Source organism: Pelecanus crispus, chromosome Z (genome assembly GCF_030463565.1).
Source record: "Pelecanus crispus isolate bPelCri1 chromosome Z, bPelCri1.pri, whole genome shotgun sequence".
NCBI classification, from domain to species: domain Eukaryota; kingdom Metazoa; phylum Chordata; class Aves; order Pelecaniformes; family Pelecanidae; genus Pelecanus; species Pelecanus crispus.
In genome coordinates this window covers 20,707,777-20,763,953 of record NC_134676.1, presented here as the reverse complement: position 1 = coordinate 20,763,953, position 56,177 = coordinate 20,707,777, and the positions used below count along the sequence as shown (strand labels likewise).

Here is a 56,177-nt window from a genome sequence, read left to right as displayed (position 1 = left end):
GCTGACTGCCCTTGAGGTCATTTTGTCCAAGCAGCCCTACTCAAGCAGAGTCACCTAGAGCCAAAAGAGAACAAGGTAGTATCCAACATACATAAATGGTATCATATATAGTATATTCAAATGTAACATGGAGCTGCAGATCACCAGAAAAATGTATAAAAGTATATTACAAAAACTTATAAACCCAAGTGTGAGTGTAACCCCCTAGAGTGAAGAAGAAGAAACCAGCAACGTAGACATATTCCTCCCAGAGAAGGACTCCAGATGCTGACAACTTGCCATAACACCCCCCTCCCCTCACCACCACCCAAGAATGAAACCACCAACTTAAGGACGCAGAGCAGCAGTAGAAAGGTGAGCATACCCCCAGGAAAAGGTGTAGAAAGTAAGCACCACCCATGAAAATTTTTCTTCTTTCTTTTTGTGTAACAGAGCTGGACTACTAATGCATAGACTCTTAGGATTTCAGTTACTGTAACAAGAAATTCTTAGCTTTACTTACATATAAGGTGTGCTTTCTCTTTGCCCACAAACAAGATTTTTCATGTAACACAGTTTCTACATCGTAAATGCTATCCTGATGTATTATCACTATTTTTCAGAAAGGAATCTGGAGTAATACAGATCTCTAGCAAAATGCAAAACCCACTAAGTTTGTTAGCCATGTGACCATGCCTCTGTTTGCAATGATGGGGAAAGTTATTCGTTCATCCACTATAATGTTCTGTAATGCCTAAATTTTATGAATTTGTGCATATTACAATTATCTTATACCTGCAAATACAGAGCAAAGTATGCTTTAAGGCTAAATCAAACGAAGATTCAACATGTTGTGAGGTGGAGGTTTTTTAAAGAGCTGGATTTAATACCCTCTTTGTCTTACAGATGTACCGAAAGGTCCTAAATAAATTTAGGCTCCCATTTTTCTAGACACTGCCCAGGCATGTAGGAAGAGACACTCTGCCCAGAAGGTAATGTGTCATCAGAATAGAAAGCCACAACACAAACGCTGCAGGACAGTGACTGAATACCCTTTTTGTGAAGTCAGCTGTTGGCAGCAGTTTTCATGAGGGAGCAGGAGGAATCTACACTTCTGTTGGCTCACTTGCAGTTCTTACAATAAAACATTTTCCTAAGCATAACTCTTTCAAGGACTGTAGTTGGTGACCAAGAATGCAATGAAATACACATCATCTATCTGCTATAGCAGTAACTATATAAAGTCTTTCATAGCATAGGACACAGGGGACAGGCTTGCAAGAGTAAGACTAGCTGCTTGCATGCTGAAAAAAAATCAGTTCTTCACACATCTCCACTTCTGCAGGTTTTAGTTTTATTCACTTTCATAGCACCAGCATGTCATGTTAGTGTTGCATTTCAAATTCATGTGGTAGCAGGTGGACAGACTTCCTGACTCATCGACCAAAATCTTCAATTGTCTGTGGTGGGTTGACCCTGGCTGGATGCCAGGTGCCCACTAAAGCTGCTCTATCACTCCCCTTCTCAACTGGACAGGGGAGAGAAAATACAACGAAAAAGTTCGTGGGTTGAGGTAAGGACAGGGAGAGATCACTCAGCAATTACTGTCATCGGCAAAACAGACTCGACTTGGGGAAATAAGTTTCATTTACTACCGATCAAATCAGAGTAGGGTGATAAGAAATAAAAACAAATCTTAAAACACCTACCCCCCACCCCTCCCGTATTCCCAGGCTCAATTTCAGTCCCGACGTTCTCTACCTCCTCCCCCCAAGCAGCAGCACAGCGGGATGGGGAACGGGGGTTGTGGTCAGTTCATCACGCGTTGTCTCTGCTGCTCCTTCCTCCTCAGGGGAGGACTCCTCACACTCTTCCCCTGCTCCCGCGTGGGGTCCCTCCCATGGGAGACAGTCCTCCATGAACTTCTCCAGCATGGGTCCTTCCCACGGGCTACAGTTCCTCATGAACTGCTCCAGTGTGGGTCCCTTCCACAGGGTGCAGTCCTTCAGGAGCAGACTGCTCCAGTGTGGGTCCCCCACGGGGTCACAAGTCCTGCCAGCAAACCTGCTCCAGCGTGGGCTCCTCTCTCCATGGGGCCACAGGTCCTGCCAGGAGCCTGCTCCAGCACGGGCTTCCCACGGGGTCACAGCCTCCTTCGGGCACATCCCCCTGCTCCAGCGTGGGGTCCTCCCCGGGCTGCAGGTGGAGATCTGCTCCACCATGGACCTCCCTGGGCTGCAGGGGCACAGCTGCCTCACCATGGGCTGCACCAGGGGCTGCAGGGGAATCTCTGCTCCGGTGCCTGCAGCACCTCCTCCCCCTCCTCCTTCACTAACCTTGGTGTCTGCAGAGTTGTTCCTCTCTCCTCTATTCTTACTACTCTCTTCCAGCTGCAGTCGCGCAGGTTCCCCCACCACCACGTTCTTAAGTACGTTATCCCAGAGGCGCTACCACCATTGCTGATGGGCTCAGCCTTGGCCCGCCGCAGGTCCATCTTGGAGCCGGCTGGCATTGGCTCTGTCGGACACAGGGGAAGCTTCTAGCAGCTTCTCACAGAAGCCACCCCTGTAGCCCTGCCGCTCCCAAAACCTTGCCACACAAACCCAATACAATGTCTAAAAGCCACAACATACCCTTGGGTTCTAAGAGTGGCTCAGAGGCAAAAGATGATAGTGAATTTGCTGGGCTACACAGAATCAAGAGTCTTGGTCCAACTCAGCTTGTGTGCAGCTGAATTTCAGTATGATGGGTGGTGTTAGTCTGCTGCCTCATTTCCTCCCACAGTCTGAAATTCAATTACACAGCAGTTTTCTTGCAGGAACAGTCCCGCTGCTAGCCACACAATCTGTTTTGGGCTGCACTTGAACAGAAAGTACAGATTGAGATTTCTGTCTAGGTTGTTTTATAATATTGTTGTCACATGGAGAAGCGATCTCTGCTGTCTTCTTTGCATACAGTTCAGCAGTTTTCCCAGGCATAAGCTACAAATATCCCTAGAATGAGTTTAACCAGGGTTTCAACTTTGAAAAGGACATTCCCAACTTGATTTAACTGGGACCAAAAAAATCCCTAGGATTACAAATAGTGAATGTCTAAAGTGTGTTGGCTCGCTGATTGCCCCTGTTGCCCAGTCTGCTTACCTGTCCTTTGCTCAGCAAGTGTTGCATACCTCCCTGAGCAGGTCAGGAGACTCATGATACATCACTCCCCACAGAAAACGCCTTGCCAGGCATGCAGAGACCAGCACGGTTTGTTTTGGCAAGGATTACGTCTACACGTTGTCAACATACTTACTGCAAAAGCATGGAAGCATGTGGGTGAGCTTTTTTTTTTTTTTTTTTTTGATTGGAAGCTCATCAACCATCACCCGCAAATCCAAATCTTTTCTTCATGGCTACTTGGTAAATGCTTGTCCACACCGCAACGAGCTCACGTGAGAACGGGGTCAGGCACAGAGCAGGTTTTTGTTGGAGCGCAGGTAGCGCACGGCAGCGAGGCCCGGCGCCTGCAGAACGGCGCACCCGACTGCCCGGGCAGAGACTTTGCTCACAGAAAGAGGAGGGAGACGGCAGCGCCAGCAAGCCTGTCCCCGGCACCGCGGCCCTCACCCGCACGGGCAGGCTGCCCACGCCACGCCGAGCTTTTCCACGGGCGCTAACCCCGCGGGGACCCCCCCGCACCCCCCACCCCCGCGGGGAGCCCCCCGCACCCCCCACCCCACCGCGCCCCGAGCCGGACGGCGGGCAGCGCCCCGCCCCTCCCGCCCGGCGCCGCGCACGGCTCCCTGGGAAGCGTAGTCCTGCCCTCGGCGGCGCCCGGGCGGCCGCCCCAGCGTGGGCCGCCCTCAGGAACTACGGGGCCCGCCCCGCCCGCCGCCCGGGGCCGCCGAGAGCCTCCCGCCACCGCCCGGCCCCAGCGCCGGGCGCTTCCTGTTGCCGCCGCGGGAGCGCGGGGCTGCCGGAGCGGAGCGAGGCGGTGCCGCCGCCGCCGCCGCCGCAGGTAGAGGAGTCGCGTCCGTTCGTGCGGCGGGGCGGGCGGCTCGGCGGGGCCCTCGGCTCTCGGGGCGGGGAGGCTCCCGAAGGCGGTGCGGCGGGAGCGGCTGCCTCAGCCGCGGCCCGGCTTGCTCAGCCCCCTGAGCGGGGCGGCGGGCCGGCCGAGGCGAGGCGAGGCGCGGCGAGGCGCTGCGGGCCGTGGCGGCGGGGCGCTCCCTCCGCCGCGCTGAGGCGCGGGGCTCTGAGGGGCCCTGGCTGCCGCCGCGGGCCCTGGGCCTGCGGGGGGGCGGGCGCCGCGCCAGGGGCGGCTCGGCCGGCAGAAACTGACCGGCGGCACCGTGCCTGGGTGGAGTGTGCTCTGTTACGGCGGAAAACGAGCAACATCACCGCGTTGCCGAATGTGTGGAAACGACGTGAAAGCTTTGCGGGCCGTTCATAAAGCAGGGAAAAGCTGACATCGGTTTTAACGGGCCTGTGGACCCAGTGACCTTAAAAAAAACCCAAAAAGGTGTTAGAAGTTTAAGTTAATCCCTAAGGTGATAACTTCATGTTCTTGTAAGTATTTCTTTACAGTCTCCACAAAAAAAAAAACCCCTCTATATACAAATAATAGATGCTTTATCAGTTGAAGACAAATCAAATTCATGTTCCATTTCATCTTAATTTTACTTAGATTTATCATCTGGCAGCAACCACATACCCATTGGTTCAGTCTGAGGTACACAGAAGCTCAACAGTGGTTCAGCTTGTGTGTTCAAAAGTCTTTTTTTCCTGAAAAGTTATTAACTTGCCCTGCTTACACAATTTTAATCACCTCCAACCAATACAGTTGTAGGAGAGTATGGACAAGCTAACTGGTGGTAAGCTGTCCCAGTTTCAAGGAGCTCTGAAAGTATGCTACTACTTTTAGGACCAGTATAACATTCTTCAGTCCCTTCTGATGGAGGACTCACTGCCCCAAAAGAGAGACTGAGGAACTCTTCTGTCCCGCTTTGAAGTGTTTGACTTTCAGTGTAGAGCCTGCTTATTTCTCACAATTTATATGAGCACAGCCTGCAGTTTACTTGAGATGTATGCCTTGAGCTTTATTCATTCATTCATCTGCTCAGAATTTAAGAGAAGATAGGTCACACTGAGTACCACTTCTAAAAATCATTTTCCTTGCTTGAATTAAATAGTTTCATTAGTGGATTCTTGCATTTAAACCATGAGTATGAGGTGGGGTTTTAGGAGTAGTGACTTTAAATAAGAAATGAAACAAAATGTGTCCACAGTTTAAATCATTATGGATTTATTTGTAGTAATCTAATTGACTGGAAGCTATCCTTTTAAGAACCACCAGAAATCTCAAAACAAAGAAAACTACTGCTACACATAAGCACAAGAACAGCTTTTGGTGGCAAAATTCCTACCAAAATAATTTAAGACTGCAGTTGTAATTAAACAGGTTGAAAAGTAACAAGTTACAGGTGACTAAGTTCTGTGATGGTTTATTTTAAGGTGCATGACTTCCAAATTAAGAGTTCTGGCTTTGTCTGTGTTGGCCAGTCCACTGGGTCTGCTCCTACACTGGGAAACAGAACCACTGCTAACATCTGTGCAGCAACTTCAGATTTAAGAATGTGGGGCACAAACAGCTTTCAGAGCTCCAGCTGCTGTTTTTCCAGCACCATGTCCAACTGCACTGGTAGCCATGATGGCTTGGTAGAGGCTGTTGTGGTAGTGCCCCTCTCTACCTTCCTCCCCCTGCCCTCTGTGGAAGGTTCTCTGATAAACAGTCCTACAAACCAGCTAAGCACCGTCTTGTGCTCGTTCAGTGACTGGGATGACCAACTAAATGCACACAGTTTTGCTCCTGCTATGGGGTAAACCTGTTTGGTAACCCTCTTACATGGCCTGGGCTGTAAATCTGAATGATCTTTTAAGACAGGTTTCTCATCTTGAACCACTGACACACACATCTGTAGGTGAGCTGTAAACTGCCATTGTTAGATTCAAAGTGCAAGCAAACTGTTGTATGGTTTTGTCATCCGATACAAAGAAGACCAGATCACAGCACAGCCACCAGGGTAGAAAGAGGTTTTTCATTCTGCTGGGTCCTTGTCTTCACTCCTTGAAGCTTTTCAGACTTTGTAGTCAGGGGAGAGAGAGAGAGAGAACCTGAAGGCAGCGACAGGAGGAACTCATAGGGGCAAGCCAGTGAGGGCTAATGCAGGTCTTAGCCATGTTTAGATTACCATCTGAAAGTTGTGTAGAGTGTAGCCTGGAGTAGTACTGGGAAAAGTGTCTTGTGTACCCCTAGGTATTACTTCACAGTTTATGTCCAGCAGCAGAAAACATGGATTATAAAATTCTCATCCACTTGTTCCTTTTGCTGCCCTTCTGATGTAGTGCTTCAGATGTTTGTAGGAGAATTATAAATAGGGCAAGAGGGCATACTAAGACAGCTTCACCACAGGCAAGCAGTGAAATTATATCCTGAAAAGAAAAAGGACAGCAGGATTCAAAGTCTAGGCAGACTTTTGACCATTGAAAGATGCCTGGACATTAATGGTGTTTGAACATGTAGGTGATTAGATATTAATGAGATGGTTAGGACTGTGTTGATAGCATATGACTGGAAAAAGTAATTGCTGTTTTGAGCCCTTATGCAGAAGAGAATCCCAAACTTATTTTAGCATGCCAACAATTCAGACCGATTTTTTTTTTTTTTTTTAATCGGGAAGAGTACTTCAAATTTTCCTTCTAGACATAGCCATTCCTTCGTAAGTGAAAGGAGGGCAACCGAGTGTGCTTTAAGGCAGCATACAACAGTTGTACATACAACAGATGCTAGTGTCAACGTTGCTTCAGATGTGTGGGGTTTTTGGTACTACAAAGGTATGTCAAGAATATATTTCTTTTATCATAGCTGTTGTGGAAGATCTACCTTTTTATCTTAGTAACTATGCTAGATACAACCATAAAAGTCTAGAGAGGTGTTTTCAACAGCACTTAATGCTGACGTTCATGGGGGTAGCAAAGCCAGAGTATTTCCTCCTGCAGTCAAATGCTTGGAGGACTAAGTAGCAGATATCTGTTACATGATAGGTTGGGAGTTTCACAAGCAAAACCAAACACTTTCTTCACCAAAGCTGAGCTGACAAAGAAAAGAAATATGGGTGCAGAGAAAACATTCTTAACAGCCTTTTGTCCTTAGCAGCAATGCAGCATGCTGCAGGGCAAGACATAGAATTTCTTCCTTTGTTCCTGCCTTATCAGTAAGATTTTAGTTGTGGGAGAATGCAATTAGCAGTGTCTCTGATCTTCCTCTCTGCTGTGGCTAGTAGAAGTTAAGGGAGGAGAGACATGATGTTTTGTCAGAGGAGGACAGAAAGCAGATCCTTGCAGGTGAGAGAAGAGAACTTGCAGAAGAGTAAAATGGTGACAAGCAAATGGCAGAGGACCTGGAGAGACAAGAAGGATTTTTAGAGAAGAATATAGGGTACAATATGTTGAGGAGAAAATCCCTATTTCTCATTCATTACCAAATATGTTACACAGCGAACCTAGCATCTGTGCACAGATAATTAAACACACAAACCTGTGTTTAAAAGGATAGAGGTTGCAAAGTTGAAGTATTCAAAGGTTGGAGTATTAAACTTAGCTAAGTTTAATGAAAATTAAAATTGCCTAGGCAATCTTAGTCATCTTGGTACATATGAATTATGATATCAATTAGAAATACTTAGTTATCAGATCATTATTTTTCTCAAGCTGGACAGTTCTCAGAATAGGGAATGTATTGTTAGAGCAGCAAAGTGATAGTGTTCAGTTCACTTTTGTATGAGACTGATCTGCCTTAGTTGCTGCTCAACAAACTGTAACTGTTCCTCTTGGAAGTTTTTTGCAGTGCTTAGTACAGATCACAGATAAGTTTTAGGTAAAAGTTAATTTCACAATGTGTCTATGAGCTAAGGCAAGTATTAGCATTATCCTTCTTCTAAGGATAGGGAATAAAACACAGGAAAAAATCCATTTGAATGCTCAGTTTGAGAGTTACTTGGATGTCAAAATATTTAACACCATTCAGTAGTGCGCAGCGCAGATGCTCTTGTGTTTTGCAGCATTACATGAAGTAGGTTCTAAGCAGAAGGAAAAAAATGGGGAACATACTGTCAGAGGCAGGTGGTCCCTCAGGCTGTGGTTTTCCAGCAGTATTGCCTTCTTTCTTCCACAAATCATACCCATGCCTCTGCAACTGGACAGTGAAACTGCTGGTCCTGCAGAACTACAACACAGACAACCCCAAACCAGACCCAAACCAACTATTTCCTCTTTGGATTCCCCAGTCCTGTTCATTCACCAAGACAAGAAAGAAGACAAATAGCTGTGCCACCACAAATAGGGGGCGGAAAGACTGTGGGAATGAGCAGCAGGCAAGAGCAGTATCTTTAAATCATAGCACTGCTGAAGGCAAAGTACCATGAATTCATATTACCAACTCCAGGTACACTACAGCTAGCAGGAACCTCTTTCCCACTTGCAGGAAAATCCAGTTTGACAACAAATGAGTTGGCTATCCTTAAAACAGCCTCCTCCATTTCCAAGCAGGCATACATTAATTCCCAGAGATCCATAGTAATTCTCTGAATGCAACAGTGTGCTCATGGAAACGGTAAACACGGTGTTTCATAAAATACACAAACAGAATGAGATTTGTCAAGCAACTTTGATTTTTGACTGAATTCTTCGTGTTTGACATCCCAGTCCTCATTACAGGCTTTGAAGACCGTGTAGAGAATACTGTATGTCATATCACAGTTTTTTAAAAGAAGCCTTTAGAATCAGGTGAACATGGATCAGATACCCAGTATAAAAAAATCTTTAGATAACTAGGCCACTAGGAAAGTAAGCAGTTGAGAAGAGGTTATTGTAATGGACAGTGTCAGGCAGTAAGTTCAGATAGCGTGACTGACTCCATCCTGTGTATTAAAAATGTTTATTGAGAATGCAGTCCAGCAAAAGGGGTAGAAATTAGATAAAAGAGAGGTTAATCCGGTTCATTCGTCTTCATTTTGCTCTTCTGCTTACAGTTTTCTTTTAAGCTGTGCTGGCTCCAGCTGCAGCCTTTACATATATGATAGCTGCATCTATTTGTAAAGTAATCAATTTGCTGGTCATAAGTTTCACCTATCTGTTCTCAACAATAAGCACTTAAAAAAATCAACTGTCTTTGCCAATCCAGTTTTTAAGTAGACCCTAAAGAGTCAGTAAGCAACAACTCTGTAAGGCCCAAATCATGCTTTCAAGCCAAAGCATCGTTAGTGTATGCTATGTTTTGGAAGGATTATTTTTCTTTATGAAATACTGTTAAATGTTTTGGGTCCTTTATATATAGCCATAGGGCAGAGAAAATAAAACTGGTGATCAATGTCTGCGTTTGTCAGATTGAATTGTAAAGCACAAATACATTATTTACAACAGATTTTAAGGAAGGGATGTATTCAAAGCAGTATCTTAAATTAGCATTTAATGTCTGCTTAGTCTGCACGGTAAACCAGGTCCTGTGGAAGGAAGGGATCTCAGTCCTGCAGTCTTGTGGAAAATTCTGGCTAAAAGCACTTCTGAGTGTTTGGGGGTTTAATTTATTTTGAATTTCAGTTCAGCCATTAGGAATTTAAATTTTCATCTGCATTTTTATGGCTAAATCTAAAGTGTGATTTAAAGTCACAGAGTGTTGCAAAATGCAGAACAAGTGAGGGATCTGTTTTTGAGACCTAGGTATATCTGTTTGGAAAAAGCATGCAGGATGTTAAAGTGTAAAATAGAAAAGAATGGAATAAAAGCAGATAATACCACATTACCAGTCTTCTACCTGAGACCACTGGTGAGGTCTTAGAAAGAAAGAGGCTGTAGACTCTGAAGGTGACAATTAAAAGGAAAAAATAAAAGTCCATCAAGGCTGCTCTCTTCAGGTGTGGTCAGAGAGATGCAAGAAGTGTTTTGTAATGGGAATGGCAGAGAAGTAGGTGGGTATCTGTAGCAGTGCGTGAAATCTCTAGGGCCTGTGGTTTTGTTTCAGAAGTATTTAGCTGCTGGAGGAAGTTGATGTGCACTGGGGTGAATTTAACAGTGGGAGGGTGCAGGGCGTAAAAGGAATGGAATGTACTGTGGAATCATTAGGGGGGAAGGAGGTGACCTAGAGCTATAGAAAAATAAGGGAAATCAATAGGAAAGAAATGAACAAGAGGGCAGCTATAAACCAGGTTTGGAAAGGAACAGAGTGCCACATGAAAAGTAATAAAAATACTGCTGTGAACTAAGAAATCTCTTTGTAAACAGTGCTTAGTAAAGGCGGGTTTGGAAAGGGATTTTGACAGTGTGTAGGAGAGACATAAAATAGAGAGGAAATGAGGAGCAGGAATTCAAAAGCTGAGCATCACCAGAGGAGCTGAGAAGGATAAGAGAATGTAAGATGTTCAGTTGAGGCCAAAGAACCAGCAGCAATGATGTGGAAGGGAAGGACTTGGGGTAAAGAATCTGAACTGGTGATTTATAGAAGGGCTAGAGTGGCAGAAGAGAGGAAGCAGTAAGTTAAGGTAGTTAAGAGAAGCCCTATCTTGGAAAGGCTCTGGAAAGAGGAGAAGAAAAAAGCTGTAGAGAGTGTGACAGCAAAAATGAAGCACAAGAGAAGAGGATGCTCTCAGGGAATGCAAATAAAGCTGTTAAGATTGCCTGGATTATTATCATTGATCGCTTATTTTGTCCTCTCAAAGAGCAAAAATGAACAAGAGAAAATCATACCTTTAAACTCAAAATTATGCCTTTAAACTTAGTAATTTATCCTGTCATGCATGCTGAAACTAGGAGGAAACTGGCAGCACTGCAAGAGGGAATGGCTTCACCTGTGCACTATCCCCTCCTTTGCACGAGTGTGCAAGCATGTGCAGCCAGACAAAAAGCCCCAAGCTCAACACTGATTTGGATTTAAAGTAAGGGAAAGAATACTTCATTTCCATCTCAATCAGTCTTCCCGGTCCAGTTTAGTGTGGGATTACCCAAATGCCCTTGAGCTGTCAGGGGCAGGACTAGTGCTTTCAGTAGCATTTCCATGAACTGGAGCCTCCAGTGGTCGCCCCCCTTGCGAGTGGAGAGCCATTACCTGTGCTCAGCACACACGGGGCAGGGGGGTGGAGCGGTAAGGAGAGGGGGAGTGGTCCCTGTCCTCTAAAATGCACTTCCTCAGCAGGTGGAGCCAGTCTTAGTGCTTCTGCGGCACCCACCATGCACTCCTTCATTGTTTTCCCCACTCCTCGTTTAGCAATTGTTTGAACCCCAGAGAGTTGACGTGGTTGAAAACTGCTAACATTCCTTCCTTTTTCATCCTCTCCTTCAAATTCTTTGTTTTTTTTGCCGGAGGCATTAGCAGGATGAGCTAATGCAGCAAGAGGATTTGTGACATGCAGCTAGGAAGGGATAGAGCCATGTCAGTGCTTAGTTCAGGTTGATGTAATTTCTGGGATTGGGCCTTTACAGTGTATTTCCATGAGGATGCAGAGGGATGATGCCCACCTTGTTCTGTCTTCCTCCATCGCCACCACAGGTTTCAAACATCCAGTGCCATTCTTCCTTACCTTGTGCCAGCTCTGCTTCTCATCTGTCTTTCCTGTCTAACATTCTAAAACATCATGAAACGGTCCCCCTTAAAGAGCAGATACTTTTACCATTTTTGTTTGAGGAAGGAGTACTGGCTGAGGAATTCTTCACGAGGTAGCAAGGATGAGAGCTGTTAAAGCCATTACGTTTGTTCAGCTGCACATGAGACCACAGCGAGTCCCATGTGAGGACTGTAATTCAGTCTAAGTGGAATTCCATTAGCTTAAAACTGATCTGCTCCCCATTATTTGGCCAGGAGTGCTCTGAATGCATGTAATACATTGTTATTATTAATGCATTATTAAATGATTCATTGCCTTCAATTCAAAGAGCCTGGACATGGTAGACTGCAATTATCTGATTTTTTTTCTGAGAAATACACTGGGAAACTGTGTCTGCTGCAAAGTTTGAAGTAATTTAGTGACGCAGTAGTCTCTAATAACTGTGATAAATTGTTCTCAGCTGTACTGTTGCAAATTGGAAATATAGCTCCTTTAAAAATCACGCTGGTCTTACAATGGAGCAGTAAGAAAAGGAGTCCTGTGCTTTGAAAGCAGGAAGGTAAGACCTACGTACGAATACACTTAATGTTAATTTCCACATGGTGGACTTGATTCTTAGCTGTGGTAGCTCAAAGGAAATACAGATTCCAAGCTTCACTTACTACAAACCTGTTTCAGTCCCAATATAAGCAACAGCATCCATCATATTCCTTTAACTTATATTGCCTGTTGCGGTGCTTAAAAGAGATTCAGACCATAATTGTACATTGACCACTTAAATGGATAGTGTATTGTAAAAAATACTGCCCCCACATACTTGCTCCATGATGTTTGCATTACGGAATGACAATTCTCAAGGGGCAAGTTGAAGGGATTTTCTGGTTGTTTTTACCCCAGGAGCTTCTGAAGCTGTGGGACTCTGCCAGTGTTAAATTCGTAGGAGGGACAAAGTTTTACTTAACTGCAGTTGTCTTGTTTCCTTTTTTTTTAGGTCAGAATAACTGACAGAATCTAGAAGAAGGAGGCATAGTCACCAAATATGGAAGAGGATAGCAAACCTCTCTTGGTTCCTGTGGGAGGTGATGAAAGCAATTATGGGATCATGAATATACAGTTCAATCCGGAAGATTTTAAGTGCAAAAGGTACGAGGAAGGCTGAACCTAGAGAATGATTATACAGCAATGTGTTGTTTAACCTTTGCTTTTAGCAACAGAATCGTACAAAGACAGAAGACTAACATTTGGAAACCAGCATCTGGGTGCAAATAGTTCCTGCTTTGTCTCCATATGATATTATTTCCAAGCACCAGGTAAACAGATGTTCATATTGTGTTTTGTTTATAAATGTGGTGGGCTGACCCTGGCTGGATGCCAAGTGCCCGCCAAAGACGCTCTATCACTCCCCTTCTCAACTGGACAGGGGAGAGAAAGTATAACAAAAAAGCTCGTGGGTCGAGATAAGGACAGGGAGATCACTCAACAATTACTGACGCAGGCAAAACAGGCTCAAGTTGGGGAAATAAGTTTAATTTGTTGCCAATCAAAACTGAGTAGGGTAATAAGAAAAAAACCCAAATCTTAAAACACCTTACCCCAACCCCTCCCTTCTTCCTGGGCTCAATTTCAGTCCCCATTTTCTCTACCTCTTCCCTGTGAGCAGCACAGGGGGACGGGGAACGGGGGTTGTGGTCAGTTCATCACGTGTTGTCGCTGCTGCTCCTTCCTCCTCAGGGGAGGACTCCTCACACTCTTCCCCTGCTCCCGCGTGGGGTCCCTCCCATGGGAGACAGTCCTCCATGAACTTCTCCAGCGTGGGTCCTTCCCACGGGCTACAGTTCCTCATGAACTGCTCCAGCGTGGGTCCCTTCCACAGGGTGCAGTCCTTCAGGAGCAGACTGCTCCGGCGTGGGTCCCCCATGGGGTCACAAGTCCTGCCAGCAAACCTGCTCCAGCGTGGGCTCCTCTCTCCATGGGGCCACAGGTCCTGCCAGGAGCCTGCTCCGCCGTGGGGTCCTCCCCAGGTGCCGGTGGAGATCTGCTCCACCATGGACCTCCCTGGGCTGCAGGGGCACAGCTGCCTCACCATGGTCTGCACCAGGGGCTGCAGGGGAATCTCTGCTCCGGTGCCTGGAGCACCTCCTCCCCCTTCTTCTTCACTGACCTTGGTGTCTGCAGAGTTGTTCCTCTCACATTCTCACTCCAGCTGCAGTTTTGTGTTCCCTTTTTTTTTTGTTTGGTTGGTTGGTTTCTTTTTTTCCTTCTTAAATACATTATCTGAGAAGTGCTACCACTGTTGCTGATTGGCTTGGCCTTGGCCAGCCGCAGGTCCATCTTGGAGCCAGCTGGCATTGGCTCTATCAGACATGGGGGAAGCTTCTAGCAGCTTCTCACAGAAGCCACCCTTGTAGCCCCCCTGCTCCCAAAACCTTGCCACACAAACCCAATACAATAAGGATAAGACTTTTCTGTTGACATCACTTCAGAGAGAGTGCTCCAATAAGAACTTGGCATGTGGCTTTTACAGTGCTTTTCAAGCACTGCATATCATGTGTGTATACTGAAGCATGATCTCTTTTATTTAGCACAACAAACAGAAATGTTGAGACTATGCAAGAAAGTTTGCCAGATGGTGTAGGTAAATGGCTGGCTGTATGTGTTGGGGTTGTTTAGCCTAGAGAAGAGGAGGCTGAGGGGAGACCTTATTGCTCTCTACAACTACCTGAAAGGAGGTTGTAGTGAGGTGGGTGTTGGTCTCTTCTCCCAAGTAGTTAGCAATAGGACAAGAGGAAATGGCCTAAAGCTGTGCCAGGGGAGGTTTAGATTGGATATTAGGAAAAATTTCTTGATGGAAAGGGTAGTCAAGCATTGGAACAGGCTGTGCAGAGAGGTGGTGGAGTCACCATCCCTGGAGGTGTTCAAAAAATGAGTAGATGTGGCACTTTGGGACATGGTTTAGTCTAGTCTACCCTTGATTGGTTTAGTGTGGACTTGGTAGTGTAGGTTAATGGTTGGGCTGGATGATCTTAAAGGTCTTTTCCAACCTAAACAATTCTATTCTATGATTCTATGTAGATGGCTCTGTATGCACTCTGCAGGTGATGCTGGAAAAATACATTATTTGCTAGTACTGCGGCAACTGAGCAACCTGTACTGCCTTTAAGAAAAAAACTGTAGTATTTTGTGAGATTGAGCAAATATGAAAAAGTCGACAGCCCAGCCTTTTTGCCATGCCTATGAAAATAATAAATATCTAGCTAAGTGTAGTAAGTCTAGTAAGTTATTTTGCATGTTTTCTTAGAGTTTAACGGCTCTGTTCCCCAAAGGAGGTCAGACTGGGAGACTTCGTCTGCTGTTGCAGTTAAGATTTCTGTGAGCTGGTCCTGGAACCAAAACTGAGATCGGACTGGGAGCTAACCTTCTTATGCTAGTTGGAGGCACCAGCTCTGCTTTTTTAGACAAAGAAGGAACCCTGTTGCTACTTCTTGGACCCTGTTTGTGGCTCGCCCTTTTTTTTTTTCCCCTTTGCGTCCAGCATCCTATTTCAGTAGAGCAGTTTTCCTGAAGGAACAGAAGATGGCACTGTTGTATACAAAAGCCTCTTGTTGGGGCCTACTTCGCCAAAAAAAGAGTTCTTGGTGATAGTGTTTTGCTGCTGTCCCAGCCCGCAGTTTGGAAAGCCGTGAGAGCCTGCTTACATGTTAGCCAGGGGCTAAACAATTTCTTTTTTCTCTGTGAGCAAAGGAAGGAGGATAAGGGTCTGAGTGAGCTCAGGGGAAAAAATGGAGCACAGGTGTAGGAGCATACAGAATTGTATATATAAAGATTAGGAAACAGTAGAGTACTTTCAGATGGGAAAAGGAAATGTGCAAAATGAATTCTTGCTTTATTTTCTTTCTGAGGGGCGTCTGAGGCACTCCTGGCATAAGATGACTGCTAATTTATATGGCTTTTGGGAGCTCCTTGTGTCGGAGGAAGTATGTGTTGTGTTTGAGGAGCGGTGGGTTTCAGGTGTTGCGATGATGCAGGAGCAACAAGAGAAGTTTACACCTCTGATATATTGAAATGCCAAGATCCGCTTTTCAAAAGTGAAGTTAGGTATTGTTTCCTCATTGTGTGTTGTTTTCTTGTGATTTCTTAAGTTTGGAGACTCAGCTTCATAAAAGGTCATAGCATGTAGTGTTTGGTTCCCTCCCCAAAAGCAGAGGTGTGTACTTGGATTGTGTTCTCACCTCCACAACCTCCAGCTTTGCAGATCCATCCACTTTGTCCTTATTGCTCCTCCCTTGAGTTCATTCTCCCATTTTCTACAATCTAGTCTTTTGCCTTCCAAGCATGCAGAGGCACAAAGATGAAGGGCATGAGCCCTGGGATATCAGGAAGGCCTGGAAATCGTAGTGGGGCCAAACAAGGCTGAACTGTCTCTCTGCATATTAGAAGAGAGGATGCAATCTTTGGAAAAAGGAATGAAGAAGAACAGGCCATCAGGGTCTGTGACAGGCGTGCTCAGAGCAGTGGGCAGTTTGAAGGGCTTCTTCATTAGAGCTTTAGGGAGTAGCAGCTCCAGGGAGAGAGGTTTGTCATGCATAAAAGAGTCAAACAGTGCAAGTGCAATAATACATGATTTACTCTGCTTAGTTTTCTTTTTTTTTAACTCGCTATTCAGAAACCTGATCAGATGTTGGTGTGTGGTCATTTTGCTTTGGTTGAGATAGCTCTTGAAGTGTTTTGTGTGATCTGCTTATAATCACTGTTTGTCTTTCTTAGTGCTGTTCTGTTCTTTTGTTTGGGTTGTTTGAGATTTGACGGCATTTGCATAGTTATTTGGTTTTCTTAACAGCTTGGAGGATTTGGGGTTTTTGAAAGGTATGCTTTTCAGTATTTACATAAGAACAATAAGCTAATTGTTTTTTAGAGTTGTAAATTTTTTTTTCTAGTAGTCTTTTGCTAATTTGGGGAAAAAATAAAGCCACTTTCAATCCTTTTAAAGAGGATGTTATTGTTCTTCACAATGACCTGAATTACTCACACCGCATTAGGTGTGTTTTGCCCGTTTTGTAGGTCCCTTTAAAAACTAGAATGTCATTGCTGCAATGGCTTTTTGATGGTTATTGTATGCAAGAGAGGGAGTTTCTTTTTTTCTTCTGACTGCTCTTTAAATCTATTTATTGTCAACAGATACTGCAGTTGTCTTCAGGAATACTTGAACCTTCAAAGAAACAAATGATGTTTTGTGTTAGTTGTTTTGCATATGAAAAAACTTGACAGTGCCCCCTGCTAAAGGGAGATCAAGCCTTCTTCCTTTTTCTGTTTTTTTTGAAGTCCCCTACTGTTCTCACACAATGTAGGAAAGATCAGTAGGTGAAATTAAACAGTTATAAATTAAACAGTGTCTGTAGATGGCAGTCAGAGAAATCTTTTTAATGCAAAAGTGGTTGGTTCCCTTTTATTTTCAAAGTTCTTTTAACTTACAGAAAGTAGACAATGGTCGGGACTAACCTGTGCAAAACTACTGTTTCTGCATTCATTATGCTTTTACTGCTCCACACCCATGTGGTCTTTTTACTCAGTTGCCTGCTTTTCATTTTTCTGTGTTGCTAACATTTTTACTAATTCCTAACATTACTACTTTCTAACTGGGAAGAATTAGAACCTTCTTAATTAAGAACCTTCGTACTTCTTTGCAAGAGAAGAGTAGAATAGCTTTGACTTTGACACAGAAGAGGGAACAGTGCTTGAAATGTGGTGTGGAAAAACTTGTGATTCTTTATTTGTTAAAATGTGTATCCTGTGAGCAACAGAGGTGACTTAGTATTGTGCTCTGAAAGGTTATTTTGGTTCTGCATCCAGCATTTTAAGATACTTGTGTGGTCATGCTGTAATCATTATAATGGTAATGGTGATACGAATGTGGAAAAAGTTGAAGTAAAATGTATTGCCAGGAGAATGAAGTTCTTATAGGATAAACTGTAAGCATACTGTTTACAATGCTTATGTAAATTCAGACAGCTTAGAAAGTAAAAGTCAAGTCAGTCGTGGAATTCTTTGGAACAGGTTTCTTTAAGCAAGTGCACTGACATCCATAATGTTCCTATCCAGATGGGCAGTTCCCGATTAAGAAATAGCAACCTATGAGGATAGTTCTCTTATTATTACTTTTTCTCCTTACGTTAATTTCCATGATAGTGAATCAGTTCTACTCCTTAGTTTCTCCTGTGCAATATACAGCATTCCTATAATAATTTGGTGACTCAGTAAAACAACAAAACCATAGGAATTTACTAGCTTTATTTCTGTGTAATAATCTTGTCACATCCCTGAAAAGTAACTGATTGATGTGGGGTGTCTAAGAAGTCTGTGCAATAACCTAAAGTGGCTCCTTGTGGTCTTTTCTGAGGAGAGGAAAGAAATAGCTAAGCATCCTGTAAAGAGCTTTATTTATTTATTTATTTAAATATGAAATGTTTGTCTAATGTGAACTTGTTAATACCATCATGTGAAGCCAAAACACACACTGACACGAAAAATTGTATTATATTGTAACAGCTCAATACTCAGAACGCTACTTTTGATCAGATGTCCAGAGCCAGTTGCTTGTTGCTATATTTCAGCAAAGGTACTTGGAAAACAGTATTATTTAGTTTAAACCTTCTTGAGATAGGTATTCACCATACTGTTTCATTGCTCTGCAAGATGTAGTACGTTGCTGAAAATATCCAGAAAAAAAGATGTAGCACCCTTATGGATGCTAGCAGTTGCAAGATTCTATGTAGTTTGCCAAACAAATTTTCCTACTGTGCTGTTCCCCCTAACCCTGCAAATCCAACACCTGAACTTTGGCTAGCACGGTATTTGGAAACAACTTTAATCATGAGCATCTCTTTTAGTTTTCTTTGCTTGCAAAAATTGCTACCCAAGCTCATAATGTGAGGAAATTTGGACAGAAGCCGTCTTCTCACTTTTCCTGGACCAGCACTAGCATTCTTATTAACTGTCGCTTTGTGCGAGTGGGACATAATTAGCAGATGAGAGTAGCTGCAGGTTTTCTGGGAATGGTTTCTGACATACATGTGCGGGGTGTAGTGTATGGGAGGTGTGGACCTCCTGCATGAGATCCTGCATCTTGTCCATATTCATTGTGCTGTGAAAAACAGCTGTGTTATACTGGTGTGTTTGCCCTGGTAAAAAAAGCATTGTTTTTCAGGCTAGCTATTGAAATATAAATTGTAATTGTGTTTTCTAGTACGGGTATAATAAATTAATTGGACACCATAGTCTATATCAATGCATGGAAATTGTCTGCACTGTTTTGCATTAATAGTCACACCCTCCAGTCATGTAACCTCTCCCCTTCCCCCAGATCACATTGTCCCACATCCTTTTCATAATAATTTTGCCACATGAGAGATATAATGTGATTGCCTGTATAAATCAGAAAGTGTTCTAGGAATCTGTTGCAGCTGTTGATGATTGCATGTACAGAGTGCTTGTCTGCTAGACTTGAGGTCCCTAAAGAGAGTTTTCCAAAATACATCCCAGATTATATCCTACCTGTTTTGGGCTTTGAATATCTCAGTCTTTGAGAACTTCTTTAAGTCTTTGAGAGCTTCTCAGACTTCTGTTTGAGTATGCCTGACAACCAGTCTTTGATCTGGGTGTAGCTGGGGGTTGGGAAATGACCTTGATCCTAGACAAGAGTGCTAACCTCTCCTAGTGGAGATCAGGGAGGAAGGTTGAATCCTGGCCTGCCTGCATAGCTTCCAAGTCAGACTGATGTTTTCAAAGCGATCTCTGACAACCATGAGACTGATGGGTGGACAGTCTATTTTAACATGGTCACTTGTTCAGTAAGACTAGAGGTGCAGTGGTACCCTGAGAAAAAGGACATTAGTTGCTGCTTTAGATCATTTTCATTCTCAACAGATGTGCACCAGAAGGGATCAAGAGGGGAAGTAGCCCAAGTACTGGCAGCATTAGACATGTGCACTCCTCCAGGCAGGAAGCAGCAGCAAGAGATATATAGAATTTCTTTGGGGTTGTTTAATGCTTTTTTCCTCACCCATAGATTAGATTCTGGATCGTACCCTTCTGTTTTGTGCTGGACTATAAATTGCTTGTTCAATCCAGATTCTGTTCATAATACTGAAGAAAATGAAATATCTTTCCCTAAAGAATTTCTTACTTTCAGACAGATATGTTTTTGCTACATGTGAAATTTTTTCTTGATATTTATTTGGTCGTTGACTAACAACATTGCTTTCCCCATAAAATAGGAAGTTACATTCGTGTTTTCTGTTATTTTAATTTTAAAATCATCCATGGTTGAACTTGAATTGCTTTAAAAAGTAATGTCTCGCTGTCTTCCAGTCTGGAATAATTTTCTTTGACATCCATGTCAGCAGTTGTTGAACACCATTTTGAAGGAAATCTTTGCCACAGATCTGCTCGCTTTGATACAAAATGTAGACTTTGTCTCAGTGTAATTTTTCCACAGTAGCAATGGAAGATTATAGGGATGTACTAACACTATGAAGCTCTCATGAAGCTCTTCACACTATGCAGCTGCCGTATAATTAGGAAAACACATACTTTTCCAGTTCTAAATATAATGTGTGTCGGTGATCCAGAAAGAAAACCACAGAGAGCTGACTGGGGGTGGGGAGGCATTTAAACATATTTCATTTCCTGTTTTCATAGCTACAGTCTGTATTTTACAGGTCTTCTAATGAAATCTTTTTTAGCAGGGTCCAATGATTGGATCAGACCAATAAATTTTAAGCTAAAAGAAGTGAAGTCCTTTAGAGCTGACAGTCCATGAGTATTTTTTGTACATTATGTACCTGTGGAATTCTTTAGCCCTGTGTGTCTCTGACTTAAGTAATAAAGCTGTTGCTTAAAATTTATTCCTGTTTAATTGTGATATCTCTCTTAATTGTTCATAAGAACACCACAGAAGTCCACACACAAAATGGGGATTTCCTCCTTCATGTAATAGTCATGGGAAAAAAAGTCAGCTGAGAATGTTTTAAAAATTTAAAGTGTGTTCACTTCCATTTCAGTAAGTGGGGAATGGCTTAGCAAATCTAAGCCATTTTTTCCATGGTGAAGGAAGATGTAAGACTTCATAAGTTTAAGACAAAGGAAAGAATGAATTTGTGGAGGAGGAAGTTATTTTTCTCTGTTTTGCACTTTTGTCAGTTTTTATTAGTCCCATAAATACTCTTACCTGCTGCGTCCCCTTAAGCACACAGGAATAAGGGCCTACCTTCATCTCTTCCAAAGATACAACAACCAGCTTCAGAGCTGTATTCCTTTTCTTCCTTCCAGATTAAAGGTGATGCCTTAAAGCATGCAAATGCTTAATGATTCACTGGGAAAGAGAATGGGACCTTTGTCATGGTATCGAGAGCTGGGGCAGGAGGGGTTGACGAAGTTCTTTGTAGTGAGCCAGAAATGGGTATTGAAAAACAGTCATTTCAAATAGGCTTTGCTCATATTACAGGAAAAATGGCATGGATTTATTGCTGACCTAATTTCTGGTCTTGGTAGCCTGAAACTTGTTGTGATCTGTACTTTCGTGTGTTCTGTTTTTGGGGTGGTTCTTGTTTCTGAGTGATTTAAACACCAACCTGGAAGAAGAAGATCAGAAAGCTGTTGAGATTGCTTTAGGAATTAAAAGCGCTGGTGAAAGGGAAAAAAACCCAAAACCCTGTATCAAGGCTTACAGGTCACCAGAATCCCCTCTCTTGTTTGAGAAATTAGCCTGTCACTGCTAGGAGTGAATATCACATTTAGGCAATAGTATAGTGTGTCTGTATGGGACTAAATTATGCTTGATGGAAAAAAAAAATTCTGCAATGTCTTGATTAGGTTGCATATCTCTGGTAGTGCCCCTTGCATGAAGCTAGATTTATGCTTCATTGTAACTTCAGGAGCAGCTTTCACTCTGATTGCTCTGTACCTATGCATGTGCAGAGAAAACAAGTGGCGTGTGGTGTGGCTGCTTTCTCCTTTAGTGGCTGTGACCGTGCCTGCAGTCTAACTCAGCTGAGGAAGAGGGAAGGGAGACCACCTGTATTCAGTACATCTCTGTATGAGAGATGTAGGACTTCTGTTGCTGACAGTCTTGCTCTCTGCGATTACCCTGATTAAATCTGAAGGGAATTCATAGAATCATAGAATGCTTTGGGTTGGAAGGGACCTTGAGAGATCATCGAGCCCAACCCCCCTGCAGTAAGCAGGGATTGAAGTTGTGAAGTAGTTCAGAACTGCAAATGGATGTCTGTTGTTCCATGTTCTGTGACAAATTCCATTCCTGGTTGCATTGGCTGAAAAATAGCATGAGCACACGGACTTATTTGGGCTTGGTTCCTTCCCCATTAAACACAATTTCATACAGTGTTTTTGGCTACATTCGTAGTTCCTAGCCTTTTCATAGGTGGTCCTCATTACCACTGCTCATTCCTCTCTCTTTCTCTGTCTTCTTTCTGCTTCTACATTCTCACACTTTCTGTTTCTACCTCTGTTCCTCATCACTAGTTCTAGCAGCACCAACTATAAGCACTAATAAGCTTGGCCAAGCTTATTAACATTTAGTTCTGGTGTGACTCATTGTTGAGAATTAATAGACTGGATATTAGGTCTGAATTTTGATGTTAGGTTGCCCTGCAGAATCTGGGCAAGAGGCCATTTTAATATGGGTGATATAAACACATGGTTCTTTCATGGATGGCAGCTTCCCTCATGACAGTAATGTTTTTGCATTTGCTTTGTGTCAGTGAATGACAGACTCATCCTGAGTGATGCTAAGCTGTTCTCCGAGTTGTACGTTAGCTCTTGTGTTCTAGAGTGTTAAGGGTTTTCCTTTTCTTTCTTTTTTTCCCCTCCTTTAGACCATTTCATGTGGAGCCTACGAACATAGTCAGCGTGAATGATGACATACAGAGAGTCACTGATGAAGCTTCGGCAATGAATAAGCGGATTCATTACTATAGCAGGCTAACATCTCCTGCAGACAGGGCATTGGTAAGGCAAAGACAGGGCCAGATTAACTGAGTGATCTCTGGCATGTTGGGTCCTCCACAGCCTAGGTTTATAGAAGAAGCACAAATAAAGGTAGGGGGAGACTCACTCTGCAGCTTGCTTTGAAGTAAATATCTAGTAGCTGAGTGCCTTAACAAGGTCTTGTGTTATCGCAAGTTGTGATTGACTTCTTGTGCAATGTCTTCACCATCCAAAGAAAACAAACAAACAGCCTGAATTTTGTAACAGTGGTCCAGGCTGCCCAGATGTGTGAACCTTTTTGTCCCATCTATAAGAGGATTTATTTTTCTGCTGTCTGGCTAAAAATCCTATCAGCTGTTTTTTTTCATGGGGAGAAAATTAATGTGGTCCAACTTTTTTTTTTTTTTAAATGCTCTTTTCATGGAAAGATTTTGTGGTTACAACAGTTGGCTTGCTATATTTGGGACAGTAGTTACTTTGGTGTTACTAATAAGTCTTGTTTTTTATCCATTTGTTAGATTGCTCCTGATCATGTACTTCCAGCTCCTGATGAAATCTACGTGTACAGTCCATTAGGAACTGCTTTTAAAGTTGACAGTTGCACAGATGGCTATGGTAAAAACTCCAGTATAGTGACAATGTATGTCAAGCACCTTGCCATATATTAGCCAGAAAATGCATTATTATTGAATGTTCTATATTGTATGCATAACTACTACAGCTAAGAGGATAGTATGAAGTAAGAGTGCTTCTTAAATTATTCACTGGCTTTTTTCTTTTCTTCCTAGATTTATGATATGGAATACAATGATGGGTACGTCTATATTAAGTATCCCATGGGGAATAAAGCAGGTAAAACTGTGAAAAATGTATGCATATGAAAATGTTTTTGTCAACATGTCTTGCTCTTCATTTTTCTGTAGTGCGATTGATAAAGTAAACAAACTGTATTTCTCCCCCTTAACAGGCAGGCTTTACTTCTGGAATCATTCTCATCTTACTGATGGGCATTTTGACTCTTTATTGCTGCTACAGAGTTGTGAAATCACGGAAAATGATACGTAAGAAATACAAAGCTTCATAATGCAAATACTTCTGTTAAGTGTGAAATACAGATACCTAACAGATTCTTAGTTTGTCTGTATCTTTATTGTATGTTAGACCTGACCTGCAAATAAAAGCTGTCCTTTGAATGTCTCCCTGCTTTTGTAGTCTGGATCTGAGCTCTGTAAGCTAAATGTCGGTCTTCACTTATTAGATCATCCTTCAGTTCCTTGGGACCTAAGTATTACAACCAGACCCAAACTCTTAGCAAGCAAGGTTTCAGATGTTCACTTACTAAGCGTTTGGGGACTTACAGAGTTAGAGGCTTCCATTCTTCTCCATAAGCACTGTCCAGTTCTCTACATGTATTTCTGATCATGTTCTGCAGTGGAACAGCATGGGCTGTAGCTGCATCCACTCTGATGTATGCCTGTACTACCTTAATACTTGTATATATTCTCTGTTGGAAGCATTTTGCGGACAATTGCCTCACTGACAATGGTTCTACTTAGAATGTACTTTTATTGTTCAAAACTTGTCTTGCAGCTCTTGTAGTTTGTGCTTTTATGCATAAACTAACCTCTCACACGCTCAAATAAAGGCAGTTAAGACCTCCAGTTTGTGACAACTCATTTCAGGGCATTGTTGAGGACTAGTTCATGGTCTAGCCTACTTTGCCGTAACTCCTGCAAAAGCTTTTAGCTGCAAATGCATGGCTGCATTTTTGCCACCATGTCTTATTCCAGTGCTTCTGGAAGTAGTCAAAGTAGTAGTATGCCACGATAAAAGCCTCTGCTTCTTCAGGCTCCTTCAGTCAAACACGTAATGAGTGTTATACTTCAAAGTTAACAACAATCTTCTTAGCCCGTGGAAGCACTGTGAATTTGTGTCAGAATATTCTGAAACAAGCACATCCGGTCATGAAGAGTTCTACTGAATCTAATGTAACATTTTGTTTAGATGTGTTTCTGGTTTTTGTATCTTCTTCAGCTTTAATAGATACCTCAAACTGGGAATTCCCAGATGTTTGCAAGTATTACTTTGGATCCTTTGGTCAATGGTCAAGCCTCTTATTTTCTATGGTATCGCTTGTTGGAGCCATGGTTGTTTATTGGGTGCTTATGTCCAACTTTCTGTTCAACACAGGAAAGTTTATATACAGTAAGTATAAATTTTTGGTTAACTTTTGTGGCTATCTTGTGGAAAGATCAAGACTTTGCTTTATACTGGAAAAGGATTGTCCATTTTACTTAATCTTGATTTTTCTGTTACTTTGCATGAAAAGTCAAGTGAGAATAAGTAACTGTGTGTGGGGTTACGGGCACAGTCATGTATGTTTTCAAAGCCCGTTTCTCAATCTCTCTCTCAAAGTGTGTTTTTAATGAAAGACAAAGTACCAATTACCTGATTTGCATGTCAATAATGAGGCTTCTTGGTGTAGTTTAAACAACCCAAAGGTGGTTGCTTGTTTCCACTTTGTATTTTCACTCCCGCTTTGTTCGCATGGGTGTTACTATTTGAACAGCCATATAACAGGCTAGGTTGTTGAAATGATCCAGGTTAATAAAAAAAAAAAAATTTAGTTTCATTCTAGATATCTAGCAAACACACTTAGAGTGCTGCCATATAGAAAGTTTCTGCAAGCATCCCTGAAGGAAAGATGAACTGTAGCTCAGGGAAAGAATGATTCTTAGACTGGCATTGCTACAAAAGAAAACATTGATTATTTACACCCTTGTACGTGCACAGACACACAAGCTTTTGTGGATACAATCAATTAGGTAGGGAGAGTTGTGGGAATAAATGATGGAATTGAGAGCTTTGAAAATCTGACTCATGGCGTTGAATAGCAGGACTAAGATTTAAGAGTTTGTGTTTTGAAGGTAATTAACAAAACAAATCTCTGAGGCAAATAACAGCACAGGCACTTACACCTCTTAAACAGTGTTTAATGAGAGTTCCCACCATCCCTGAAGGACATACTTTATACTTTATTAGTTAATGACTGGTGTATTTTACAGCTGACCTAATTCATATGTTGTTAAGGCCGTTTCATTTTAACTTTGTTTTTTTTTAATAAAGGTAGCACTTTAATCCTAAATTATTGTAAGCCGAATAACTCATAAGCAAACTTGAGAGTGATCAAAACAGTTCCTTTTCTAGGAAAAAAGTCCTGCTTTTCCCTGAGATTGGCATGTTATTTTATCACTTACCTATTTTTGTTAGGCGTTCTTATTTGTTTGCTCTGTGATAACTTTAGACATTGGATTCTTGTCCTAACTTTCATCGTGGCTACTTAATTACTGCTAAGTTATAAAATGGGTAATAGGATGTAGGTTTGACACAATGGCATCTTCCAGCCATGCATTTCTAAGTTATTCTAAGCAGGCTACTGTATTTAATTCTAGTACATTCAGATGATTTTTTAAAAAAATCTGCACACACAATTTAGATGGGAACAAATTGATTTCCTAAGGGAGGATGGTCTGGAGATTAGTAGTACGCAAAGAATGCAAGCCAAGTATGATATCCTGTGTTGGGTTTTTTTTAACATAGTGTCCCATGCTTTTGTTCTGTTTTTGTTTTATGAAACAGGAATAAATCCAAAAATGCAATTGGTAGTCCTAAGACACTTTTTAAGTACAGAGAAAACAATAAGTTGCCTATTCGTCTATGACTAATTTTTAAGTGCTCTAATTCTGTAAGAGCTATCAATTCTTTTGATGGCCTCACAGTAGGAACTTTTTTTTAAGTAGCAATACCAAACAGTGGTGAAGTGAGGAGGTGACAAATTATTTCAGTTAAATCTTCTGATTGTTGTATACATTGAACTGATATCAGTAAGTATGAGAAACTCAGTTGTGATTCACGGTGTCATAAATCAAAACAAAGAAACATAAAGTAGTTTTCTTCCCACAAGACCTTTTGCTTTCTTTATGAGAAACAAGCTGCTGTTAATTGCATTGAAAAAGTCTGAGGCCTACTGCCCCAGTTGATTTTCTGTGTGCATAATACTCCCACATGCAGCAGAAGCAAATTTTATCCAGAGACACACTAATTAAATTTCCAAGCTGATGGGCATTTTCTATGCTTATATATACATAAATATAAGGAAGCTGCTATCCAATACTCTCATACTGTTGAAGTTGCAGAAACTTGTAAATATCTGGTGTGGCAGAGCAGTAAAGTAGCACAGGAGCATACTGGAAACAAAATACTACTAGAGATGACTGTAGACAGTGAGACTTAAACCTTTTTCCAGAGATTCCCTTCTTTAAAATACAACATGGAAAAAGCATCCCACAGAGCCTCTTCTGAAAAAAAGATTAGAAAAAATGAGTAGGGGAAGGTTTTTCAGTGTAATGGCATCTGGACTAAGGGTATGGTTGGATGCACTTTTTTTCTGTCCCAAAAGAGGCTGGTTTTAAGATGTATCTCCTCACTAACCTACTGTACAGCACTGCAGACAGAGGAGCTGGGACAAGCAGAGGTGTGCTGGGGGAACAGGAATGAGCAGCTGGGAGGGGAGGCTTGTGAACTTCATAAATGGTCAGGGATGCTGAGGAGAAAGTAGTGCAGTGAGGGGCTACTTTAAAACACTTCTAAAAGAAAGTTTTAAAACATCCACTTGGGGTTGGGGCAAGTGCAAGCTGCTATATCGTGCCTCCGATGTAATTTTCCAAAGTATTTCCTTACTTAATTTTTATCAAGTCAACAGGTAAAAGCCTAATAGCTGGTTCAGGACATTGATAGGAAGATTTTCTTCTTTTCAGACTTTATTCATGACATTAATGTAACAGATATTGTTCCTGGCACAAATGGAAGTAACAAAGGTAAGAAGCACTTATTACTTTTGTGTTTCCTGGTTTGGGGGAGTTTAAAGGCAAATCATCATGTTTCCATGCCTAACCACATTCCAGTTATAAAGTGTATATTGTAAGTTCTAGCTACCTGTTTTTCAAAAAGCTGTGATTTTCTGTGTGAGATTTGTGCTTCCACAAGTAACCACACACTTGGAAAGCTTAATAATTGGGGCGGGGGGGGGGGGGGGGGGAGCGGGCTGCAGATAAGGATTAAAAAGCAAATTACAAGTTTGTGTATACCCAGATAGATCCTCCTTAAAACCATGAATGTTAGACCTCTTAACAGTAGTTGCACAATGAGGAGTTGCCTTAAGAAATTTTAACTTACCCTAAAACTGAGGCACATCAGATCTGTTTACTGTTTAAAATCTTGGTTGGGGCATCTTTGCTCTTCACCACCTCTGCAGCAACATTCTTACTTAAAAAAATGCTCTAAGAACAGCTGTAATGATGCTGAGCGCAAAAAGAAACAAGTGTCAGGCTACATGAGCATCCAGTTGCATTGGAGAGTCTGACATTTGCACAGCTAAGGGAAGAAACTGCAGTCAAGTTTGAAGATAGGTCTGTTGAGAGTTCTTAAGTAGGCAGAATAGCGTAGAATGAAGGCAGGAGCTAGGCATTGTCAGCCTCTGATCTTCCTACCTATACATAGTAACTGAACATGTAGTTCTTTGTTATGAAGCAGAAAATTTTCTCTATCCTGGGTGCTTATGGGAATGGGGAAACATTTCAGTACCAGCCAGACAGCTGTGTGTCACACTAGCTGCAGCCGCGTTTTTGGAGAGCAGCTGTTTGGAGTCGGGCAGAGGAGTTGAGAAATAATTCTGAAAACCAGTTGATTCACATTTGAGCTAGTGTTGAATCCTGTTTCTCTTGCAGTCCTTACCAGCAAGACACCAATAGCTGCTGCAGTGCTCTTTCTCTTGTGCTCTTTCCTGCTTCTGCTGTTCTGTCCCATTCTTATGCAGCAGGGGGTATAACTTGGAGACAAAGTAGACAACAATATTCCACAGCATCCTCCAGCAACTGGAAGATTTAAAGCAGCTGCTTCACAAAATTAAGGGCTGCCAGATGCTCAAATGACTCTTGGCAGGGCATTCAGGGCTACCAAGGAGATCAGTAAGAACAAAAGCATTTTTCAAAGTCTGTGAAACAATCTTCTTATAAGCAATGGAGAGAAAGCAAATAAGGAAACTGGAAGTAACATAATGGTCTCTCAAGGAATTTGACAGGATACGTTTTACACCTTTGCCTTTGTAACAGAACAGGCAGGCAGCCAGTATGAGAAGGAAGCTATCAAGTACTGTGGGATGCCAAAATTTAAAATAAGACATTATGAGAACAATAAGACAGGTTCGTATTTCAACCCATAATTTTGTAGGCATGTGTTAGAAAGAAATGCTGATATGAACAAAAAATCAAATAAAGACATTTTTATCAAGGGATCTTTTTGGTTGGTTTTGTTCCAGTCACTTGTTCAGGTGCTGCCATTGATCAGCCACCATGTAACAGGAGTGCTATGTTCCCTTTTGGCAGCGTTACAGGTGCACATCTTAAATTGCTTCTGTTGTGTTGTCTAGCAGTGATGTACTTGCACCTGGCATGGCACCAAGATGACAGGGTGTTTTGGTTCAGTGCATGAGTTTTAGACCTGCCAATTGTAATAGTAGCTTTCTTGTCATCCTTAGTTTGCATGTTCCCAGAGCAACATATGGTAATACAGGCTCTTCTGTACATAGGTGCACTTGCACCTTTGTTCATATGATCTTACTGAAGTGTGCAGGGACAGATTACAATGCTAAATAGAAATAAAGCCAGAGGCAGAGGTGTGTTGCTATGACTTGATTCCAGCAGGTGCATGTAGGCACTGCACACACACAGTTACAGGTATGTGACCTTGAAGGCTGATCCTATGCCACAGCTCAGGCTTCAGACAAATTAGCATCCTTTTTGTGGCTGGCTGAAAGAACTGTAGCACTTGTCAGCTTAGAGTGCAAGGTGCCTAGCACTGGAATCTTAGCACTGAACTGCTGATAAAAAACAAATTGAAGTTAGGAACTGAGTTGTCAAACATAGTTTTTGAGTGGTCCTATTCCCCATAGGTAGAACACTCTCCAGAAATTATGGGATCTTGGTTGTGAAGATTCTGTGAAAGCAAACCCCTTTTCATCTGGCGATATTTTTCTTTTCCTTTCTTCCAGTCATTTGTCCAAGTGCCGCTAGCAGTCACCCACCAGAGAACGGGAGTGTGATGTTCTCTTCTGGCAACAATACGGGTTTTGAACTCTTCGAAGGGTGGTGGAACAAATCACAAACAGTACCATTTTACCTGATTGCTGTTCTTCTACCCCTGCTAAATCTGAAGTCTCCATCCTTCTTTGCAAAGTTTAATGTCCTAGGTAGGTAACAAATACTATTAAAGCATTGGTTCATTGTGGCTAGAATGTATAGAAAACAATGAAAGCTGCTCCAATGAGTAGAATCATTTAGGTTGGAAAAGACCTTTAACATCATCAAGTCCAACCGTAAATCTAATGCTGCCAAGTCCACCACTAAACCATGGCCCTAAGCACCACATCTACACGTCTTTCAGGTACCTCTAGGGATGGGGACTCAACCACTGCCCTGGGCAGCCTGTTCCAGTCCTTGACAGCCTTTTCAGTGAAGACATTTTTCCTGATATTTCCAATCTAAACCTCCCCTGGTGCAACTTGAGGCTGTTTCCTCTTGTCCTATCACTTGTTACTTGGGAGAAGAGACTGACACCCACCTCACTACAACCTCCTTTTGGGTAGTTGTAGAGGACGATAAGGTCTCCCCTCAGCCTCCTTTTCTGCAGGCTAAACAGGCCCAGTTCCCTCAGCCACTCCTCGTAGGACTTGTGCTCTAGAGCCTTCACTAGCTTCATTGCCCTTGTTTGGATACACTCCAGCACCTCAATGTCTTTCTTGTAATGAGGGCCCCAAAACTAAACACAGTAGTTGAGGTGCAGCCTCACCAGTGCCGAGTACAGGGGGATAATCATGTCCCTAGTCCTGCTGGCCACGCTATTTCTGATACAAGCCAGGCTGCTGTTGGCCTTCTTGGGCACACTGCCAGCTCATATTCAGGCAGTTGTTGCCCAACACCCCCAGGTCCTTTTCTGCTGGGCAGCTTTCCAGCCACTCTTCCAGTAGCTTGCTGGCAGCCAATACTGTGCCTCAGAGTGGTTCATTGGTTGGTTTGTTAATCACCCACAGGCTTTCTACCCTGCTTTGCTTGAGTCTTACAGTTAATAGCGAGTTAATTTTTTCTTTTGGCCCCTTGATAATACTGTAAACCAAGTTCCACTATATTTACAACCGATTTTCCCAAATGGTGGTACACATACTACTATGCAGCATTTGATGCATACTACCTTGGCATGAACAGTGAGGCATACCCTTCCTCATCTGGTAAACGTTTCAACACAGGCAGTTACTTCCAAAGATTAATTGCTTCTGACTTGAAGTAATTTGCTGCCAATCAGTTGATTAATTAATCACAGCATCAGTCAATCAGTGTAACCTGCTGCTGTGCTTTCCCCCAGCTCCCAAATACCCTGGCCTGTTCTGTGCTACAAGGACAAAAATTGTGACTTCTCCTGGCTTCCATGTCTTGAGATAGATGACCAAGGCAGATGGATGATGGGTGGGGTTGGTCACAGTTTATGGAGTAGGAGAAGTCTGAGGGCATAGCATTGAAGCCCATGATGAAGAGAAAGGGAAAAGGAGATGGGGATCTCAGAACAGGTTGAAAAAGATGGAGATGTATTGTAAAGGAGGTAGAGGACAGGGAATTGAGGGCCTAGTTTGTCCTCTGTTCCAGTGTGACACTTAATTAGAGCTTGGATCTGCTGTTGCTGGAACCACTAAATGAAAATACAGCACAGGAACCTGGGTAAGTAATAGTGCTTCTGTGTAAAAAGTAAGGTTTTTACGTAGACTAGATGCAACATTAGGGATAAGAAAATATTTTAGCAAGTGAGGTCTAGCCATAACTATATCTGTTTTTAAAATAAGTACATATTGGGGGCAACTGTTGTGGGGTTTTTTTTTTCTTCATTTGAGAACCTGAATATTAAAATACGAATATTCTCATAACTTCAGGAGATTATTACATAGTTCAGAAGCTGTTCAAAGTTGCCTTAATTTTTGTAAACCTTGAAGTTTATAGGACAAGAAAAAATGGAAGGCAATTTTTGAGATGCTGAAATGAATCTTAATAGAACACTTTCGCTTATCTTTACACCTACAGAAACCTAAATCATTAGGAAACTACAGAATATTTTAGTGTTGAACTGATCCTCAAGTACGGGACCTTTTATCTTCCTAATTCCTTGACTATGCTTTGTGTAAGCAAATGATAATTTCTTCAATTTATTTTTTAACCTTGGAGATATTGCTAGAATGAAATGATGTCGTATCTGAATCTGTATTCTAAACTGTAAAAATGCTGTTTATTTGTCTTTAATTATTTATAGCCTGTTCTCTGGTGACTAGCAGTATTATTGGTGGGGAGGTTGCATCACAGTAGCCTTAATTACTGTTGCAGAGTTTCCTTCAATTTTTAGGTAGTTACTATTCAGCTCTCATCTCTTTCAAATGGCAGAAGCCAAGATCATATGCTTTCCATCCCACATGCAGACACAGCAAGGCATTTATACCAGTCTGTGATTTTATTTGTAGTCCTCTAGCTGTGCAGAGTATTGCTGTATGCCTCAACCAATGAGATGGAATGCAAATCCAGTGTTATGATCAAGGTTATCCAAGGTTATGATCAAGACAAGATTTAAATCAGTAGTGATCAACTGTCATTATCAGCTTCTAGCTCCCACTGTAAAGTTCACAATTGCAGTGAACATTCATAGCTCATTGGGCCATTTGGTTCAAAAAGTCAGTGAGTGAATGGATGTTGTAATAGCTGCAGTACTGTGGCCGACTTAGTCTCACATTAGATTAAAATCCTGACAGCTGAAGCTGGAGCCGATCTGTTACTGCCTAGAGACTTCCCTACCTGCCCAGCAGCAGGGATTACAGGGTACTTCTTCCACTGTCACTAGTGCAGCATCTGGAGAACGTAAACATGCTGAAAGCTTGCATGGGGTGCAAGTGCATTATTCTTTCTCTCTGACCTATGAAAGAAATCAAAAGAAAATTTAGACCTAGCCTGTATTTTTAAGAATGAATACCAACCCTAAGTGTTTGGGCCACTGGTAACTAGTCGGATGGAGCACAAATATAATGCAGCACAAATACTTTCTACTGCCTCATGGTGTTTGTTTGGCTCTTGTCTTTTCTAGGTACAGTTTCAGTTATGTACTTAGTTTTTCTGGTTACTGTAAAGGCTGCTCGTCTGGGAATCCACTTAGAATACAACTGGTTTACAGAGAATGATTTTTTTGTACCAGGTAAGATAGTTAAAATGCAGTAGTGAAGCATGTATATGATAGGTTTAAGATTTTTTAAAGCAATTCATGAATTACTTTCTCATCTACCTTTTAACACTTTGACGTAAGTGAGGAAATGCAGTCTGATGTTGCATGTAGAGGCTCAGGAAGGATCCCTTCTGACAAAATGACAAGGAATCCCTTTCCCAGTAATGTTCCTTAATTAGGACACAGTATCAACACTGTGAGAAGAGGAGGAGTTCCCATTAGCCGTATCTCCAATATATATCGTGTGACAGGGAGCTTGCCATAGTCCTGTTTCACCTATACTGTAATAAGTTCTAGCTGCATCATTTTCAGATCATGTCTATTTCAGTAGCAGTTATAAATGACAAACTGTAGATGGACTGACTGGTAAAGGTGCTGTAAGTTCTCCACATGCTGTCTTGCTTAAATGAAAAAGCTCATTCACCATAATTTGCAAGTACAATTTTCCTGTACTTCCCAGTCTATCTCAGGTTTTAGTCCATAATCTTAGCTCTTCTCTTTTAAACACCTGTTAGTCCTCCAGTATGTTTCTTTTCTTTCTTGAATGTTGTTTCGGTGGCTGCTTGTTCTTTCCAAATTACTGTTGCAAATTACTGTGTGAGATGTCATAGCCATAAACAGTGGTATTGCATGAACAGATAGTCTAAAAAGATCAGTTTCTTGTTTTAGGAGGCTTAGAATGAGAGATCTGGGGTCAGGTCTTAGCTGGTTTTTCCCCATCATTTACAACAGGCAAAACTGTATGACCAATTAGCTCCGAGGAGCTATGTCCTGTACTATTGAATTGTATCACTCCTTCTGTTCTTGGAAATGAGTAGTTTGTCCTTCTTTAAAAGTTATTTACTTAAGGCAAAATTCAGAGATAATGCACCTTCTTAGGGTTTCTTTTGTGGGTTTGTGCATTTTTAGTTTCCCAGTCACAATAAGCACTGATAGGTTGCAAACTATTGTTAGGTCCAATAGTGTAGAATTGTAGAAGAAAACAAGGATAACTTAAAACGTTAGGATGGGTTTTGAATTACTGTAGCAAGATAGAGATCAAAAAAAGAAACACCAGAGTTGTTCCATGTTTCTAATAGAATCTGATCTGATTTGTGGAATCATGGTAACACATTGTGGCAACAAGAGTAACAACTAAGTGAGTAAATTACAGATAGTAGTTAGGTGAGTAAAGTTACTGATACGAAATTTGACTGATTTAAGTGTGTTCATGTTACAGTTGCAGTGGTCTTGCAGCTACTTATTCTTTGTTGTTTTCTACCACTCCCTTTGGGTTGATTCAGCTCTCTAGTTGAACTGAAATTGATCTGGCACAATAATAAGCAGAATAAACAGCTTAGCTAGTGTATTCCATGTATGTTGGTCAAAGGTCTGCTCACCCCCTGGGCCCCAACTATCATCAAATCTGTTCGTTCATTTTTCCATAACTGCTGAAGGTCATTCCTTCCTAATCTTACCCAGGCATTCAGAAACCTATTTCAAGGTCTGAATAACAAGAAACAAGTGAAAGGCTGTGTAAAACAGTTTCTTCAGCTTGGTCATGTCACCAAGAAAAAAAAAAAAAAATACTGTCCTTTCTGGCTGAGTCTTCAGAACCAGGCAATTTTTGCTGAGTATGACTGTGTGCAAGACAAAAGTAGATGCTTTGAGGATGAACTGGATTATCATTGTAATTCCGTAAGAATCCTTCTGACTACTGCAGCATAAGTACAAACTTAGAGATGGATGTAGGTAGTTCTGAAACAGTGCTGTCTATGCTGTCTATTTTCCTCCATTGCTGCATTTACTTTTAGGCAGAATTTTTGGACTAACAAACTACTTTTGTGTCCAGTGCAAAAATTTGGATTTCAAAGCATTGGATGCTTAGCATCTGTGTTAGTGACCTAATTTATTTTGTACGGTACTATTCTTTACGCTGTCTGTAGGTAGAAATCATACTCAAGCATGTGCTGCTCAGTCAGTAGATAGGCCACAACTTTTGGTTTTGCTTCATTGTGAGCATGGAAACGTGCTTTTAACCTGAACTACCCCAGCAGGCAGTCTTCAAATGCTCACCTGGCCTCATATCTACAGATTCTTCCTGAAAGTGCAGGAGAAAATTTGCCCAAACTATGGTTCACTAGCAAACCCATGTAAACTGGAAACCAGCCTAAGTCTAAGAAATTGGGTTTTAAGTATCTTGAAATTCAAGTCCAAGATCTATTAAGCAGTCCTAGCGTAAAATGAGTTATAGCAAGACATGTGTGGGTCACTGAGAAGTGGAGCACCCAGTAGTTTGATTATTTTGGCAATGCAACTAATACTGCTAGGAGATAGACAAAGCATGTAGCTAATGCAGACAAATCCAGGTACTACTGATTATTGCTGTGATAGTGGTGGCAGAAATGCAGTGCTGATAGAGATTCTGAATCTGTCAGTTTGATTTTTATTATTGAGATTAAAGTAGTGGATGGAAAACAAGCCCAAAAGTTGCTTGCACTCTCAATTCTATCAGTAGCTCGTCATGCTAGTTAGGTATTGAAGATACAGTGAATCCAGCCCTTGGGAAGGCATATTCTCTCAACCAGGATGAGCCCTTCATTAATTGCCTGAGGTGTGTTTACCTTGTTGACTTCATAGCACTAGAGAAATCTAGTTTAAATACATTTGCATGGAGCTCACTGTGGTCTGATTTGTAAGGGTTTATGAGCCTCTGATGAATGTTGTGCTATATTGCTGGATGCTTTCCAGAAGCTGAACTAGCTCAGGGATCTCTAATTGCTGTTAAGACTCTAAAGAGTACATATGTCCTTATATAATACCAACAAAGATGGTGCTTTAATGATGTTACGCATTGGTGAATTCCTAGACCATTTGCAGCAGTTCCAGAAACACAATCTTGTGGGCATAATCCTTCAAGTATTAAAAGAAGCAGAGCAATGCTATTCACATGCAGACAAAAAAATACATTTTTCATAGATGCTGTAAGGTGTATGGTAAGATACAACAAAAGATGCTCACAGAGCCAATGATTCCTTCCTCCTGTCTCCCTGTTCAGGGACCAATAGATGTACAGCCTCACTGCAATCAGTTCCTGCCTCAAAACTGCTTTCCAGTTAAACTGTTGAGAAGCAGAAAAGCATGTTCGTATAAATCCTAGATTAATCTAATAATCTTTGATGGTTGGGGTCTCTTGAAAAACTTTGCTGGGAGCGTGTTATATAATAACCACTGTCTTGATGCATTTTGTACTTCCTGATTAAATACCTGCATTGACTGTGGTCAAAGATAAGATAGATTGTCCCATTTCAAGGTGGAGGTTCATGTTTCTGCCAGTAGACTCCATAGCACTGTATGTCATCTGCATTTTAGTATTGTTTGTTTCAAAGAAGTAAGTTATTAATGCTTTTTTTCCTCCCTTAGAGTTTAGAATTCTGTTCCCTCAGCTCACAGGGGTTCTGACACTTGCCTTCTTCATCCACAATTGTGTCATCACACTTCTTCAAAATAACAGGAATCAAGAAAACAATGTAAGTAATTTCACAAGACTGTACTGATTTGTATCTAGATTGCCAGATGACACTGATTTTTTTTTCCTGTCTGCTTCTCTTGAAATCAATCCAGACACTGTAACAGCTTCAGAAAATGTAACTCACTCTTGTGATCTGATAAGAAACCAGTTATGCATACTTTTCACTGGCTACCAAAAAGTAACAGACGCATTACAAATTTATTCAAATGGAACCCTTGAGGAGCATCCCAGACTTATTTGTGGTCAAGCTGGTATTAAGTGGCCAAATGAAACACAAGAGGCAGAAGGCTTGACAATGTCGTAAGACTCCAGAAAAAAATACTGGGCACAGGATTGATTTTAGCAGAGTCCTGCACAGTAATGTTGCGGTGTAGATAGCATCTTTTCTCAGAGTTGCCTCAGTAGTTTTGTGTCACAGTCCAAGTCAAAGTTCATAGGGAAACATGACCCTGTTCAGGAAATCCTCAAAGTTGAAGCCTGTATTGGGAACCTTTGTGATAGGTAGCCTTTGGACCAGTCCTTTGCCCTTGAAAAAGTCATGTACTGCTCATCCAGATGGAACTGCATTCTTTCTTAATATCTCCCTGTTACAAAATACAAAGTGGAGTGAACATGGTACAGAGTTAGAGTCCTAGAGTACATTTTTACTGTAATTACTTTATTATTTAATTTTTTCCTTCCTACTTCCCAGGATTCTTGTCCAGCTTCATTAAAATCTCAGCTGTAAAGGTAACTACAATAACATACAAAGATTTTTGAATATTAGCTGTATGTAAAACTGTTACAGAATCCTAGAATCCCAGAATGGTTGAGGTTGGAAGGGACCTCTGGATATCATCTTGTCCAACTCCCCTGCTCAAGCAAGGCCACCTAGAGCTGGTTGCCTACACAACACATCAAATAAAATATATCTGACTTGATTATTCAGAGGTGAAGTATAGATTATGTGTCAATGCAGTGAGATGACCTTTTGCTTTAGTAATCTGTAGTTACCTTTTTTGTCCCTGTGAACCAAGGCCAGCTTGCGAGTGACCATCTCTACAAAGGAGTCATGAATTCTCTTCCAGGAAAGCTTCTTGGGGTTTATGGTCATATCTGAAAATAGTTTAACAACTAAAGAGGGGGTCAGTGGAACTCTGGAGAAAGAAAGCTAAGTAAGTTTCTTCTCAGTTTTCTTAGGAAAATCTTACAATGTGGAAAAGAGCAAGATTTCTCTTTTTCTTTGGCTGTGGCTTTCTAATTCGAAAGGGATGGTCACTCCAGCAATCAGCTCTGTATGCAGAGAAGGCCTAATGTTTCCATGCCACCTTCAAGACTTTTCCTGTGGCTTTTCCCCCTCCATTTACATCGGAGCAAGCAATCAGCTGGAAAAAGCAGCACCTCGAATCTTCTTCAGCTTGCTTTTCCTGTGTTAAGGAGGAAGACACTCCCGCCTGCATTGGAATCTGCTTTTCTGAATGCCCTCCCTGGAGCTTAAGTTGAATTTCCAAGTCAGGCCTAGTACAGATCCCAAGCACTTGACAAGACCCTTGCATTCCAGAAGAGTGTTCAAATTGCATGGAAAGAGCACCTTTAAGTATGGCAGGAAAGGTTTGCAATGGGAAACCAAACCTGTGCATAGTTCTTCTAGGAGTTTTGTTTGGCTAGAGATTTCCTTCCTTATTTGTAGCTGTAGAGGAGCCTTTCACCTAGGACTCACAGTGCTTTGCAAATGTTAATGAAGCACTGATACTCTTGAAGAGCTATCTCTTTTGTGATTATTTCACTGAGCTGCTGGTTTAAGTGGGAGGTTTACATATGTATAGGGGTCTCAACTTCTGTCATAAGTCACGGTGTTGAGGGTATTTTTTCCTATGTATTTACATTAACAAGATGCTTTGTTGTATCAGTATGTCATGGGGAGTGGAATGGAGACTACTGTTTTATGGATCAACCTCATAACATGTCACTTCCCTCAGTTCTGTGAAAAGGCACAGAACTTGGCAAGCTGGAAAAGTACTGTTTTAGTTTTGAACAAAACTTGCTGAAACTGGTGGTCATAAGAACAACTCTTTGGGGATGTGGAAAAAAGTAAGAGAAACAATAACATTCCTTTTATGGAGTCAGAAATCCAAAACAATAGCAGCTTCCATTCTGGTCACAGGCGTGTATCACTGCCCAAGGCTAAAACACACACATGGGGGGAGGATTCCTCTGGCTGCTATTCCAGTACAGTGGTGTGGGTGTGAGAAGAGCAGTTCACTGGAGTAAGCCAAAAATCAGCAGCGCAGCCTGGAGAAGCCCTGTGAGCAGGGTTCTTAGTCTGCAGTTCAAAGTTGATCTCCCTCTTCCCATCTCCCACTGCTGCTTCCTTGTACTTATCAGTGTAAGTTTTTGTGCACTGCGCAATCAACTGGTTTGGAAACTGACTGCACAGAAAACTAACACAGCCACAAAAAGGTGATTTGTTGGATTTTTTGGGGTTTTTTTTTCTGATTCATGTCTGTGATCCAGTTCCCTGAGCAAATGAACAGATGTTGCACAAGCCCAGAGCATGATCTACAGGCGTGAATATGCTAGTGCTGTCTCCTAACAGTTGTTTGTGGACCTACCTGGGGGAAAGGCTGGGAGTAGGGAGATGTTTTTTGTCCAGGTGGTAACTGCAGAAGGCATGGAGCTGTGGACGGTTCTTATTTTCTGCAATATTGAAACACTGTAAACAGAGTGAGCTTCCATTGATGTTGCCCTACCATTGGTTTCTCTTTCCAGCCAAAATTATGCACAGCATTATGCATCTTGGTGAAGTACATTTTTGTCATCCGGTTAAATGATACCACTTGCCCTTGATGCTTGAACAGGTGAAGTCTGTTTTTATGATATGGATCAGAGTCCTGTTGAGATGCTACACAGGCAGCATCTCTCTTTTGAGAAGTGACCAATCTGAAATGAGATGATCAAAAGTTACTTCTAATGTGGTAATAATTACTAAGCACTGCTATAGGCTTTTCCATCTAAGAAACAAGTCTACAAACTAGCTTTCATTGTGGTACTGAGGAAAAAATGAACTATTTTCTCCATGGCATGCAACAGGGAAAACAAAGCCTGAAAGTTGCCTGTTCTTTTCAGCATCACATAGAAAATATCTGTAGAGCCACAGAGCCTTCACTGTGCTGTGTCCAGTCCTGTGCCCCAGGTCCAGCCTGCACCTGGGTACTAGTCTATGAGGGTGATAAAACGTCTTGTACTTTCAGAGTTTTCTTTGTTAGCTCCACACAATTTATCAGACTAATCCTTTTATTAGGAGTGTGATTTCTGCCTTTGTTCTGCTGCTGCTGCCAGCCTTAGTCACCCCATTTCTTGTTCTTCCAGAGGCACTTTTAACATTTTGTACTGTGCATCTGACCAGAAAAGCCCCTGGTCAGCAGTAACTGCAGCTAACATATGTTCTCCAAGTTCCACCTCAAAATCTGTGTGTTAGTTCAGGTATTCATGACAAGGGCTTGGCAGGTGATAAGCTGTGATTCTTGTGGACTGTGACCTGCATGTTATCTTTGATACTTCCCTTTCACTCTGATCACCCAAATACTTCCTCCTTTGAACCATTTTTTCTACATTTGAATCCTAAATTATAAACTTGAGGTGCGAGGACTGCTGTATTCTTTATGCTTAGGCAGTTTCCACCACAGTGATGTCCATTCTGAATATAAACATCTTAATATAAAATTTAAAATAGACTAATGCGATTATTGCTCTGTTACTTAAAATTAATCCTTTTATCTCTCTCCATGTGTCCTTTGGTTTTATCTGGAATTATGCTGTCTGAACAGTATTTATAGTCAAGGTCTTTAGGGAGTGAACCCAGGTCTCCTGGAGAGTAATGAACAGTAATCAAAAGATGTTCCTGTTATATACACAAACACACACTCTTGTACAAAGATAACAGTCTCATAAGCAGAGGTAGAAGGTAGATGTTTGCAAGGGAGCTGACCGATGTTTGAGGAAAAACAAATTCAGGTTTCAAGTTGTCTTTATTTCTTTTCTTGTTGCTTGCGGAAGTCAAAATCTGGGTATTCTTTGTATGGTGACAGCACGTGAAGACAGGGTCTATTGTGTTACATGCTATTAGAATACATTATCAAAATTATGTCAACACTTAGTTTCAGTACAGATTAAAGCATACACCCTTAAGAACTGTAGGAAATGAACTGGTTAGTATAATCAGAGGTAATAGCACAGCAACTATCTACCCTTAATCAAGTGTAGTCCAAAGGAAGCAGTAAGAATTTAATTTCAGATTGCTTGCCATCGCAACAGCAAGTACTTGTCACAGCAAAAATAGTTTTACAGTTAGTTCTAGAGCTTATATGTAGGCTGAGGACAAATAACAACTGCGAGTTACTGTGCTGTCTTTATGCATGAGGAATACACCTAAAATAGCAAATTTAAAGCAAGGGAAAACAGGTTTTGTCAGATGATGTGCCTTAAGAAGGTCTTGGGTGTGTCTTGAAAAATTCTCCAAGTGCTGTCTTCAAGAGGTGAGGGTCCATGTGTCTCTGCAAAACCACCTTACCCCGATTAGTCTCTGGCTCCTGCAGTTAATGGAAGTTACTCATAAGTACGTGTAAGAAATCTGGGTGCTTAGATTTAGTATTCTTTAAATTACTTTTTAGGATGGGCACTGATGCTTTTGAAGATGTAGCTGTTACATAAAAACCTGTATGGCTTCTCATGTCGCAGAGGAGAAATTCTGGGAATAATTAAAGAAAATGCTATTGCTCAACCTCTGATGGATGTTGATAGTCCTCACTCAGTGACCAGTGTGAGGAGAGTGAAGACTAGAGAAGCATCTTCCAGCTGCACGTGACTGGTCAGCAGGAGGAATAGGTTGCAGCTGGAAGTGTGCAGCCGCTGGGGACATGAGGGCCACCCTGGGGTACACGTTGATAGCGCATTGTTGTCTGATGAGAAATACCATTGGCTTCTTCCAGGCTGATGGGAAAAGGCATCGATCTTCTACACCAAGAGCACTGGCAAAATGAGCAGGAGATTCCAGTTGCCTCACTAAAAACCGTCGTCCTTCTGAACTTTTCTTGAAACTTGTAATCTAGCATTTTGTACTTTCCTCAGGGACTGTCTTGCCCTTAGAAGATCCCAGAACAGTATAGGGTATGCTTCTTTTGTCAAAGAGATTGTGTGAAGAAACACTTAGGGAAACATTTCCTTGCATAGATGTGATCAAGCTTTGCCCACACTCAGTGAGCTGGCTGGAGGCCATAATTATGATCCTGCTCCGGATCCTTTAAAATCCTTTAAAATCCTTTAAGAAGCTGATTATTATTAGCAGCTGAACAAATGGTTTGCTATACGGTAATGAGTGTTTTGTAGTGTAGCATAAGCTTATACAGAATATAGTTAGTTAATAACTAGAAACAAATGGTCTCCCACTTTATTTCCAAAAAGCAGAATTGATGTAGAAGAATAACCAACTAAGCACATTGCTATGAGGTCACTCTTATGTATATGTGGATTCTGCAATTTCATAAAGTACTTGAGTAGATTTGCTGCTTATTTTCCAATACTAAATATTGCTAAAAACTTTTAATTATTTTTGTGTAGTTGACAATCTTTTTATGTAATGGATACTTTATAAATATAGTCAAAATTTTCAGAAGTGAACGTTGAAGTTAATGTTTAAATCTGTATTTAGGTATATGTAATATAGTTAAATATGGATTTATGACCCTACCTTCAGCACTCTCTCCTAAAAATCTTTAACTATTATTTAGTGCATTTACCTGGGGTGTTTATAGAAATTCAGTAATAAAGTGGATAGGCAATTTTAAATGAAAGAGTCATTATAAAATACAGTGTGAAAGCTAAAGGATATATATACCTCTGTGCCTACCTATGCCTTTCTGTTTTATTTGTAGTTTATTTGTATTTTTATTTAATGGTGTATTAGCTATATCTTCCATTATCATGCCATTCATACAGAAGCCTGACATATTAGTTTCTGGTTTGGAGCCAGTGTGTGTGGATCATCCTCTTAGGTTTCAAAGTGGCTTCTTAAAAAATGTTGTTTACTTTATATCTGCAGTTGGGTAGGCTGATGTCTTTAATGGCAAGATTTTAGTCCTGACAAGAAATTTAACATATGGTAATGCTGGGCTTTCTGTCTTCAACAGCTGTCTCTGCATTCCAGGGCTTTTTGCAGGAGTAGGTGAATATAGAAAGTAGAGGGGGTTTCTTGTTTGTTTGTTTGTTTTAATAACTAGTGTATGTTTGTGGGACCAGGAATAACATGCTACATGTATTGGCATAGTCCTGGTGCCTTTCCTGTATGTAGATATATATAATACTTGTCTAGCTCCACTTTGGGATAGCTTCTTGCAGCTTTCTGATCTGATCCAGGACCAGAGTTGAAGTCCCTATTCAAGTAATAGAAAGTAAAAATGTAAAAGTAGTACTAATAAACATAAAACAGTAATAAATATAAAAGTAACAGTAACAAATGCAATAGAAACCTTCTCATGAGGTTTTTATTTTGCCTGTTTTGGTGTGTCAGTGCTGGCTAAAGTAAGATTTTCTTTTTCCTCAGGTGAGAGACCTCTCTATTGCATACTTCCTGGTGGGATTAACATATCTGTATGTCGGAGTGATAATTTTTGCATCTTTTCCTTCACCACCACTATCCAAAGAATGTATTGAACAGGTGAGATATTTTACTGCAGTATGTATTTGTCCTTGATATTTTAATAAATATGTATTAAAAAAAGAACTGCTCCTGCTTTTTGCTTCATGACTCACCCTGGCAGACCCATCTGTCCTTGACTCTGGTCAGTTGCCTAATGCCTCACGGGCACTACTGCAAGCAGCTGAGTAATGCTTGTGTTATCTCATTTATATTCATGTCTGGTTGCCAGTAGTTCTGTGACAACCAAACATTTAATAAATACTCTGTGAAATTGATGAAGAAAGGACCAAAATGAACAAGTGAACAGTTGAGGCTTTAATTTCTTTAGCTTCTTTAATCCTGAAAAGTATTGTGTTTATGTTTAGTTGTGTGTGCAGTGACCAATGCCACTCATTGGGACTGGTTTCAGGTACTCCAGAAAAAGAAATATAATGTGAATGCAAGCACATTTAGATAGGAGTCCTTGCTCTGGGTAGGTTTGAGGTCTAACACTATGGTGAGCCTTGCCAGCAGAGTTCTTCAGATATAGCACCACATGAAACACCCTGTGAAGGCTATTAAACTCTTATCTGCTTATAGGCAAGGCTGATGCCCGCACCCTAAATTACTTCAAAGATAGGAGTTATCAATTGGTGATCCATTTTATGCCAGGCGTTCCATATCTCTTGCATAATATTTAGCAATAAAGCAGTATTTAAAGGCTTCCTCTGTCTGTAGGTTAGTTAGAACTGGTACCACTGTTTAACCGTGAAATGATTCTTTAAACCATTTGAAATAACTTCATGCGGTGAAATCCACAGTTAAATAATAGGTGACAAGTGATTTTCTTCCTGTTTATTTTCTGTAGTTATCCTAAGTAGTTACGAAGCCATTTGTATATTTCCATGATACTTAAGTCTTATGCTACTTTTTTGGATATTCCCATTTGTAGTATACAAATGAGGAAGGGATCATATGTGATCCAGTTTTACTGATTAAATAACTTTTTAATATCTAGATATGATATGACAGGTAATAGGGGCATATGAATCCATCTGCCTAAAAAATCAGGTGGCCGTTCCACAGCCTTGATTATTTGAGCAAGTTCAGAAGATTAGAAAATAATTCCATCTTTAATGCTAACGTGAAAGCTAACATCTGCCCTGTAATATTAAAAAATCAGTTGGTATTTGGTGGCAAAGCAATTGTAAAAAGAGGGAGAGGGTATTTTGTGTTACGGAGTTAATTTCGCAATTGTAGCTGCTTGGCTTTTGTCCCTTCCTTTCTTTCACACAGCTATTAAAAATTAGCAGATACATGTAATCAAGCCCCCATTGATAAGTGTAACATTATTCCTATGTTCAGAATTTTCTAGATAACTTTCCCAGCGATGACATCATGTCATTTGTTGCAAGAATATTCCTGCTGTTCCAGATGATGACTGTGTATCCACTGTTGGGCTATCTGGCACGAGTTCAACTGTTAAGGCAGTTTTTTGGAAATGCTTACCCAAGGTAAGAATTCTACTCCTTGACAAGAGCTTGGCACACTTTGCCTAACTGGCCACCTGTTGTCAGAAATTTGGCTGAGCTTTCAGGGATTTTCTTTGCTGCATTAGGTACATTTCAAAAGCTAATTTCACAACGTTTGTAGACTCAGGGGGTGCATAGGCATACAAAATAAACTTGCCTGCAGATCAGGACTGCTACAGCCTAGCAGAGCGGAATAGGGGGTTCTTTTGTTTTAGTTCTTCATTTTGTCAATAAACAGAGGAGTTTTGTCAACACAGTTCCTTTGTGTTATGCATTTATATAGCAAAACAAAAATTGTACAGGAAAAAAATTTTGTTCAGTCCAGAAACATTGTAGTCTTTAAGCTGTGAAGGACATACGCTCTGGATATTAACTTTTCAGGGGGCCACATGTGTTTTGATTGTGCATAATTAGTAATCATCTATCTGTTTTTAAATGGAGCTAATAGCTAAGTGAGTTGTTAGCTGTGTTATCTAGGCTGCTGCTATGCTTATAAAAATAGCTTTTCTCATGCTAATTTCAGAGATGAGCCACACCCCTGCATTTGTGCACTGTCTGAACTCCAGAGTAGAGCTGATCCATATTTCAATTTTTTTTTTTTTTAAATAAAACCTAAGACATGTATATTTGGAGTATTGTCTGAATTTGTCACAGCTGAGAAGTTGGCATTTATCTCCGAGTTTCTTATTTTATATTGTGAAAGGGAAAAAAAAATCCCAGGAAGAAATGTGTATTTCCTCTGTGTCATCAGCAGTAGCATACAGGTCTGGGAAGACGTTGTTCCAAGTTTCAGGTTTCTTCTGGGTCCTAAAATAGGTATGAGAAGGTCTAGAAATTGGATGCCTAAAATTAGGCAGTGAAATAAGTGCCTACTGTTTTTTGATGCTAAATTGTACGCAGTTCAACATTGAGGAGATTTTTAGGAACTGCTGCAAGTTACTGTTGGAAACAAGGCCATTGATTTAAGCGCTAAACATGGATTTCACAGCCACTGGGAAATAGCCATGTCCTTTATATTATGTAGATGTGCCTCTTCCTATCTCATCCCTCCAGTTACTCCCTGACCAGAATGATTATTATTTCCCTCATGCCCTCTCCTAGAACCTTCAGCTTCATACCAGTCTCTTCTCAGGTTAATTCCAGCTTGCTGTTTTAAGCCTTCATGGTATGACGAATGTGATGATGCAAATACTTGCTTGGTTCGTGTCTCCAGGATGTCCTGTGGGTAGCTTCACTTACTTTTTTTTTTTTTTTTTTTTTTAAAGGCTCCTTATAGGGAGGTATTTAAAGTTTCTGAGAAGTCAAAAATAGTTTCTAGGAAGCCGCTTAGCTGCCTCCAACCTGTAGTGATAAGGCAGTACATTCTGGCAGGCTGACTGGCTGGCTGTGTCTCCCTCTCTAGTATCCCAGGTATCTCAAAGCACAAAAATCGTTCAGCTAACTTCCAGGCTCTGGCTTCTGTGCATTTACAACAGGCAAGGTCAACCCTTAGTTCTTCTATGCAATGGGGGCTAACTGAAGACTGGTAGCAAGCACAGGACCTGTCTGGGAGGATAGTAAATATTTGCTACCTGGTTGTGAAATACGTCTTTTGATGACTGGTTCTCACCTGTAGCTAAAGCTGACAAAGGTCCTTTAGTAGCACTGTACCAATTCCACCTTTCTAGGAGAAATTTCAGTATTCTGAGTTTTTTCCCAGAGATGATTTTGTGGGGAACCATTTTGCAAAGATAAAGAAGTACCTCTTACTGACATAAATTGTTGTCTCACTGGAGAGCCTGTTGATCCACCCTGAAGAAATTAGCTGGAAATATTAAGTTCCGTGGCTTTTGTGTAGGAAAATGAGCACTCTGCTAGTAGTTATATATACTTGGCTTCTTTTATCAAAATCTTCAATATCCAGGGCTAATGGTTCTCGGGCAGTAAGAAGACTGACCTGCAGAGACTCAAGCTTTAGCTCTTAAATGTGTGCATAACATCTATATATGGAGGGGAATATTCCCAGTCACTTGACTGGAGGAAATTTCTACATAAATAATGAGCCAAAAGGATGAAGAATGAGAAAAAGAGCAGAATATAAAGTGAGGTTCTGTGCTGTTCTTCTAGAACAATTAAAAAAAACCCCAAACCCCACTGTTTAAAATCTTCTATTTTTGTGACTGGTTCTCTACGTTTACATGATTTTCCTACCTTTTCCTATTTTAATTTTCAGGTTGTGGAAGTGGGGTTTAGGGGTGTGCAGTGATGGTATATCCATCCGTTTATACAGCACATTGGATAGTGTGCTGAAGTCATATTGATTGTGCATTTGGAGATATCTGTTGGCAACCTAACCTTGTTTAACCCTGTGATTCAATGTCTTAAATCACATGTATTTCCATAGGTGTATCCTTCCTATATTAAGTTTCCTTTGCAGCTGAATGTTATCAATTTACCTCCTGGCTATAATTGTCCAATTATTTATTTTTTTACAAAAAAAACCCAAAAACCAAAAAAACGCAAAACACCTCCTCCTCTGGTCTAAGTCCCCATCGTAAATTTTCCTATCTTCATTTTTAAGCCTTGGGTTGCTCCGCATGGATGTGGTGCAGGTTTTACGTGAACTGGAAGCTCCCTGGTATTAAAAGCCAGGCTTCTTCATGTGAGCAATTGTTTGCAGATGTGGATACCTGCTGTTGCTATGGATGGAGTTAATGGAGAGCCATTAAGTTAATAGTTGGAGCACTTGGAATTCTGGATGGATGCATCTTAAAGCTGGCTGTTGATTGAATAGCTTGATCGAACACATGCTTACAGGGCTGCCAGATAATTTTTATTTCCTAGCAGTGACTGTATTGCTCAGATCAGTTTGATTCTTTGCTTTAACTCCTTTTTCTTTACTATTTATGTGTCACTGGACATGATGAAGCACCAAGGTATTAGTTTGCTATTTTGTCGTTCTTAGTCTTGACAGTTGGTCTAATCCAAGGCAATTTCTACCAAAAGCAACATCCTATTTCATATCCTGGCTTTTGCTGGTAGGCCATGGATTATAACTGGATTATAATGAGGAACCATTTACTCAGCTTCAGTGGAGCTTTTTGTGTCTGAAGACTGATCCCCATGTTTTCTATCCCACGCTTTTTACTTTGCAGTGCTATTTTTCTACTAGCAGTGCTTTGCTGTACTTATCCATAGTGTATCCTACTAACCTGTAGTCTTGCATGATGAAGCAGCTCACCCCTTCCAAACTTAAAAGTTTAAGCAGATGATACGTAACTTTTTCTTCTCCCAGGTTTCACATTAGGGATCAGCTGAACAGTGGCAGCTTGCTTGTCTGAAGCATAGAGGAAATGAGTGGCATCCTATGTCCTCCAGCAGTAAGGAGGAGAGCAAAAGCCCCCCTGCTGCTAAGAAGGGGGAGTCTCCTTCCTTTTATGTACTGGTATCAGTCACCTGTGCCTCTGCCTGTCTTAAATACCTGTGTAGACATGCTGGCCACAGTAGTCTTCTAACAGCACAAAGCCTTCAGCCTTTCTGTGCTTCCTGCAAAAGATTTAGAGACAAGAGAAGGTGTCCTAATTACTTCTTAAATTTTGCAAAATGTGTGCTAGTGTACAGACTGCAACATAGAAAGTGACGTACTGGGACGAAACCCAAGGAACTGTTCATTCTTTTCTCTCCCTGGTGTTGTAAAGAAGGGCCAAATATCATGTATTGGGAAATTACTTTCCTTTCTAAAGTGAGATATGTTTGCAATGGCGTCATTTAATGGGTGACTTAGGGCCAGAGGCATGTGGTTTATCTGCTGTTTCTTACATGACTCTGGATCTTCGATGCACAGAAAGCTAATTTTTTTATGATTGTTACTGACTCTTGGCTAAAGTGATATTTGTGACAGAATTCCCTTGATTAATTATATGCCGTGCATAAAATGCTTTGTACAGTCATCTGATGACTTTTTAAAACTTTTTAACATCTTTCCTGTTCTGAGAGGTTAAGTAAGCTGATGGACAGAAATCACTTGGCTTTCCTTAGAGATTGTCCTCCCTTTACTCCATGGTAGCCCAGCAGACCTGCCAGTTCTCCCACAGATGTGTGTCTTCTGATGCAATGAAATATACTTCTGCTGTTTGCATGCATGTTTAGTTATCTGCTCTTCACCTAGCTTCTGTCTTGCTTTTTAACTGCTGTGATTCATAATCTTTTGACTGATGTCACTTGAGTGAGATTTCCAGGAAGAAAATACATTTTTAGGTATAGCAACCTTTCAAAAATTCTTACTTAAATTATCCTGTTTTGCTTTTTTTCCTTGCTTTCCTGTTTCCCTTACTGTGTGTGTTCACCTTGTGACTCCATGCTGAGTCCAGCACTTCTAATTTCCTTGCATCTGACCTGAGGGCATTTAAAATCAGTTTATTTCTTTAAGTATCCCCTGCCCTAGGCTTTGGTTTCACAGTTTTCGATGCTGCAGTTAATTACATATATGTAGTCACTGCCGTTCAGTGGCTTAACTGTGACTACTACTTCCACAGGAGAGAACTTGATAGAGCAAGCCTTCTAATGATCTTCTGGCATACCAGGTTGTTTCTGGACTCTGTCAGTCTGAAAGGTTAACCTTGCAATGCAGGAAAAAAGCAAGACTTAGGGAAAAGCTTGATTTCTGCTCCCTTCCCCCCGCCCCCTTCTCTACTATCTTTTTTGTGGGGTTGCGGGATTTTTTGCAGGTGAACAGTGATTCCCTTTATAGAAAAGAGCTAGAGTCTTCATCTGTCCAACCAAGAATATTGAGACTGAGGACAGAATATAAAAGACGGAGTGCCATGTGCCGCACTTGGATTGCCATGTGGGTGTGCCTCTTTTGTGAATTACAGCCTCCTTGAGGCAATCCAACCTGTGCCTCAGAGCAGCAACCCTGATCAGGCTGCCCAGGTGGACAGTCCAGCCTTGGCATGGGCCACCCAACGCTGCTGCCATTGACCACGAGGAAGAGAGTATGCTGCTTAGAAAACAGCTGTGTGCCAGCAGGGTGGTTAGGTAAAAAGCGGCCAAATCCTTTCCAATGTCTAACCTCATCTAAATACTTTTCTTCCTATAGTCATAATAAGCAGAGCTGGTATGGTTATGCCCCCCAAAAATACTGTTTTTCTGACTGCCCTTTTGCAATGCGTGGTGACCATTAATTGTACCATAAGCCAGTGTCGGGCTAAAACTGAGCAATTTAGAACTTGTTAGAACATCACGGGCTATGAGAAATGCTTGTACCTTCTGGAGCACACCTGCATGAAACTTACAGTCTTACGAAAAATGCCATCTCAAATAATACAGCTACTAGTAGCTCTAGATATCAGATTGTTCTTTATTGAGAAGGAATTTTTTTTCTAAATGATAATGTCTTTCTCTGCATTAAGAATGAGGCTGTTTCCTGTCTTGGAGCTGAGATGAACTATGAATATCTGCCTAGGTAAAAGAAAGGGGTTGCAGGTTAAACACCTGTTATCCAATAACATGGTTGTTACTGAGTTGTACTCAGGCTGTTTCAAAAAGGTAGAAAAAGGAGCAAGGATGTTCCAGGGGAGAAATACAGTGTAACCTCTTGCCCTGAAACAGATGGATTTAAATCCCTTTCAGACTTTTTGATTTTGGTATTGTTCTTGAGGATCCTGCTTAATTGTAACAATTAAAACTGCAAAGCACTACACTGCAAGTCCTGAATTGTTTTGGAAGCTCCAGCATTTTAAGACCATTGTTTTCAGTTGAGGCAAAACAGATTTCCCCCCTCAACCCAATTATTTTTTCCCAGATCAAGAAGCTGAAAACTGTTTCATTTCACACCAAACACATACATGCACCACTTTGCTTTTGAAGTTATAAGAAGGTTGAATTAATGTTTTAAAAAGCAGCAACTTTGAACTACAAAATCACTTCTGTTTTAAATCATGTCAGAATGAAATACTTCAGACTTTTTTCAGGTTTTCTGCTAAAATATTCTGAACTGACCTAAATTTGCAGAACTTTTTTGAATTACTAAGCCTGCACTCTTTTTAATCCCTCTTGCTAAAAAATTAATCTCAGAAGAAAAGGAATGGAAGAAGTGCCGTCACTTTCTCTGTCCATAAACTTTTGGCTTCAGTTGTGCTATCTGACAGTAAGATTTGCAATCTGCCATCTGTGTGGGGAGCGAGGAAGTAAATTTTAATGGCAAACACTTTTTTTTATGAACAGTTTAGTTAACTGGCTTTCCTTAGCAATATTAGAGAAGCAGTAAATGTTTGGTCCTTCTTTCCCCAATAAGTCTGATTCTTAGGATTTTATTTTTTATTGGATTTTACCAGGTTTACATCCAATTACATTTTTGTTCAAGTTTCAGCTGCTGTATTCCCACTGCTATCTTCAGTCTCTGGGATACACCTCTTGTACCACTGTTAAAATGTCATGTACAAAATTAAACTGACATCAATCTGTAAGAGCCAATGTTAGAAATAGTCCGTATCTTACATTATTCCTTTGTGTTTAAATTATCTCCATTCCCCTAAACTTTAATGAGACTACTTTACATCTCTAATCTTTATTCCTAAGTTGGAAACTGGCAGCCAACCTTTCAGCCATGGCAGTGGTCACTTTTAAAAAGCTTGTTAGTTAGTGACATCCTCCATAATACAGATACTTTCTACAGTTGAGAAGAAATTAGCATTGGCTTACAGATTTTGCTTATTTTAAGAAATCAAATCCTCCAGAAGAATAAACGAAACCTGTAAGTGTATATATCTTTCCTCGGTGTGAATTCTTTTTTTCCCTTCATAGAAACAGCTGTGTGACCAAAATATTGCAGTTTTTTATTCTATTTCCTGACTTTACCTTATGTTAAAATATGCCAACATCCCATAATCTCTAAAGAAAAGTGATACTCTCCTGAGTCTCAGCTCTGTGCATAACTACACTGAGTTTGTCTGATGCATTAAAAGCCGCTTTTGTAGAACAGAAGATCTCCTTAATTCATCCTTAATGCAAAAAGGAAAGCAACAGGAAATTATTAGTAAAAACAAATTCAACAAAAAATTCCAGCATAAATAGTACACAGGTTAAATATTAAATGATGTCCAACATTCTAAATGTTTGTCCTCTATCAAAACACATTAGATTTCAAGTTTTAAGGTGTTATTTCCCTCTTAGTATTCTATGTAATGTTTTCCACTTGATGCATCTTTTCCTTTCTTCTGGTTTCCATTAGTTCACTTTGAGCAATTCAGATCATTCTCTGAACAAGCTAATTCTTTCTTGTGGGAATTAAGTTATACAGTATTGTTTCTTTGGTATTTGAATATCCATCTGAAATACTTGAGTGCTGAGTACCACGTATGGTGTTTTTCAGAAGCGCTGCCAAATTACACATACTTACGCCTTAAGAATATTTTGAGTCAAAACACTAGATATTTAGAGTTTGGCACTCTGAATATTCAGTAGATGTTATGTTTGCTGTAAAATTAGTTAGCTTTAATAGAGTGAGTCGTGCAAATAGAAACAGCATCCATGTACCAGTTAAATGTTAGTGTAAATTAAGGATAATAGTTGTACTTTGTAATAAATACAGCATAGATTTTAACACTATTTCCTCACTTTCCTGTAGCATTTTCCATGTGCTTATCCTGAATGTAGCAATTGTGGGAGCTGGAGTAGCAATGGCAAGATTTTATCCGAATATAGGAGGTATCATAAGGTGAGTGCTGATTGCAGAGTGAACTTTCCTGTTGTGTTGCTGCATGTTTGCCTCTTGATGTTGAAAAGGAACAGTATGAGTACAGGTAATTCTGTCTTTATATTTGGTGAGGCTTACACCTTTTTAAGTTGTAAACAATGCTTTAGAAGTATAAATGATCAGCTCTTCTAAAGTTCTGACAACCAGCTACCTGTAATTGTGCCTCTGTATTTTGAGGTGATTGGATGATTCCCCAAGTTTCCTTGGAGCTGTATCTGAGGACCTTGCAACTATACACATGAAAGAATATGGTGTCAGTAGAAAAGTTGCTCGGCTATTGTGTGGCTTCTCTCAAGTTTTTGTTCTGTGTTAAGACCATGTGAAGCTGTTTTGAGAGTCCATAATAAAAATCCAAGAAAGCAAGTAACTTCAAAGGGAAAAGGAACATAAAAGTTGTACTTCTAAATGATATCTTAAATTTACCATGTTAATAAACACCTAGAATTTCTGTAATTGAGAAAGATTAGAGGAAATAATCTAATGAATTTTATTTTCTACATTTGACACCACCCTATTCGCAATCATTGTCATTCATTCCTAGTTTGCATCTTTCCTACAGCAACCAGGAGAGGGAGGTGTTTAAAAATATAGAAATCTGCAATTATAAAACCAGAATGACAGGCTTGGGTCTGACCAGAGTAGCAAAATAACTTACTTTTGCTCAGTGGCTGATCTTTGAGGGCTTTTTTCCATTTCCTCTTTTGCCCTACCTCTCCTTTTAGTGAAATTTTTTATATTCCAGTAGTAGAGATGGTCTAGTTATTAATTCCAAGTAAATATCATGCAATACATTTCTCCACAAACTGATCCTGACCTCTGCTAATGTGTTCATACTGTGCATAGTAATCAAACATTTTGAACAGTGAATTTCCAGGTGATAAATTGTCTGTATACAGTCTAACTTAGGTATTTGCTGGTTTTGTGTTGCAGATAGTTACTCTGTATTATGATCTTTCCTCTGTCTGAAAGGAATGTTCAAATATTTGAAATAAAATATGTTGTTAGTTAATAATGCATATTTGGCTGCAGTATAGCTTAGTAGGTGGAAACTCACATTAGGGGAAAATAATGAGAAGTTTTGGTAAGCAAGGGAGTGGTTAGAAAAAGAACAGTTAAATGTTTCACTTGCTGTGGTTGATCATGTTGCCAGGAGGGCATGTTGATCTTTCCAGGTCTGGAGAATGGTTTGCTAGGAGCTCATTAAATAAATTAAAATAAAAACTGCAGATTCAGGAGCATTTTCGTGCTTACATGCTTTAACATGTGTCCTCAGATGGCTGGGGTGCAATGAGATTTGCAGTTCTGACAGTAAAGGATGCCTAAAAAAGGATGCACTGTCCGGTCTTTTTCTGTTGCATATTGACAAATTTCCCCTAAGAAAGTGGAAACATCAAGTCAAAGATAGGGGGTCAGTCCCCAGAAGCATCTGAGGACGTGACTGAAATGTCAAAGGAATGTCAGAGCACAGGTACAGGGGAGCAGGGGGCTGAGCAAGACAGAGCGGGTTAACTAAATGTCAATGAAGGAGGTAAAGGGCAGCAAGAACAGAAATTATGTTTAGCAAGTGCAGATAGTCATTGTTCAGCCAGACTGTTCATTGGTTTGAGGGGAGAAAAACGACAAGAAGAAATAAGAGTTAACACAAAGCATTTTTTTTCTTTTTTTTTCTTTTCTTCTTCCCCTCTCCCCCACTTTCCTCAGATACTCTGGAGCAACATGTGGTCTGGCCTTTGTATTCGTATATCCGTCCCTCATCTACGTGATCTCCCTGCACCGTGCTGGGCAGCTGACGTGGCCAGCATTGATCATTCACATCTTTATAATCCTCCTTGGACTGGCTAATCTGATTGCACAATTCCTATTGTGAAAACTCCCCCTTCTCCCTGTGGCTGTCACAAGTGGTACTGTGACATTTGGCCTCAGCCTTGAGCAATATTGTCGTGCATGAGAATGAACAGTCCTCAATATGATCTTCTTGAGAAAAGCTGCACCTTTGAAACAAATTCAAAACACATCTTTCAGGTGCTTGACAGGAAACTGGTCTTGCTCCTCTAAAAACACAGTTTTGTGGGAAGTGAAAAGGTTCAGATTTGAGTGAGGTGGTTCTCCTGTTTTTGCTGAACATACATCAAAGATTAATGAAGCTCAAATATTTCCATTTTTTTACAGCACTGTTCTCAAAACACACAGCTTTCAGCCTCAGGCAGTAGAACTCTTTCCTCCAAAGGAACTGTCCTTACCTTTATTAACAAACATGCTTTCACAGTATTGTTCAGTGACTATTTGAAATGCTCTTCTGTTGCAGTTATTTTCCTGTTTGTTTGGTAAATGAAGAAATGGTTGTCTTTTTTTTTTAGGTTAATTTATGGTCATCTGGGGCAAAATGCACTCTTAGTTTTGAATATGCTATTAAATTGTTTTGGCAATATTTTTCCTCTAGGAAATTCCAACTAAGAGAAACAATAAACTCATGTCTCAGTGTTTTATTCAGAACCAATATGTACACAAGTTATTTGTGAACTTACAATGAAAAGTCAGGAGGATAAAAAAAATTAGAACAAGACAATTAAAATTAGAATTCCAGGCTTGACCTCACTTCAACTCTGTTAACTGGGCTGTTATGTGCTGTGAAGTTATCTTGTCAGGAGTTGCATGTGGTTTTATGGATGCATGTTGGACACAATGTTCATCACAGGCTTGCTCCCTCCCTTGTAGGGTCTTACTCTAGTGCTCTCTCACTATGCTCTTCCACTACATTACTCTAGACATTTTGGATGGGAGCAGAGAGTCAAAGCTAGCAGTCTTCAGAATTGTGGACTAAAGGAAATAATTTAAGTTGTAGACAATTCCTAACAGAAACTGGAAGAATCTGGGAAGGGGTTTGTTGTGGGGTATTTTTTAACTTCTTTTTTCCTAACTAAGAGGTTGTACATGTGTAAGCACACAGACAACCTTCCTTCATCTACCACCTGTGAGTCTGAGTCTTAACCCAAAACATGCAGTAATTAAGTTGCCAGACACTAGTGGAATGCCATCTTTTGTGGTTGGAGAGAGAGTAAAAACTCGTCTTTGTACAGAATTTCAGTGTATTCAAATAATCAACAAATGCAGAATAATTGAAAAAGGACTCTGAGCAATGCTAAATTCTGAAGTAAGTAAAAAAGGAAAATGGAGTGATGCAATATTTGTGAAGTAGGACTTGAGTTGGGAAGGATAATTACATTGCTGGGTAAGAGTTCATATTTTCATCAGAAAGACAATGAAAAGCATAATCTAGATAATTACCATGCTTCTCTGGGAAAATATGTGAATTTTTGTCGTAATGATGTAAATCCATTTTTGTTGGGCTCCTCAGTCTGTGTAAAGGACACTGACTTGCATGAATGTCCTTTGATTTGTGTGAAATACAAGATCATATGGGTTTGGAATATTATCTGCAGAACAGAATAATTATTTCAGATTCTCTCTTTTTTCCTTGTGAAACTTTTGTGCCTTTAAATCAGAATTAGAGAATATATGCATCATCTCTTCTGTATTAGGGAAAACTATTTGCCTCATCCTGGTCATTTTCCCTGTGTATACTCTTATTTTCCACTGCTTGGTTTCCTTATTCTGTAGGGCATATCTATCCACCCTTTGCACTGCCTGACAGCAAGCTTATCTTGCAGTGCTGACACCATTAGCTCTGGCCAAGACATCTGCTTTTTAGGGACTGGGTCTGACCTCTCCCATAAAATACTTCCTTGAATGTCTAGATAGTCATCACTGCATGT

The 56,177-nt window shown here is 40.8% G+C and overlaps 1 protein-coding gene across 3 annotated transcripts; it reads left to right on the top strand.

Annotated features, from left to right (window-relative positions):
• The first annotated feature begins 22,549 nt into the window (after positions 1–22,549).
• On the top strand, positions 22,550–54,271 carry SLC38A9 (solute carrier family 38 member 9). 3 transcript variants are annotated; one of them, XM_009481616.2, is made up of 13 exons: positions 22,550–22,633; positions 23,131–23,252; positions 23,401–23,464; positions 23,580–23,673; positions 24,647–24,817; positions 27,430–27,489; positions 29,721–29,918; positions 32,840–32,947; positions 36,377–36,483; positions 43,063–43,176; positions 44,503–44,651; positions 52,276–52,365; positions 54,106–54,271. In XM_009481616.2, the coding sequence occupies exons 1-13, from the start codon at positions 22,577–22,579 to the stop codon at positions 54,269–54,271; spliced, it is 1,500 nt and encodes a 499-aa protein (XP_009479891.2). In that variant the 5' UTR covers positions 22,550–22,576. The 3 variants fall into 3 exon arrangements, with proteins under 3 accessions (XP_009479891.2, XP_075582522.1, XP_075582523.1); XM_075726407.1 differs by lacking the exon at positions 32,840–32,947; XM_075726408.1 differs by lacking the exon at positions 29,721–29,918 and having other exon boundaries at positions 22,551–22,633.
• The last annotated feature ends 1,906 nt before the right edge of the window (positions 54,272–56,177 follow it).

Bases quoted from the DNA above. Each gene is read 5' to 3' on its own strand.
- SLC38A9 (XM_009481616.2), top strand. From the start codon at position 22,577: ATGAATAAGCGGATTCATTACTATAGCAGGCTAACATCTCCTGCAGAC. The intron at 32,948-36,376 runs GTAAGATAGTTA...TTCCTCCCTTAG, and splicing joins GAATGATTTTTTTGTACCAG to AGTTTAGAATTCTGTTCCCT. The intron at 43,177-44,502 runs GTGAGATATTTT...TCCTATGTTCAG, and splicing joins CCAAAGAATGTATTGAACAG to AATTTTCTAGATAACTTTCC.